Below are 72,089 nucleotides of genomic sequence, written 5' to 3'. Positions count from 1 at the left end.
TAGGAAATTGGTCGAGTTGGGGAATCGAACCAGGGTCTCCGGAGTGCGAGACGAGCGCGGTAAAAAATCCGCCATGCCAGCTCGATGGTTTGGAATGAACAAATGCGCGTCTAGTGAATACGGTGTCTTCGTTCACTCCCATCTTCCTCCCTTCCCTTAAGGCGAGGTTCAAGTCTCCACGCAGATATGCGAGACATACATTTCCTTTCCTCAAACACTAATTTACCGAAGACGTAGAGCCGAATGGGCGATGTCGTTCTGAGGACTCACTGGCAGGCTGCAAGACGCTATCGAGTTCCATACTCAGAGGCGAAGCTTAACATAGTAACCAGACATCAGTGACACTAGCAACAACACCGCGCTTACGGCTTTCGCCTCTCCGCGCTTTAGGCCCACAAAGCGCCCCCCTGAATTTTTCTTCTCTCGCGCGCCCCTCCTCATTTTCACGCAAGAGGTGACGTCACAGCTCTGCAGCGACGCTTGACGGCTTCAGCGAAAAGTAGAAGCTTCTGCACCTTTACAAAGGACGTGCGCCGCCTCATGCTATCTTTCGCTCACAGCGTCTACGCCCACTGATCTCCACTAGGTGGTTGGATGCCGCATTACCGCTTTCCGAGACGAGCGCGGGTGAGGCCACCGGAAGCTGGACGGCTTGTCCCGGAAGTCGGGTGTATTGTGTATTTCAATGCACCAAGTCACGTCTTTCGCCCTTTCCTTCCCAGTTTTTTGGGTGTTTCCCGTGTAATGTCTGCTGTTATATGAAAGGAACAAGGAAGCTGAACGCGAGAAATGTGAGCATTCTACGTAGAACCCTGTAATTTTAGAGAAACCGAAGAAAACAGGCAAGCAGGTCTCACCTTGCCGCGGCTAAGCAGTACGTGCATTAAACGCTATGTTCGACCAACTATGTTCGTCGCAACTAAACTCCTCTTCCAACTCAAAAAACAAATTAATTTCGCTTTACACACGATTCTCTGGCGACAAACCATGAACTATTTGAAAAAGCGCTGTTCTAGTGAAAAGTTCCTTTGGACAAACATTTCGGCTGTTTTCTCTGCTTCGCTTACCTCTCTCCGAAGCAGCTCTTCCGCAGGGAAGTGCGCCAGAGCGACGTCCTCCTCCTCGTAGTGGTTGCCGTCCAGTGGACACGCATGCGAACCATCCCGCCCGCACTGCTCGTAGCAGCACTCGCATAACACGTGTGTGCACGGTAGCCAGATCGTTCTCTTCCTCACCAGGCCGCAGGCACTGCATATCCGATGCGGAGGCAGGGGTTCGACGAACTTCAGTGCCCTCCAGTCGAGCTCAGGGGAAAATCCCACTGTCGCATACTGCGCGCTTGCAGCAGGCATCGTTCTTGACCTATGCTCGTTGCACGGAGTGTCGAAGAAATGCGTATTCCGCCGGCACACAGATCGCAGTAACGTCTTTCCTCTTTTTTTTCCCTCCCCGGTTGCTAGGGCAACAATCGCAGGCTGATCGGCTGCCGCTTTTGCCGCGTATACCGGAATGCGCGCCGAGCGAAATATGTCGCCGGTGGAAAGCTGTGTCACTCACACGGGTTGATCCCGTACGCTAAACAATGTGCGAAAGACTGATTGTTGTGTGATAGCTTTTGGTGCCGCTATCCGCCAAAACTCTTCCCCAGCTGATGAGTCCAGGCACATTGCTAATTTAGAGCGAAAGCAATGCTACGACCTCAGGGGCGTGTTTCATTCGTTTGCACATTCGCACTGATTCAAATGATAAGCCCTGCTGAAAAACAGGCATTGGTCTTGATTCTCCTCCCTTGATAGCATCACAAGGTTACTTGCTATCAGGAGGTTTTCTCGAATTCTTTTTCCCGTCACTGACGCCACCACGAGGCAAGGTAGCAAGACCAGTTGTCTGATCAAGAACGTCATGCGTCAAGATATGGCAAGATGGGCTGCGAACCATAAGCTCGCATATTAAAGTTAATTTTAGGTTAAATTCAGTTACTTTAACTTCGCTGTAGAGAGTGCACCCGAGAGGGCAGGGTTCGAATAGAATAATATAGTATACATCAGTATCCGCTATAAGTATTAAACTATGTCACACAAAGGATTCAGAACTTCGACTCTACGCCTTATGATGACAACGGCGCCATACAAAGTACACGTCGGCGAAACATATGCACCGTTGCACCTGGTTATATCGAAGTCGATGTGGCCCCACGTCCTCTTTGTTAAATCTTAGCTTAATTATATTCATAGGTTGCCTTGACCGCATACGTGGCATTGGAACAGGCCTGCGTAATACCACCTTGATAGAGGAAAACCTATAAAGTTTTCAGTGCGCCGTCGATGTGTGCCGAGGGAAACCAACACTTGTACCGAGTGCTCTCGAGGCTGCCCAAAAAATGTATACACTGACCCAATATGTCAGCCTATATGCAAAGCGCCCATTTCTACCCCTGCCCGCATGAGGTTCAGTGCCAGAAACAGGGCCTTGCAGGAGTAAAGTCGTTGATGAAAGGTAGAGGACAGTGGAGAATAGCGTCCATTTCTAAGACATGGTTCCTATACGGGCTGCTGTGATGCTAATAAGGGCACGCTCTGGGGGTTTCGTAGCGACTATCCACTTCGGTTGGCTTCCCCGTGGTATTTACGAGTACCCTGGCCTGAACGCTTCACCACATGACAGTGACGCACAGCACAGCGTCCTCTAACATTTCGCCTCCATCTAAATTCGATCCCCGTGGCGTGAATAGGAACAAGACAAAAGGCTTGCACATACGTATTCCTTTCCTCCTTTTCTGCATTGGTTCTGACACTTCGCAGCGAACGCAACGGACCGAACACACGCTCATTTTCTGCTTGTTTCGCAGGTTGGAATTCTCGCAACTTTGTTGCATTACTACACCTAAGTCTTTCCCGTTGCTTGTGCTGCCGCGGTGGCTCAGTGGCTATGGTGCTCGGCTGCTGGCCCAAAAGACGCGGGTTCGATCCCGGCCGCGGCGGCTAGAATTTCTTGGAAGAGAAATTCTAGAGGCCCGTGTGCTGTGCGATGTCAGTGCACGTTAAAGAACCCCAGGTGGTCGAAATTTCCGGAGCCCTTCACTACGGCGTCTCTCATAGCCTTAGTCGCTTTGGGACGTTAAACCCCACAAAACCAAACCAAACCAAACCAAACCAAAATTAAACCTGTTGCTTGTGCTGCCAGTTGCTGTTCCCAGTTGCTATTACCTAGGACCAGTGTAAACGTGTTTGTTGTTCATCATGGGAACTGAGATAGCTGACTTGAATCGTGAAATGCGCAAAGAAATAAAGGAACTGATGGCTAGTTTTGAGCACATGAACAAAGATGTCGAGGAGTTTCGGAGAGACTGTGCTGATCTGAAAAATAGAAAGCCGCTCTGAAAGTGACATATGACGAGCTGATCAAAGAACTTGCACAACTAAAAAACATGGCAAATGAAAACTCGATGCGAGTCACCGCACAGGATCAGTACTAGAGGAAAAAAAAAATTGCTGAGGCTTAGCTAAGGTTAAGCCCCAGTCAGATGCGAAGCATATTGATGGCTAGGCTTGGTAATACATGGCTTTCCTTGGTTGAATACTTGGCCATTTAAATACAACCACTAGAAGCCTTCGTCGTGGGGGAAGACAACGGCATGGCTACAGCGGAACGCCGACTAACCCCGAGACGCGCGTTGGGTGAGCGCTTGGATTGCCACGGAAGCCGCGTCCTCCTGCCCGGTGGAGCGAGCGTTTCACCTACACCAAGTGTGAACGCGCGTTCGAAATGCGCGGGAGTGTGACGTCACCATACTACGTGATTCACACGGCGTGCAACCGCAGCGACGGCACAAGTTGGAGCCCCATCTCTCATCTGTCGTGACGTCATTGTGTCACGTGTTGTGACGTCACCATACCACGTGGTCTGCACGGCGTGCAACCGCAGCGACGGCACGAGTTGGAGCCCCGTCTCTCATCTGTCGTGACGTCATTGTGTCACGTGGTGTGCACGGCGTGGAACCATCACGAAGGGCTTGGGTTACCTATTGTAATATGCTTCGCATAAAATACCTTGAGATTAATGGCATTCCTGAGGACGAAAACGAAAATTTGATGGATGTTCTTGGCAGGCTTGGTGACGCACTTGGTGAATCTATAACACAAGACGATATTGAAATCTGCCACCGGTTCCCTGTGCGAAGCACTGCTGCTGACCAGAAAGATGGCGACGACGATACTATCGAAAAAAAGGCGGCAGCAAAAAACGAAAATAGTAACGGCGACATTGCAGTGGCATTCAACAGCCGCGCTAAGCGCGATGCCATTCTTCCGGAAGCACGGAAAACTCGGTGCGCTGCAGATGAACTAGGTTTCTCAGAGAAACAGTCTGTCTTTGTTAATGAACATCTGTGCCCAAAAATGAGAAAGTTGCTTGGGATGTCAATTGGCAAGAAACGGGAGGTGGGCTGGCGTTACGCATGGGTCAGGAACGGCAGGCTTTACGCACGGAAAACGGAAACGTCCCGAGTTATCCGAATTGATAGTGAGTCCGACCTTGATAAGATGCGCGATGTAACCGCCTCTCCCTGAGTGCCTATATCCTGCTCTTTTGTACTTGTATATTATTTTTGATAGCTGCTCCTAACGATGTTACCTGTCCTTCTGGCAACAGTTATATCTGTGTTGTGCATTGCAACGCCCAAAGTGCGCGAAAGAAAAACGACGAACTGGTTATGTTTCTTACCGAATTCTGTTTCAAGTTTCAAGTTATTATGGTTATGGTTCAACTAGTCAGAATGATATTCTATAGCGCGATGTTAACAAAATATTGAATACTGGCACACGAAACAATCAAGTACTTCAACTAATAGTAAATGCTAAAACACAGAAAGGGAAGGACCTCGCGGACGAGTTTAACAATTACTTTACAAATCTCTCTTCAGGAACACCTATACAAGACCGCGCTGAAATTAAAAAAATATTTAGGTGCACCTAATCCTAAATCTACCTTTTTTGAACCGACAACTGGGGAAAAAATTTACTCTATTTTTATGTCCTTAAAGAATAGTAAAGCCCAGGACATTGATGATCTTGAAATTAAACCCGTTAAATACGTCTTAGACCTGCTGACTGCATCTCTTTGTTAAATTTACAATACGTGTTTACATACTGGTACCTTTCCAGATATTATGCAGTGTGCAAGAGTAGGAGTTATATATAAATCAGGCGATAAAAATAACTTTTGAAATTATCGACCGATCTCAGTGTTGCCCGTTTTTCCAAAGGTCCAGAAAAAATAATATGCAAGCGAATCACCAGTTTCTGTGATAAGCACAAGCTTTTATCTGTACAGTAATTTGGGTTCCGTCGAGGCATGTCCAGTGAGTTACCTTTGTTGACGCAGTAGGAATTAATACTTAGAGGGTTTGAAAATAACAAAATGACCCTAGGTATTCTGATCGATTTCTCGAAAGCATTCGACAGAATGGACCGCAAAATTTTATCTACGAAGTTAGAGCACTAAGGGTTTCGAGGAGTTTCTGGTAACCTTCTCATGTCATATTTAAACCACCGTAAGCAATGCGTCGTAATCAACGAAGTGTACTCTTCCCTATTAAATGTAACTTCACGTGTGCCGCAAGGCAGTGTACTCCGACCAGTTTTATTTAATATTTACATAAATGATATAGTAAACACCAGCACACTTGCATCTTACACCATTTATGCGAAGACAGAAGCATTTTTTTCCAATCAGCTAGTATCGAAGAACTCACTGATTTCGCAAATGTTACACTTAAAAAATTCTCTCAATAGACTCAATAGTTTACAAATTAACGTTCCTAAACCAAGAGCCATATTATTTACTCCTGTACAGAAGGTTATTAGTCGGGATATCGACATAAAACTCGGTTCCGAACAAATAATAGTCGTTAAACAATAAACACACTGTGTGTGACGTTCAGTCAACATCTAAATTGGAATGCCCACGTGCAACGCGTCGCGGGAAACCTGGCAAGAGCTTCCGACTAAAATTAAGTTAGTTATTTATAATTCAATTTTCGCTCACATATTAACTACTGCAGTCTTGTATGGACGGACACAACTCAATCCAAACTTACCAAATTAATGCTATTACAAAAGAAAGCAATTCTTCATGTAGCAAATGCCTCATATGACGCCCATACAAGAGAACTTTTTGCTTTGTTTAATGTACTCCCCATAAACCACTTACATAAACTTAACCTCGTTATAAAGTACAAACACATGGTGTCTTCCGCTGACACGCACTGCCTCCGTGCCGGTGCGCAGGAAGTGACGTCAAATACTACACTAGTGGCACGTCTCCTTGCACATCAGCTGAACGTGCGAAACACTCGCAGAGTGCCGTTGCTCTTTCTGCCGTCTATTAACCGAGGCCTCCGAGACCCTGGACGATCTCAGAGGCTATTCCTACGAGCGGCCGACGCCAACGAGCGCAGTCAACAGTTTGTAGAATTAGCAACAGCCTTTTCAGAACAGTGCAGTACCGCGCTTGTAACAGGCGTTGATAGAATCGGCGGGAAACGCGGCACCCACGAGCCTGCTTGTGAGATACTGCGATTAATTATTTGGGCGCAGTTTTGTAAGACACCACACCAAGGCGTTGTGCTTGCCGGTTTCGGTGCATACGCCTTTAGAGTTTCAGTTGGAGTAATTTCCGAAAATATCACCAGGTGATTCTCAATCCACTAAGCGCCCCACACTGCCGCTTTAATGATAAGCTTTAACCTGCGCATACGTTGGCAAAAAGCACGATGTTATAAAATGCAGGCATGTCGGATGAACAGCATATGCCGTTCGCTGCAAGAGCTAAGGCAGAACTTGCAAGCTTGGCAGTGCTGTCTACTTGTGATCGGTTAGAGCGGTGGGGTGTGTTACGCTCCAGTACCTGTCCGAATTGCCCGCTCCCGGAATCTAATCGCCACGCTACAGTCACCTGTGTTGTAGCGCGTGTCTTTTGGCGCGCGGTTCATGCGGGATTTCGTGGGCAGGGCATTTCGTGCTTCGTCTCCCGCGGCCGCTTCCCCAGCGGCCGTTTTGCTCGCCTGTTAATAGTTGCAGGTCTTTTTAGTTTATGGCGCAGTCGATGCGCCGCGGTCGCTAGTGGCTTTCGACGCCGCGCTGTGTGGCCAATTCTCGGACGTCTCCGACGGGAGGTGATCAGTTTTTTGTCCGAGGAAGTCTTTTTCTTGGGTGAGGAAGAGTTTCTCCGACAATGGTCATGCCCATTTATTTCTGTAAATAACGGTCGTCTTGTATTGGTTTTTAGGCCAAACTGGCGCTAAGGTCTCCTTTTCAATGTTTCAGTGTCTAATTATCGACTTTTCGCTCTTCTCTCAATCGGTATATATGCATTCCTATTTTACATTGCCCATTCCTGTTAGTTACTTAGAAATGTTTATGGTACCTCTTTAATTGGCTCGCCTTACATGCTTAATGTCATGTGTTTTCGTAAATATGAATGTATCTTGTAACCTTGGCATGTGTACATATGTAAATAAATTTTTTATAAACACGCTTGCAAGACTAAAAATATTGACGAACCTTTAATTTCCTCATAACGGAAGGCACATGACTGGCCGGCCGGTGGCTGCGTGATTGCAGCGTGAATAAATGCATTGCAGCTGCTATAATATTCAACATTTCTTTAAGATGTGCCCGCTTGTAAAGCTTCGTCCTTTTTTCCTCTTCGTCGATCTAGTAACGTTGGTCGATGCTACGTCAACCAACGAGCGTGAACATCGTCTGCTAGTGCTAGCGCGCCCTGCACGACGGGATGGCACCGCGCTCCACCGTCGGTCTCCACGGTGGCGCGGTGACGCACACGCGTGTCGTGCTCGTCCCATCCGAATGTACGACACTGCACGAGTTGCATCCAGCCGAACGTGGGGCACCGCACGAGTGCGTAGAAAACTCCACGAGTGCCGTCAGCCGAAGACACCAACAGTGTTCAAACTAACAACGAAGCTTTCCTCAACTTATGCAGTTTACATCGACCTTTAGAAGTGCCCTACATATTCGGAAACAGAGAATACTGGTGTATGCCCTCTTCCCGCACTAATGAGGGTCGACACATGCTGCAATACCACATGCCTACACATTTGAATTTCCTACAAAATAAAAATATAGATATAAATAACCTTAGCAAATACAGGTGGTAGAAATACCTTATTCTTGAAGACATATGGGTTTAATTATGTTTCATTTCTCCGACACAAACTGCTTTTGTACTGCGGATGTATTGTATCTTTTTGTCATCGTCCATTTTCCTGCCCCAATTACGTAAACTTGTGTACACCCTATTGTATCTGGCCATTTGGAGCTGTTGACGCGATTTTTTAAGGCGAAAGCCTTTAATGTCTCATCGTTGTAAGCAGCAGTTGCGACAGAAATGTCACGCTTTTCAGTTGGTCGAAACGGTCGTGACGTCACAGTGCGCCAATTTCAAACGCGACCAATTGTACTTTGGCTAGTAACCATGCAACCAATAGAAGGGACCATACAGTGATGCTCCAAGTAAGTGGGACTAAGCTTAGTTAATTGCTTAATTACCCAAGTAGCCTAAATAACTTTTCTAGTAAGGCCACATAAATAAATAAAACCGAGTAGGAAATTGGTCGAGCTAGGGAATCGAACCCCGGTCTTCGGAGTGCGAGACGAGCATGCTATCCACGCCGCCATGCCAGCTCGATGGTTTGGAATGAACAAAGGCGCGTCTAGTGAATGCGGTGTCTTCGCTCACTCCCATCCTCCTCCCTTCCCTTCCGGCGAGGTTTAGGTGTCCACCGAGATATGAGAGACACATACATTTCCTTTCTTCAAAAACCAATTTACCGATGAGCGAGGCGTAGAGCCGAATGGGCGATGGCGTTCTATGGACTCCCTGGCAGCGTTGCAAGACGCTGTCGCATTCCACTCTTACAGGCGAAGCTTAACATCTTAAGCACACATCAGTGACCACACTTCAGGTCAAAAAAGTGCCACCCTGAATTTTGACGGCTGTCCATCGAGATATGCGAGACAGTTACTTCTTAACTTCCTTTCCTCAAATACAATTTTCATTTTCTTCATTACGGGCCCTCTTTGTCTTCTTTCACTCCCACTTCCTCCCTTCCTCTACGGTGCGGTTCAGGTGTCCACCGAGATGAGATGACAGAGAATTACTGCGCGATTTCCTTCACAGTCTATACGGACGCCTCCATGTACGTACATGCAAGGAAGCGCTTAGCCGCTACGGTGGTAGTTAATAGCACAGGAGACATGGCCACATGCGCCTCAGTGGAGGTCGTGGGCATAACGGAGGCCGAGGAAATTGCCGTCGCGCTGGCGGTAGCAGAAGGCTATAGGAAAGGCCGATCCCTAAACATCTTAACAGACTCGAAAGACACGTGTAAAAACTATACGAAGGGCAGAATTAGCGGCATGGCCCTCAGGATAATCAGTGGGGCAGCAGCCTCTGCTGAGAAGACACCCATACAACACATAATCTGGGCCCCAGCCCACGCAGGCGTAGCGGGGAACGAAACAGCAGACAGCCTAGCTCGAGGGCTTACATACCGAGCAGGCATGTCAGATGTTCTGGAGCTTCAGCTACTAGCATGCGAGGGGGGATACACAGAGACATTACAACTATACAGAGGGACTAGATTCAAGTACCCACCACCACACAAAGCCCTCACGAGGGAGGAAGCAGTCGGCTGGCGTAGGCTACAAACAAACTCCTTCCCCAACTTGTACATCTGTAACAAGATGTCACCAACACAATACAGAGCAAACTGCCCCTGGTGCGGCGACAAACCCACACTATACCACATCACATGGGAGTGCGAACGAAATAAAGCATTCCACCAACACGAATTCCCGAGTGCGGAGCAATGGGAGAGCCGGCTCACCAGCAGCGAGCTCGCGGCCCAAAGGGCCTTAGTGCGGCACGCTACTGATGCAGCGCGACTCAGTGGAGCCCTGGACTAGGGGCCCAGCCTTGCTGTAGAGAAGCCTCAAGTCGCCGGCGCCACGAAAGACGACGGAGGCTTCGAATCCGCGAATCTCTTAAAAGATCTAAATAAAAGTTTTCTACTACTACTACTCCCTCAAAAAGCGTTGCGTTCAAACGGCACGGCATCGAGCCGGACGTGTGGTGGCGTTCCGTGGACTCCCTGCCAGCGCTACAACACGCTGAGGCGTTCCACTCCTAAAGGCGAAGCTTAAGCGTAATTAATTAGCAGTTAATTAGTATGCATGCATTCATCAGTAATTAACCATTAATTAGTGATTTGTCATCACTTAGTAATTAGTACTCAATTACATGTGACGCCACCAGTGCCACAGAAGCAGTCAAAGTGGTGCGGAAAACGCTTTCGCCTCTACGCACTTTAGACAGTCAAAGTGCCCCCTGACTTTTTCTTTCGTTTTCTGAGCGTTGAATTGTAATCCTAATATCTATAAATAGTCAGCGACGGGTTAACACAGACACATGTTCCTTTTCTCACATCAAAACTATTTCAGATATAGCACCTGTCTTATTGTACATTCCTTTGCACACTTTTTTTTCGCTGGTTCTAAGTTCTGCATGTATATATATATATATATATATATATATATATATATATATATATATATATATATATGTAATAACGTGACAGTCTGTTGGCGTCAAGATACTGCATTTGTAGCTTTTTGCTACTACCCTAGCATTTGTTTTCTGTTCTTCAGGACAAAAAATGCTGAATAAAGTTGATTTGAAAGCTGATTCGATAAATGATTAAACTTACGAGTCGACAGCGAATGTATTACAAACATGTTGTACTGAAATGCTGCATAATAACCTTTAGCACAGCCTGCATTCTATACGTGGGGAAAAATTTCATTGAACGTTTTTTGTGTAATGCGAAAGCTTTACTAGTCCCGTTACGAGAAGCCCGGCGGCGTGTGTACTCGCAGATTGTGGAGCAAATTCGGGCGATAGCTTGAATAAAGTCCGAGGACACTTCGGCAACTAAAGTGTTGAGAGGCGAAAGCCGAGGTCACATATGTTCTGACGACTTCCGGTGGATGTGACGTCACACCGTTCCCGTGGCTATATCGATACCGAAATTATACATATTTCGGGGATCATAAGTGTTAATTACGTTTAATTACACTTTTTTCCATCTAATTTGACTCAAATCCAACGTTATTCCAACCATTCTGTGAAAACATTTACTCTGCCGTGACGACTTCCAGTGGATGTGACGTCCCACCATTCCCGTAGCTATATCGACGTCCGCGCTACTTAGACGCAATTTCGACATTTTTGCCTATAATTATTATACGAACTAATCTAGAGTCATCATACTTGGCTTCTGCGTTCACATTTTCATCCTCTTTCTGAAGCAAGAATTGGCTTTCTTCTATCTTTTATAGTTCCCGAGTTAAACGCGTGTGACATGCTTTGTTAGTGGACGGACGACAATATGAGCCATTATAGGCTTTCGCCTTAAAAATAAGGTGCCGTTATACAGCTGCCGTGTGGCCCACAGAGCAAGATGCACACCCCGACTTCAAACAATGCTATGCACGTTGTTCGTCTATATATATACCGGGTGTCCCACCTAAATGTAACCAAACTTTAAAAAAATGCGTAGTGTCCTAGTCAGTCAAACCAACCATAGCCTCCTTTATACTATAAAGGAGGCTATGAACCAACTCAGGGTTATTTATATGCGCGTGGCCTTGTCTTGAGTATTTTTTCGCTCTTCAAAGTTAATTAATTAGTTAAATTTAATTAGCTAACTTTTTAATTATTAACTCCAGGAAGAAAGTGTCAATGCAAGAGTTTTAGATGACCTCGAAAAACCGCTAGTAGTGCTGCTTCCGTCAAGTTACGATTTACGTAGCTTCATTTATCGGCCTTAAAAGAAAGTTGTCACGTGACTTGCTGCTCGCTCACTTCTCTGGCCCAATGTGCACCCAAAGTCTCATCGAGGAGAAGACTTCAGAAAAACTAAATTTTATTCTTTAAGGCGCGTCTTGGGACGTTGAAGTGGCACAGTTGTCATCTGGAAGCTTTTTCTTATTGCGCGGGTTATAGTTAAAGGCGGGTAAAAAAAACTTCGTTACGTAAACATTACTTTGCTGCAAATGCCTCAGTAAGCTGTTTCTTAAAGCGATCTACAACTTTTCCATTGACACTTTGTTCCTCAAGTCAGTAATTAAAAAGTTAGTTGAATAAGCTTAACTAATTAGTCAACCTTGAAGAGCGAAAAAAATACTGCAGAGTCGGTCACGCGACTCTAAACCACCGTCACTTGGTTTCAGACGGCTTGGACACCCCGTGTTTTTAAAAGCTTGGTTACATTTAGCTGGGAGACCTGGTATACTCGCCACTAGTTTTCGCGAAATTCGTTCCAAAATTGTGGCGCAACATTTTGTCGTAATACATTTCAGGTAGTGTCGTACAATTTCTCGTTTCGTATATCTTAGATGTGCCTGTCAAGCTAGAGGCCAGCTTGAGGCAGGGATACGAACGATGACATGTGCACGTTCGTATAAAGATTGTGATGCAACCGTTCATCTTTTTTATTTATTATTTATTCAAGGACTACTGGAGCGCCAGAAGGCATAGTTGCAAGGGTGATGTACAAGGAAATGAAGCATTGCAGGTGCCATAGTCAGATGATGGCGCTATTCGAAGAACACATGGAACAGCCATAGAAAACATCAGAAGCACGCAAACACACACGTACATTGAATTGTGGAATCTTTAATCAGTTTATGAATAAATGCATGAAACACTTCAACATTTGTGAAGTCAACGATGTTTTTAGGCATTTTGTTCCACACAGATTTGTCATGTGGAAAAAAAAAAATCTGAATTCTGATAAGCGTTACTTTGACAACTGCATTCTTGTATCTTAAAAGCGTGGCCACAACGTGCAGATTCAAAATGAGGCAGGAGAACACAGAGCTTTATCAATCCGAGTTTTATCGCACTAGATGGGTAGAACATTTCTAATTCACTGCACAGGTGCCTAGTACTAAGAAGTTCCCAACCAAAAGATGTTTTCATGGCTCAAACGCTGTTTTGAAAATTGTCGTCACTGGCGACAGAACGAGCTGCACGGCACTGTACGCCTCCTAAAAGAGCTAATAATGCAACCATACACGTATCCCACTCATCACTGGCATATTCAAGAACTGATCTAATGTGTTTCAGGTGCAGCAGTTATTCTACACTTGCTGGGGCCTCCGGATAGTGACCATCCCATTCCCCTATATTCTTTCCTGGATCCCCCCAAAAGCCTATACCCCCCCCCCCTGCTCTCTCGACATCCACCTACACGACCCCCTCGCTCATATCCGTCTCCAATGCCCGGAGGATCCTGCACCGCGGAGCCTGGAGTACCTGACCGGCTGGGCGGAATGGGAGACCTTGTTGCGCTCTGCGGACACGAACACGAAGAAGGTTGGGACGGACCGGGCCGCTGATGTCACGGACCATCACGGACGTCTCTGTACAGTGCGGCAGTGCGGAGCCCTGGTGGGGATTACGTGTACTAACACCCTGTTCCTCCTTCCGGGTGGTGTCACACGAGTGTGTGTGTGGGGGGGGGGGGGGGGGGCGGGGTCTGACATCGGATAACGGAAACGCCGCACAGCCTCATGCTTCCACTCTCCCACATGTAAGCAATCATAAGTGCATGACCGATTTTTTTTTCAATTTCTATTCCAGTGGGCCTGCCGGTGTTTGGATTCAAACACTGCGCCTCTCAAAACACAGCAGGATGCCAAAGATACTGTAGCAATGAGGCAAGTCATTCAAGATCCAGTCAAAATCGCAGCGAAGCACAGAAAAGAAGTGGACAATGATTTCAAATTCGGTGACAAAACGAGAATAGTAAGGACAGACAAGTTAAGTCACAGCCAAGAAGCCTGTGCAATACGTCCAGCATCAAGCGGAAGATTCACGAAATATTTCTCCGAGCAGTGCCACTCTTTGAGGAAGCCTTCTTTCGCCCTCCTCTCACTGCATCTGGCGGCAGCAGCTCCCACTTGACGTGGAGGTTGTCGTTAGCAACGTAGCCCCGAGTGATGAGGTTGTCCAGGTTAAGCCATTCGCCATCTATGTAAGCACTTGCGTTTTGCGATTCTTGGGGCCTTTCAAACCACTTGCCGTAACTCCCCATAACTTGGAAGCCCGCTCTTGAGCAGTCCTTGGGATGCACAACGCTTAGGCTCATTTTATGCCGGAACGGCCATGGAACAAGGTCGTCCATATCCCCCTTGTATAGAGCCAAGACCACATAAAGATTCTCAGATCCGCCAACTTTTCTGAGGCAGATTCCGGGGCACAGGCAATATCCACGCAGATACACCAGATTGTGGTCATACATTTCAACGCCTTCGTGAAGCGCCTCTTCTCTAAGTTCATTCACGCCTGGTACAATAAAGTTGCCGACCGTTACTTGGAGGTGCGTATATCTCAATCCTTCTGTGATTCTCTCGAGTGTCGTCTCGCTATATTCTTTCAGTTCGGCGTTAAACGAAGCAGCGATGCTTTTCATATGTTCTCGAGTAGAGTTTGTCACATAAACCAGTGCGTCTGTCAGCGTTACACTCCCAGGAAGATTATTTACTGTATCAAGCTCAGCTGTCAAACCATTCTGTTCGTCTTCATTACGGACGTTCAGCTCACGAAGAAATTTACTTGAAACCTCTCCATTTGGCTCGGTTTTAGGGGTCAGTTAATCTTTCATTGTTTCTTTGAACTTATTTATGCCTTGTGAAATTTCGCTGAAGCTATCACTGTGCGTGCGAATGTCAACAGCTATTTGTTCTACGCATCGTCTAATTTCTACTACCTGGTGGTGAAATGCTACTGGGAAAGAAGGGAGAATTGGTTTTTCCTCCTTGTTGCCTGCCCTTCTTGGTCTTCGGATTCAACTGCTTTCCTTCGCGTAGAGCAGTCTGATGTCAGATGAGAGCACACGTCCACGCAAAGAACCTTGGCTGAACACATGGGACAAGTAACCGAGTGGTGTCCGCATTCGGAGTGAAAATGGCGGAAGATATCCGAAGCAGACGTCACAGTCTCGCAGCCACTCGCTTTGTTCCAGCAAGTCACCTGCAGGGATAATGGAAACGGTGTGTACAAAGCAATTATATCTGCTGTTCTATGAACTTATCTGTGGTGCTCTCGAAGTTTTGAGCTATCTTAAGGTGGGTTTTTAGCAGCATTTAAAGCACTACGACAGCAGGAGGAGACAGGAAATCGCACCTGTGCAATCGGTGTGCACTCGGAGTGCACTCGGAGCGTCGTGTGCTGAACAAAGGAGATGCTCATTCATATCGTCTCGTCAGAGCTTCGCAAGCAATTGCAGCAGCGGGTTCGTTGAGGCTGACAAGGCATTGCATTCGCCAGCCTTGTGCGCAAGATTATACTAACGAAAAAAGAGAATATTTCCTAACTTTTGCCTTTCGCGAAAATGGAAGCCGTGTAATATGGTATTCTTGCGTGTTGCGCTCAAATGAAAGTTGGTACTAGATTTCCAAGCACTATGACATTACAAAACTAATTTCTAGATAGTCTTTTATGCACGTGGACGAAACCTGTCAAAGCACACCATCCCTAAGGTTAGAATAATTCTGGCGGCTTCCAACAGAAACATGAACATCGAAGCACTGAGTAGGCTGCATTGAGCATCCAACTTCCAGAAAATTCCACGCCCCTGGTTTAGTTTCAGCGACTGCATAGTGGCTGATAAATCGTCTCGATCGCTGGAACTCTCATAAGGTGTAACAGTTGTGCCCTTTTCCGACGTTTAGAAGTTTCATGCAGTAGAATGAGGGGGGTGACCAGGCGTGAGCTACGCGCGCCACAAATGAATTACCTGGCATTGCGTGTTTTCGTAAAAAAACAAACAACCCCTCATACCTAATTGCCCAAACTCGAATAAACCATGCGACGCTGAGCGAACAAAACCGAATTTTGATTGCCGTGTTTTTGGCTTCACTACAGCCAGAACACGTAATTCACAGCATCGTGTGCGTTTAAACTGCTCGGCTCTCACACTTTTTAACGAGAGAATTCATCTCCTCTGCACACTCAGACTTTTATCCACTGGACACGAGCAGCGGCCGTGCAAAGCTTTCTGTGTGCAACGATGAGAATTGGAAACGAGAATAAGAAAAAAAAATGTCAGTCGATTTCGGCAATTAGGTCAAATGCTGATATGTGAGCTAGCGTGACGTGTTTCGGGGCTGCGCCTCTCTGCTAGGTTAAGGTGGTTGTTGACGTGTGTGTTCTTTCATGAAAAAGTAAAAGAAGCACATGGAAACACCTTCCACAGCACCTGCCTTGTGAAACTGTGCCACTGCTCACCTTCCCGCCGGCTACACATTGGCAATTAAGCCCCCAGTGGCGCAGTGGCACAGGGCAGGTGCTCTGGAAGGTGCTGCCATCGGTTGGGCTTGGGTTGTTTTGGTTGCGTTGCGCCCCAAGTTCCTCTTCCCGAGCAGCCTCTCACGAATAAAAGGGCTACCGCCTGACACGGTTGGCGGGTTGCCCACCACCAGGTATGCAGGCGAGCAACCTGCCAAAAAACCGACTTCAAACAAGCAGAGAGATAGACAAACAAACAACGCCTATATGCGGGGAATGGCCACTAAATGAGCTAGAGCACTAAAACATGCGAGCTCGATGCCTCTTAATCATATCAGCTCACCTCTCTTCTCAGCAGCTGGTCGGCAGGGAATTCCTTCCAGTCGACGTCTCCATCCTGGCACTCGTAGCCGTCGAGTGGACAGACGTGCAGGCCGTCCTGGCCGCATCGCTTGTAGCAAGATTCGCACAGCACGTGCATGCAGGGCAGCCAAGCGGTGACCTTTCGCACGAGGCCACAGGTGCTGCAAACCCGGTTTGGTGGTATAGGCTTGACGAAGTTGAGCGGCTTCCAGTCGAGTTCCGGAGAGAACCCAACGAGTGTGCACCGAAAACTTGCAGCATCCATTGCTCTTCTGAGGCGCTCACTGCAAAGATCCATTCATGAAATGCTTTTTTTTTCGGCACATGAAGCGCTGTTTTATCGTTCTTTTCTTTATCAAGAGTGGACATGGCGTTAATTGCACCCACTCTGCAGTCTCTTGTCGAACGTTTTACATAGTCTGCGCGAATGATGTACACAATCTTTCTGTAAGGCTGCCAGCGCATGCGATTTCGTTGAGAGATAATAATTCTCACGCTGCGACGTTGAAACTTCGCCTTGGAAAGCAGTGTTTGTTTATTAAAAACGAAAAATACGCTACTGATGTTTGAGTTGACCGGCTCGGTCAGTGCTTTGCTTGGTCATAGACACCGGGACCAGTATTCAATGGAAGCTGAACTCAAAAATGTCTGCGATTGCTCGGCGCTCTTGGTACAAGTTGACCGCAACTTCTACTGAGAGCGCAGTGCAATTTTGTCGCATTCTGCGGTCTGGGATCAACGCATCGACGTCAAGCATATCGAGGCCCTTGAATCCAATCACTGCCCATTCGTGCGACAGATATAGGAACCCCATGATATAGAAAACACACCCGCAAACACACAGCGGTCTCAAGGCTGCTTTCTATATGCTTACTGACATTCCTACAAGGTTTTCGTGGCGCCTCAAAGTCCGGCCTTCATTGCCCTGTGCACACTCGTTCATCGCCCCTCAAAGTAATTGTTTCGGTCCGGAGTCGGATGGACATGCTCAGTATGCTGACGTTGCACTGAAACTTCCGAAGGCTGCTTCCTCCAGGCCCCGCGCCTTTTCATGCTTAATGATGATAACATGTCCACCAATTAGACCCTCTTCTGGTTATTAGTATAGCAGCAGTGCATGAGGCCTACGATGGAAGCTAAGGGCAGCGGCAGACTCCAAAACAAACTACTGATCACGCTCACGCACGTAACATAGGCGTAGGTGACACGGCCGTGTGGGATTTCATGTGTTATGTCCTGTCATGGAGCGTAATACAAAAATCTGTCGCAGCGCGAAAAAAACAGGGACAAGAAGAGAGAACAAACACGACAGGACGAGCCCTGTCGTGTTTGTTCTCTATTCTTGTCCCTGTTTCATTCGCGCTGCGACAGATTTTTGTATTATGCATCAACATCAACTAGCCCAAACTTGAGTACTCCTTCACATCATGCAGCGTACACGCAAGCTTCGAGTTCTCCTCAAAAGTATGCGAGCAGCAGTCGCAGCAGTCGCAGTTGCAATTTGGAATTCAACGCCACATCTGAGTGAAAAAAACGGCACGCACATTTATCATCTAACGGCGCACTGAGCTATCGGTTATCGCATGCTTTTGACTAAGTACGCAGTAATTATGAACGCAGACAAACCTTGTGATTAACTCTGTGATTAACAGTCTCTATGATCGTGAATCGCTTCCTGCGGGTAGCAAGCTGAAATTAGTTAGGGTACGATCCGCCTCAGTGTAGTCCGCCGCCTGCCGGCCACAGCTGTGGGCAGGGGATGCGCACATATCTTTGATGAACGGCGGTAGGACGCTTTGTGCCAGAAGAACCTTTCTCGCGTGCCGGGGCTTCACATACTGCGTGTATGATGACCCGTGCTGGGAAACATTTTTCTTTATTGAGCCAAATGAGAGGTGATGGCGCATGCGTGTGGTACTCCTCAGATATTTTTGAGCATTTATTAAAGTATATCGGCCTTTTCACTGCTCTGAAGACAAGCAAGACCACGAGCTCGCATCACGCTTCATATAGCTATTAAGAGTATGCGTGCGCGTGTATGCTTGACCGACCAGTAAAAATAATGAAACAGGCCTTTTGCAATTCCTTACCGGCCGCAGCCTGCACAAAGTAGCCGTTTAAACGACTGAAGTAAGAAGGAAACCGCGTCACCGGCCACCTAACGAGCCCAACAGAGCGTCAATGCTTTTGAGAGCTCGTGCTTTTTGCTGCGTACAATGACCACGCGCAGCTTGGGTGCACGGAATGCGATGCGAATGATTCAGAACCCGTGCTTGCGTCTTAAGGTTCTCTCCGTCGTCTGGTGTGGCTCGTTGGCTCCTTGGCCAAGCTGCATTGCTCATGTTTGGAACGTAAGTGACCATTGACGGCGATATAGTGCTCCTCGAGAAAGCGCATAAATACGTCACCAGCCACAATTCTATGAATCTAAGAGTGGCGGAGCAATAAGTACTTCGCTTTGACGCTGTTTCGCACACGCAAAGGCATTGTTCTCCGTGAGAACGGCATATTTGCTACTTCCTGATGAGAACCTATATCAGTATGGGCTGACAAAGTATTCCTCTTTTATGGGTCTTTCACAATTATTTGAGCCGCAACGTACAGAAGACTATCAAAACAAAATCGGCAGTGGCTTAGTTCAGCTAGGTCCGGATATACGTAGCGAAAGCAATGTCGTGTATTGAGAGTTCAGTAGCGACACGCCGTCGTTGTCGTTCAGCAGCTTGACGGCGTGTCTTTGCGAGACGTTCTTCGGGCGTCTCGGCCACCCGCTCAGCCTTTCTCTCCTCGGTTTCACGCGGTCGGCCGGCCTTGTACCATGGGACGACTTCTGGATCGGAAGACTCAATTCCACGCAGTCTTTACTGCTGCCGTGAAGAGCACGACCGCTCTCCTTCTCCCATGGTGGGCGTCTGAGGAGCGAGGGCATCGCTTCCGGCTTGTATCCCAGCTACGCGGTGCGACTCTGCACATGCGCAGGGAACCAGAGCGCCTGCGGCGCCACGGCTGCCATAGTACTGGCTGCCATGGTAACGGCGCATGCGCAGTAGTGGCCCTTGGCAGGCACCACAAAATGCGCTCCTGCTAGGCTAGTGTAGCTTTCGCTACAAAAACAAAAGTATTAATAGGTTGAACGTGGCTGCACAAAGCTTAGAAATCATTGTAAGCTGGACAGATGCATTCGTGATGATGACACTTTTTAGTGGTGTATGTGCGCCGGCATCGCCGTATTCGCGTAGGTGTCGCACTGCGTCTGGTGTGGCACCTTGACGTTGCGCAGAGCGTTCAGATCCACCCTAAGGTACGCATTTTAACATCCGAAGGCTCTTTTTGCATAATAGGGACATGGACGAACTTGTCCAGTAGCCACTCCAGCACAAACCAAGGCGGAGAGTTATTGATCCCAAAAGAGGCGATGAACGCATGCATGAATTTAGAGCTTTTAATTCTGGTAAATATATTTATAACATGCTCACACTGTCAAGCCACTTTCCTGTTTCTAATGTATGTCTATTACTCGTCGTCTGGGCTCTCACGGAACACTTTCATTATTAAAGGTTTATGAAATAAGAATTCCTTCTGTGCCAGTACTATTAGTTCAGTGCTGTAGACCCTAACCCATTAATTCCTTCAGGCTTCTGTCACTATCACTGGAGTTAACTCGGCTCCTTCTGCTGCTGTGTGTTCGCGGCTGCCTAACAGAAATAAATACACGTTGATGTGTAACCTCGGTTGTATTTTCAGACTCGGTCGCGGCGGTAGAATTTCGATGGAGGCGAAATTCTAGAGGCCCGTGTACTGTGCGACGTCAGTGCGCATTAAAGAACCCCAGGTGGTCGAAATTTCCGGAGCCCTTCACTACGGCGTGCCTCCCTCATAGCCTGCGTCGCTTTGAGACGAGAAATCCCATAAACCACAAACCACGTTTCACAAATCCACCTTGTTTTAGGGGCTTCGAACCCGGTTGACGAAAAAAGGGGAGTTCCGCCCTTGTACTGATAAAGGTGCAGGCTTCAGACTGTGGTCTCCGGGGCATTTTATCTCCTTCTACAATCATGTCTTCCACACTGTCAGTGAAACAAGGTTGCGGAAGAAACGGGACGACAGAAAGAGGTCACACCACGAGCGCTCGTGGTGTGTCCTCTTTCTTTCATCCCGTTTCTTGCGCTAGCTGTTTGCATGGATAACCAACAGGCCCACATTCACGCGTTCACGTTGTCAGCGTTCAAGCTGTGACAGGCAGCAAGCCCGCCCTTATAAAAATGGTCTATAGACTTTCTATAGACTTTTTATAGACTCTATAGCCATCCTATAGACTTCTCTTTTCGTCTATAGACAGTCTATAGAAAATCTATGGACTAAAGTCTATAGCTGCTTCAATTTCCTTTTGTCTATAGACGGTCTATAGACTCTCTATAGACTAAGGTCTATAGCCGCCTCAATTTCCTTTTGTCTATAGACTGTCTATAGACCCTCTATAGACTAAGGTCTATAGGTGCCTCAATTTTCTTTCGTCTGTAGACTGTCTATAGACTCTCTATAGACTAAGGTCTATAGCTGCCTCAATTTCCTTTTGTCTATAGACTGTCTATAGACACCTTATAGACTAAAGTCTATAGCTGGCTCAAATTTCCTTTTGTCTATAGACTTTCTATAGACACTTTATAGACTAAAGTCTATAGCTGACTCAATTTCCTTTTGTCTATAGACAGTCTATAAACTCTCTATAGACTGAAGTCTATAACTACCTCCATTTCCTTTCGTCTATAGACGGTCTATAGACTCGCTATAGCCTAAGGTCTATAGCCGCCTCAATTTCCTTTTGTCTATAGACTGTCTATAGACTCGCTATAGACTAAGGTCTATAGCTGCCTCAATTTCCTTTTGTCTATAGATTGTCTATAGACTAAAGTCTATGATTGCTTCAATTTCCTTTCGTCTATAGACGTTCTATAGACTCGCTATAGACTAAGGTCTATAGCTGCCTCAATTTCCTTTTGTCTATAGACTGTCTATAGACTAAAGTCTATAACTGCTTCAGTTTCCTTTCGTCTATAGACGGTCTATAGACTCGCTATAGACTAAGGTCTATAGCTGCCTCAATTTTCTTTTGTGTATAGACTCTCTATAGACTAAAGTCTATAACTGCTTCAATTTCCTTTCGTCTATAGACGGTCTATAGACCAAGGTCTATAGCTGCCTCAATTTCTTCTCGTCTATAGACTCTCTATAGACTACGGTCTATAGCTGCTTCAATTTCCTTTTTTCTATAGACGGTCTATAGACTCTCTATAGACTACAGTCTACAACTACCTCAATTTCCTTTCGTCTATAGACTGTACACTATAGATAGCCTACTGCCTATAGACCAGTCTATAACAATCGTAATTTTATCTAACAATGTTCGATACACTGACTTTCGACTAAGTCCAAAACAATGTCAATTTCTTTTTGCACTGCATGTTGAAGGGACCTGCATCTAGTGACCGCAACAATGTCGGGAGTCCCCCACCTCCTTCGCTATTACGGAAATTAAAAAGTATTGGTCGGTTGGTTGGTTTATGGGGTTTAACGTCCCAAAGCGACTAAGGCTATGAGAGACGCCGTAGTGGAGGGCTCCGGAAATTTCGACCACCTGGGGTTCTTTAACGTGCACTGACATCGCACAGTACACGTGCCTCGAATTTCTCCTCCAAAGAAATTCAGCCGCCGCGACCGGGATCGAACCCGCGTCTTTCGGGCCAGCAGCCGAGCACCACAGCCACTGAGCCACCGCGGCGGCTAAAAAGTATTGCGTAAGGCCATTACAACACTCTCCAGTATATTGTTTTCAGGAGCATTGACAAGTTCCTTTTCGTTATACCGTGACGTATATTGTCAATACAATTAGATATTTAATGATAACAAGTAAGCCGAGGAAAGGCAGCCATTCTTGAAATAAGTGCGCCCGCAAACTGTACTACATCGAACGAATGCGCTATCCCTTAAAGGAATCGCTCTACACAATTCCATTCCGTATTTCGATCGTTGCTGTCCAACGCGCTGAAATCAGAAACATTTCATCAACGGTTCTACATTTCTCTTTAAAACGTCCTGAAAATAAAGGGGGAAATACGGGTGCGAGAATTCAAGGAAGCGCCCATCCCTTAGAAACATCTTAGATTAATCTCAAAGACCCTGGTCCTCTGTGCGATTAACATCTGCCATTTCTACCTTTGCAGTTTGTATTCACGTGAATAAGTGCTGCGACGCAACAATCACAAAGCCAGTATTTTTTCGTTCCTACCCTTGCACCTGTTGCTTCGGAGCCGATGACACGCTGATGTGGCGCATATCAGTTTTGTAAACACGAAGACACACAAAAAAGACTTCATGCTACGCAACCTTATAATTATTATTTGATAACTGTACCACATACTATTCGGTGGGAGATGCGGCGCGTATACCGACAAGAAGTGAGATTTCGGTTCTGTTTTCACGAAAATAATAAGATTTTTAGAGGGTAAGCGAAGAATTTATGCTTATAAACCAATCGCCTTCAGTGGTCTTGGATATCAGATCAAGCTGCACACGGCAAGAGTGCGAGCGATAAAGATACGACCGTGAAATGGGTTTCTGCTTCACGTTTTACCCATTTTACCGCGAGACGGCGGAAAATCATTCGGGCTGCAAACAACCCTGTGCGTGGCTGCATCAATGGCGTTGGCATGTTTTTCGCGGATTACGTTTTCTTCAAAATCCAGCTTCATCGTCCGCTTACGGTAAGTCTACACGTTTATATTTTATTCATTTGGTGTCCTAAACCACTCTAAGCAGAGCTGTGTGTGCAGAACAGATTATGTGCGCAGTTACAAACGTCCTATCTTCGTTTCTAAGGCGGAAGCCATCGGGTTCTAGACTAATGCCGCTTATCTCTGTCCCGCTGTCTTTACTAACGCGCGGAAAGGCAGTCTGTGCGATGCCCTTGATGATAAGCCGCTCCTCGCGAGCTGTCTACTAGGTTTTTCGTGTTTCAAGGTAGATGCGCGGCCAGAAATGTCGTTAGCCGCCTGTGAATGACGGCCTAAATGGAACTGTGTGTTAGTTAGCGCCGTGTGAGCTCAATTTAATTTGCACCTCCGAAAACGTACTTACATACAGTCTCGTTCAGTGGTGGATTACATTTATTTTCTTATCTTTGTGTTATCGCCTGTCTGGACCATGGAGTGCTGTTCTTTTTGAGGTGTGCATTGCTTGCTACGTATGGACGCTCGCTCGGTGCGCGTCGTGGACGCCGACGATTCAGCAAAGGTGTCTTGTAACGCTATAGACTGGAGCGCGAGACGTTTGTCAAAGTTGTATTCAAGCGGCGCTGGAGGAATGCTTGTAGTGTGATGGGTGAATAAAATTCGTTGCCGGCGCGAATGGCCGGCGTGCTCAAACACCGCGAAGAACCCACGAGCTCCATCCCATCTCCCCTTCGTTGCACACGTATGGATTCGTCCGTGTCTGTCATCAGAGCCGTTGGCCGCCGCCGCTGGCTTGCGGGCGCTTCATTTTGAAAGCTGGGTAAAGGTCGGCTCGACAAGAGGTGGCTTACATTTCGTTCCGAGTGGTTTGTTCATGAATCCCGCTCACGCGTGCACAGATTTCTCGAATACCATTGGCGCGAGAGGCAAAGTATGTGTTTCTGATTTCAGACTGCTGCGTTACGAAAGCGCCGATGTGACTCGCCGCTTATTTGCGCCTAAACTTAAATTAAGCTCTCGTGTTATTATAGGTGCGCCTGTTGAAGGCGTTAATTGTTTCATTGAAATACTTCCTACTTTGAGCACGTTCAATGCTTTCGCTGATTTTTCTAGCAGCGTTGGGTTAGGCTGCCTCCATGCAAGAAACACACCTCTTTACTACGCTGTTGGAGGTGCACTTGAAGGAAAAACTAAGTGAATTTCAGACGGTATTTTATCGTGATAGTAATTTGCTGTCTCAACCTCGCGACTGCTTTTGAAACGGCGCTGCTGCAGCCTCTGTGTGCTGTATTAGTTTTCTGAATAATGAGCGCTGCATGGAAGCGCTGCAACCCGCTTGTTTCTAAGAGCGCGCGCAGATGTACGATCGAGTATGCTGTTCCGTCTTTGTGCTTCAAGTTATAGGCGCAAATCTGTGGTGAACTGGTTGCTTCTGCCTGCTGGTTTTGTATAGCTTGTGCCCGTTTGAGTATCGGCTTACGTACACTCGGCCAAATCTTTAACTGGCTTAGGTGTTCCATCGCTAAATGCACCTTGTAAAAAGGTGCCTTTTGGCTACACTGCTGGCATATTCATGTTGTAATTTGACGCGTGAGATGGCATTTCATAGTTTCTTTTTGTTAATATAATTTTTGAGTGGAGTACTTGCATGTTTAGATCAAAGTTATCAGAAATATTCATCGTCTGCCGCTACGAAGAGCTGAAACAAGCGGAATACGCAGCAATGGTTCTGGTGGCGCATTTGCACTAATCTGGGTAAACGACTTGTCCGCCATGAAAGGAGTGGTACTTTACCCAGAGGATGAGGCCATATGGACCAGATCCATTGCTGCGTATGCCGCTTGCTACAGCTGTTCGTAGTGGCAGACGAATATTTCTGATAACGTTGATCTAAACACGCAAGTACTCCACTCAAACATTATATAAACAAAAAGGAACCACGAAATGACATTTCACTCGTCAAATTACAGCATGGATATGCCAGCAGTGTAGCCGAAAGGCACCTTTTTTACAAGGTGCATTTAGCGATGCAACACCCGAGCCAGTTAAAAATTTGGCCGGGTGTCCCAGGCTTAGTTCACGCAGGTTATTCTGAGGCGCTTCTTCTATAGCGGTTATAAGAATAAATACTGCAATATTCTCCTTTTTGGATCCCTCTGTAAGGTGCACTGAATCTGTATTTTATGGAGGTGGCATTCTTAACAGCTCCTTGCGAGTCAATGCAGATATGTGGCACAATTGTTCGAAGTCTTCTGTTACGAATAGTGTAAAAGGATTGCCATAAAGAGATCAGTATTGGCTGTAACAGTATTGCCATACAGAAATCAATATCAGTACTGGATTCAGAGTAGAGTGCTCCAGGGATTAGGGGTCTTTGTTACAATGTTTTACGACGACACTTATAATCTGTCGTGTATTTACTGAAATGATTGAGCCGGCGTGATAGCTCAATGGCTATCATGTTCGTATGGCGACCTGAAAGATGCCGGCTCGATTCCGGCCTAGGCGGTCGCATTTTAATAGAGGCAAAATGCTAAAGGCCTGTGTACTCTGCACAGGTGACCGAAATTATTCCCTAGCCTTTCACTTCAGCGTCTCCTAGCCTGTGTCGCCTTGGGTCTTTGAACCCCATAAAACCAAAACAAAAGATCAAGATTGCCTTTCTAGAATGGCATAGCAAGGATATGCCTTGCATTGTAAAGCACATGTGTAGAGATGGAATGGGATTTTTTTTTCAGTTCCTCATATTATTTTTTTCCTTTGTGCTGTACAGGTGAACATGTCCGGATGATTGACTGCAGACAACAGGCCACAAGAATGCTTTTCTGAGGAAACTAGCCGGACTGTTACTTTCAACTTTTATGTTACTGTGGTGCATTCTTATGGTGCATGTATTGCATATTCCCAGACTGGATAGCTTGGAAATAAACTAAATTTGTAAGTATATTGATTGTTTCATGTGTGAACTCTGTCTGGTGACCTTTTTTCAATGATTGTGGACAGTCTATAGGCAGTCTATAGATAATGGTCTACTAATAGTTTAGTAGACAGAGGTCTATAGACTGTCTATAGACAAAGGTCTATAGCACTGCCAGGCCACACACACCTATGAAATGTCTATAGACAGTCTATAGACATATGTCTACTGGACCAGTAGACTTTTGTCTGTAGACTATCTATAGACAGTAATCTACAGGAAGTCTATGGCCATAAGTCTATAGGTCGTCTATAGTCCGTCTATAGACAAGTGTCTATAGACGGTCTATAGACTCCTCTATAGGAAATGTATGACCATAAGTCTATAGATCGTCTATAGACTGTCTATAGACCTGTGTCTATAGACTTCCTATAGACCTATAGACTTTCAGTAGACATTAGTCTATAGACTGTCTATAGACAAAAGTCTACTAAAAGTGTATGGCCATAAATCTATAGACTGTCTATAGACTAGTCTAAAGGATTTGTCTATAGACAGTCTATAGACTTCATAGACTAAAGTCTATAGACAGTCTATGGACTGTCTATAGAAATTTTTATAAGGGCGGGACTATGCTATGAAGATATTTCTCTCACAACATGAGTCAGGCAGGTTCCTTCCTTCGTTCCATCTTCCTTCTTCTCCTGAGTCACCCAGACAATATCGGAGATTGCAGACTACTAAGTGCCGAAATCATTCACAAATATTTGGTTTGGTTTGTTGGTTTATTGGGGTTTAACGTCCCTAAGCAACTCAGGCTATGAGAGACGCCGTAGTGAAGGGCTCCGGAAATATCGACCACCTGGGGTTCTTTAACGTGCACTGACGTCGCACAGTACACGGGCCTCTAGAATTTCACCTTCATCGAAATCCGGCCGCCGCGGCCGGGATCGAACCTGCGTCTTTCGGGTCAGCAGGCGAGCGCCGTAACTACTGAGCCACCGCGGTGGGCATTCCCAAATATTTAGTATGGGGGTGACACAACTTTGCCGTCAGGGCACGGTGTGCAGAACTTTTCTTCCGTCGTCGTATCTGCTTCCTGCAGCATCCTCCGGCGCTTTTTCTTGCCCGCATATCCCGGGACGTGTTCTCGTCATCAGCGGATTAGTGGTTGCTCTGTCCATTCTTCCACCTTTAACCTGTTGCTGCCCGCCGCATCGGCAGACGCATCCTTCGCACCAGGAAGCCAACGGGCTCTGGCGGTTATTAGAAACGTGGCGCTGTTTTGCAGAGTTGCCCAACTTGGGACACGGACTGGTGGTGCGAAGGAGCTTCGGAGAAGCGACGGACCATCAGTCGCGTTTCGCCCATTTGGTAAACGGCTGCTCCAGTCAGGCTGTGGCTCCTGGTTAGAACCTTGGACTAGGGAGGGCATTTTTCTTTACCAATGAAGTTTCTTGCGTTTGTTTCCTTTCCTTTGTCGTCATATTGCAGCGCTTGGGTGGATGGTGATGAGTGATTACTCCCTAAATAGTAGGATACGAACTGTGACCGCGTTGTGGCCTGTTGCATAGCTGGCTGCGTCTTTCTACAAGGTCACTTCCCTAATCAAAGCTTCGACCTCCACTTTGAGCCTCCGTGTTTTTAATTGACTTTCATCTCTTCTTTTTCCTTACGGCGAAGAATTTTCTTACGTTCTCGCTTATCAGCGACATTTTAATCATTTATGATCGATGCCAAATGCTTCTGGAGGGAATGTCGCATTAGTCAAGGTCACGTGCCAAGGTGGACTGCAGCAACCCCCCAAGCCACATACCTGGCTCGTTATGTATTCTGGCATGGTTGAATGAATATAGAACCAGTCGAATTAAACGTTAAGATCAAAGGGAGGTAACCTAAGTTCAAAAATGCCAGCGGTTCAACTCTGCCGAACCGAGTTTCACGCAGCGAAAGCTCGAAGCGGCTGGCCGCATTGCTCCAAGACGTAGTTCACTATGCGTGCGATCCTCAGCGCGCTCTCCTTCATCCAGAGCGCGCAGCTGTCGTTATATATGCTCAATACATGGCGTCATAACTGTGGATTGAATCACGGGCCACAACGTGATTACCACGTGGCTTTCTTGAAGCCTCTGCGCACTACTTCAAAGGTGATAATTCCATGTCAAAGTTAAAGCTCAAAGTTCAACTTAAAAGTTTAAGATCAAATATCATGGTCAAAGATCAAAGGTTGATGCCAAAGGTCCCGGTCAAAGTTGGAGGTCAAAGTTCAAGGTGAAAGGTGGCCCACTAAGTGGACCATGCGTGGTTAGGTATATGTGCTTAGCAACACTAGCCATGACTTATCTCGAGGTCGTTTCAACGCCATTCGGTGGCTCACTGAGAAATATATAGCTATAGGAGAAGCTATAGCAGTGTAGCTTTCGCTACATAACTTAACATCGGTGTAGCTGGTCTGAAATTTGCAAGGCCCAAAAACTGCTGTCATGAATGCATATGGTCCACGCCGGCATGTCGTTTCAAGCGGCTAGTATTGCTTTACTTTTGTGCTCGCCGTTTACCAGTCTCTCTGTCTGAAAAACTTTATTATTGTTTTACGAATTGGAAAAACAGCGCAATGAAAGACGACACAAGAGAAGGACAAAACACCAGCGCTGGTGTTTTGTCCTTCTCTTGTGTCGTCTTTCATTGCGCTGTTTTTCCAATTCGGGAAACCTGTACCAACCAGCCCATATTTGTCCTCTTCTGGAATTTATTGTTGCTACATACTTGAGGTATCCCGGAAAGGGCCACCTCTCACAAGCACTAGTTGCGCTCCTCGGTACTGGAGCCCATTGGCGACCGCTGCGGCTCCGGCGCGCTCGACCAGGGCCTTCTGGCTCACCAGGTCGGAGCAGCCGAGCAGGGCTGCCTCCCAGTCCTGCCGGGTGGGGTTGGGTTTTGGGACGAAGTTCGGAGTTGAATGACATGCCCATACCATGTAGAAGATGTCCGAAGACTTATCCGCACAGTACGGACACTTTCCTGTACATACGGGACCAAAGTGCTTTAGAACTGCCGGGCACAGCAGTGTTTTCGTGTAAGGACGGATGAGTTTGCGTTCCTCCGTCTTTGCAAGGCCCTATCAGGGCTTAGGATAAATTGCATGGCCGGATTGGTACAATTCAGTAATTTGTCGAAAAGTGAATGCCGGATTGGATTCAAGATCAGTTTCGCAAGGATCTAAAGGCTTTGCCCGGAGAGTGAGCGTGCGGTCGGTGGCATCTGCCGTTTCATTGCCTTTGAGGCCCATGTGAGCAGGAGCCCATAGTATCGTTCGAGACGCGGGGGCGCCTTGGTAGTCGCTATTTTTAAGCATGCGATACGCAAAGAAAGGAATGTATCCCTCTTGAATATTTCTGCAGGCCCCTATCGAGTCGGTAATGATGACTAGCGAGTCCTGGTGTGCGGCGTCTAGCGCAATGGTGACCTCCTCCGCATGTGTTATGTCTTGAGCCCGGAACGATAGGCCGTCCACCACGACGTTTTGGTGGATGACTGCGGCCATGTACCACCCCCCATGGTGAGGGCCGGAGGCGTCCACGTAGAAGATTCCGCGTTTGTTTCTCTAGTGGCGGGTCAGTGCCTCGGTCCGCGCAAGGCAGCTGCCAATGTGGCCGTCACGTGTCATGTTGGCTGGAAGAGAACGCACGTGCAGGGTGTTTCTGGAGACTTCGGGGATGCGTACGCGCTCTTCCGTTAGTGTTGGGTGGTGGATGTGCAGTCGGGTTTATACGCGGCGTCCCGACGGCGTCTTTCAAAGTCTTGTGTATTGATTGGTCAAGTGTGCCTCCCGGAGCTCCGCGAAAGTGTTTACCATCCCCAGGCCCTTAAGGTGCTGATTGGACGTGTTCACCGGGAGATCGAGGGCACGCTTGTACATCTTTCTGAGAATCACCTCGAGGGCGTTCTCGTCAACCTTGCGCAGGTGAAGGTAAGGAGTCGAGTAGAGTACTCGACTGGTCACGAAAGCATGCGCCAGCCGCAAGGCGTCTCTGCGCCGTAACCCCCCGCGTTTGTTGGAAACCCGGCGGACCATCTAACCAACCTGGTCCCGCACCTTGTGCAGTTTGGCTAGTGTTGTATCAACCCGTCGATGTTTGTTGATAAAGAGACTAAGTACTCTAATCTCATCGTGCTCGGGTATCGGGCCACTGGCCAGAGATAGTTCAATTTTGGTGGTGCACTTAGGCGACGGGCGAATGTGCACAAATTCGGATTTGGACGGGGAGCATTGAAGGCCACAGCATACAGCTGAACCTGCATACGACTACGCGGGCCCTCGGGGGTCCTGTTGAGTGCAAAAATACTGGTCGCGAAGTTTGCACGCTAATTTAGAGGTATTTCCATCGAAGCTATGAGTAGATCATTGGAGAAGTTTTTGTGTCTCGGCACGAGTTTGAGTCAGGTCAATTAGGGCGCGGAAGAGGCGCCACGTGCCCCGGTAGACATTTTCCTGGCCGCCGTGTTACAGCGGTTCACCCAGTTCGAGTCGGCGAGTTGTGCCGCGTACTCTGCCGCTCATTGGGTGACCTCGGCCATGGAGTTACGATGCCTTTACCATGCGTTTACAATGCCTTTGCTTTCTAGTCATTTCACGCCAAAAGTTCCAGATGTTGCGCTGAACCATCTATTTGTTAAAACAAATCACGCAAAGTTGGTAGAACGTTCGTAACCTAGGCCTTAAATGTTTTTGCCGAAAAAAAATTTATTCATGAGGATAGCGCAGTTCGCGACATTTAGAAAAGGTGTGACGCTTGGCAACGCACAATAAGATATCAAAAATAAAATTTTTTCCACAATGCTTCATATCCATAAATAGTCTAATGACAGAGTTCGGCTTTAGATGTGATTCAGGACATGTATAAACGGTCGTTTTTGGTTCAAACCTCACTTTTCTGCCACTTCAGTTGTATTTTTTTACCTCCATGAGCTCAGTTTCATCAGCTGTAACAATTCTCCAAGTAATAGACTTCCAGGGAAACCAAGCGGATGTTTTCTAATTTCTGAGAGCAATTTCATATTAACGAAAAAACGAAATGGTGTAAATTTTACATTTGCATACATTCTAAAAAATATTCAATGCATGTAAAAATGCATGACTCGAACCTCGAAGAAAGCGAGAGTCTTTGCAATGCCATTAAAAAATTATGGACTGTGCTGTAAAATTTTATTTTTTTTTCAATTACTGAGCGGTGCTTTATTTCACGCAATATCGAAATGTTCAAGCTGCGCTCCCCTCAATAATGAATTTTTTCCGGCAAAAATACTACAGACTAACATTGCGCTTGTTGTGGTGAGTTTTCGTGCATTTTCTTTAACAGACAGACGAGGTCAGGCGACTTCCGGGTCGTTTTGGCGTGGAGTGATCCTATATTTTGACCATAACGTGAAAAAGAGTATGGGTACCTGCACAACTATTAAAAGCTCAACAGTCATATTTTTCTGTGATTATTTGTGGAGTTCTCTTTTCGAAAACGTATTGTACAAAACCAAGCAGTAAATATATATATCAATAAAGCAATAGTCGTTCCCACTGCGCATGATCGAACTACTTATTAAAAGTTGAACTAAGAGCTGCTCGAAAAAAATGAAGTTGCTGCCAGGATTCGGGGTAACGCGATAAATAAGCTCCCGTGCGGTGGGCATCCTTACCTATCGGACCGAAATGGGACACTGAGCATTGACCGGAATATTAAGCGCTCAGTATAACAAGAAGTGCTTTTAAAACTCCACTTCCTGCCAAACTTTTTGAGACACGAATGTTCGTCTCCTCCGAAAAACCGTACACTTGTCAATGTTATTTCTCTACTGCGACAGGCTCATCCACAAAGACTAAATCGGGAAAAAAATGAAGCTTGCAACCCCGTAAAATCAAAGCTTTTTATTTATTTTCATCACGACCAAACCGGTTACAAGGACATGTTTACCTCCTGCTAAATTGCGCTTTCTGCTATACAAACGCTGAAATACGTGGTACACTAAAGAAGAAAAACCAAAGAACGAAAATAACGTGAATTTACTTTTTATGGTGCATTTATTCCCTCCAGTTTGTAGCTAATGTAAAAGGGAGCGCTTTGAAGCATCCCAGCTGTTTATTTTGTTACGCACCATCTATCCTCGTAAGCATTCAATATCATTTCCGAGAAACATCTGTTTTCGCTGCACTGTGGCTGACGCGGGCCCAATTACAGAAGACTAGTCACCCAGTCAAACACATGAAACAAAAAACACTGCTTAAGAAAATAACTAGATAAAAATCACTCTGTGCTTAGGACATTGCGCTACACGTTTCACTGGCAATTAATGCGATTTCTTCATATTAGACCTGACTAAAAGAAAAGAAGCGAACTGAACGCATGCACATCGGGAAAGAAATTGAATAGACGGACGAATTAGTCCATGATGGATGCGCTACGCATTAACAACAAACTGCTGAAAGCAAAACCTGTGGAAGGAATGGCTTGCATCAGACGCATTCTGCCAGCGCGGCTCACGGCAGTACTTCCCACTTAATCTGAAGCTGGTCATCCACCACGAAGCCACTGAGCCTGAGAGTGCTAAGGCTAAACGAAGGATCAAGAAAATAAAACGATGCGTTACTTGGTGTTTCAGGCTTTTGCATGGGTGCAAGTTCAAGGGGGGGTGTCTTAATTTCAATGAGACTCTGCCTCTCATCTTGTTGGTGTATTACGCCCAGCCGTACTTTGTGCTGGAATGGCCACTCAACAGCGCCGTCGTTGTCACCCTTATGCAAGGTGAGACCGGCATGCAGGCGGACAGAATCGCCATCCTTTCTCAGGGAGACTCTAGGTGTCATGCAGTAGCCACACATGTACAGCGGGTCGGTTTCGTAGTAAGTACGGCCTTCTATGAGAACTTTTTCTTCGAGTGATTTGATGCCTCTGACATAGAAGATTGTATGCTCTTGTCGTAGTCTATCGGATCGAAGCAATGCTTTAATGCGGTCCAGAGTCCTCTCGCTATTATCCACAGTTTCAACTTTCATTTCAAGAATTGATGCTAGAATTCGCGAGCAATTGTCATAGCTCTGTCTCCTTGCCGTCGCCAAATCATATTTAATTGTTTTTTCCAGTCTGGTTAGGTTCCTCGAAAGGTCATCAGTACGCGTTATCAAGTGCTCTTTCAACTGCTCGTTACCACTGGCGGGTTCGCGCACACCCCTTGTCACATTCTCCTGGATTTGTCTTCTGGCTTGGGTCCCTTCATCTCTGAGCGCTTCTTTAAAAGTGTTTATCCCTTGTGAAATTTCGTTCAATCTATCGCCATGACATTTAACATCATTAATTAACTGCCCTAGATGCGCTGTTATTTCTCTCGCCTGCTCTTCTGTGATTCGTCTAAAAGCCGGTGAAAACGTTGCATCTTCCGTGTCGCCGGGCTGATGGCCAGATTCTGGAGCAAGAGGCGTCGACGGTGCTGCACACTCCGATCTCAGGTGTGAGCACACATCGCTGCACAGAACCGAGGCCGAACACTTGGGGCACCGTGCAGAGTGGTGTCGACATTCCCGCTGGAAATGCTCGGACACCATGGAAGCAGCCAGCACAGTCTCGCAGCCGTTGTCTTCGTTCCAACATTTAACCTGCAATTAATAATGCAAGGAAATGTAGAAAGTGCAACTTCCCTCGTCGCGCTAGCAGACTGGCTCGCGCGTGCGCCGCAACCAACGTCGACATATCGGCCTTCCAGAACAATGTGGTCGCCGCGCCCTACCAGCAGCTGATTTCGTTCACTCAAGCCACGGTTGAAAGAAGCACAATCGTGGTGAGCAAATGCGCTGGTCACGTGATTTTTTTTATTTCCCGGCCTTTCTTTGCAGCTCGGAAAAAAGATACACGCGAGGCTTTCTTTATCGCAAATAAATGGAATGCGTGTCTCTGAAGGTGGTCTCCAACATTGCTATTCACATCTGCTGTTTCAAGCCTATATTTACGCATTCAGAAAAATTATCTTAAGAAACGTGGAGGCTAACAAAGAGGGTTATGCTTAAGTTAAGGACAACGCAGCGAGCTATGGAAAGAAAAATGATGGCTGTAACGTTAAGAGATCGGAAGAGGGCGGAGTGGGTGAGGGAACAAACGCGGGTTAATGACATTGTAATCGAAATCAAGAGGAAGAAATGGACTTGGGCAGGGCATGTAATGCGAAGGCAAGACAACCGCTGGTCCTTAAGGGTAACGGAGTGGATTCCAAGAGAAGGCAAACGTAGCAGGGGACGGCCGTAAGTTAGGTGGGCGGAAGAGATTAAGAAGTTTGCTGGGATGCAGTGGCCGCAACTGGCAAAGAACAGGATTAATTGGAGAAACATGGGAGAGGCCTTTGCCCTGCAGTGGGTGTAGTCAGGCTGATGATCTTAATTGCTAATTAATTACTTACAGAACAGAAATTAGCCTAGGATACGCAAGCCGGCTGGTAGCTGTATGTAAGTGGTTTCCCGGGCCTACCTCAAATGTCTTACTTTTTAACCCTTAGTTAAATTCAGCGTGGACCTCCTCTATAAACGTTCGTAACATATCTGCCAGCAATTCAAGCATGCTAGCACCAATTTATAACTTGCACTACGCCAGCTCCGCGCGTTGACGGAGCAGCATATAAAGAGTGTCCCAGCTAACTTGGACCAAGATTTAAGAAAAACCTAAGCGTTCTTCAGAACTGAAACTGTATGGATGTTATAGGGGTTTATCTTAAGTTACAGTACCATTTTTTTAGCTTGTCTGATTTGAATAATTTGTCGTGATAAACAAAGTAACTTTTTAAATATAGTTTGATACGTTCAGCTGTCAATAGGAATGCTCTGGAGCTCCACAAATATTGTCCAAGCCAGGCACTTCCAACGAGATACACTTAGCGCTGCCGCTTTTATTTGGCATAATTGAAAGCCCGCGGAGTCTAAAAAATACCACGTGACAACGCGCTCCTTGCACCCTAATGCGCCGCGATTACAGCGCCCTCATCCGTGCTTTGTAAAAAACATCACTCTCTTCGCGTATTTCGTGCTGCCCAAGAGCTTCGAGTTGTGCTTGATTTTAAGAAAAGCGCCAATGGGTTCTGGCGGCAGTTCACAGAAAGCGCGACTCCCGTTTCTGCGGCAATAATTGCGCTCTCAGGTTAGCGGAATGGATCAGTAGGAACGATGACAATTTCATGAGTTCGAGTTTGGAACCCCAATCCGAACAAGCAAAGACGCATATAACAAGCTTGATAATGTCGTGTAAATTACGCGGAAAATGGGAGCCGCGCTTTCTTTCAACTGCCGCCGAACCCACTGGCGCTTAGCTTGGCAACAAGCACAACTTGAAGCTATGTCTTGGGCAGCACGAAAGGCGTCAAGCGAGTAACGTTTTTTACAAAGCACGGATGAGAGCGCTGTAATCGCGACGCATGCGGGCGCACTGAGCGCGCTGTGACGTAGCATTTTTTAAAACTCCGTGGTCTTTCGTTTTTCTCCAATCAAAATGGCCACGCTAAGTCCGTCTCGTTGGGAGTGCCTGGGTTGGGCATTATTTGTGGAGCTCCACAACTTTCCTATTGACACCTGAACGTTTCAAACTATAATAGGAGTAGCGAAAAAAATGGTACCGTAACATAAGATAAACCCCAACAACATCCTCAAAATTTCAGTTCTGAAGAAAGCTTCCGTTTTGTTTTTAAATGTTTGTCCAAGTAAGTTGGGACACCCTGCATTTCTACAGGGTGTTTCATGTACCACGAATAAATGATTAAAAAAATTGCCACTGGCCTAGCTTAGCTATGCCAGGATATACGTAGCGAGAGCTACCTGGCGTCTCCGCTTCGCAAGACGTTCTTCGGTGCGATGTCAGTGCACGTTAAAGAACCCCATTTGGTCGAAATTTCCGGAGCCCTTCACTACGGCGTCTCTCATAGCCTCAGTCGCATTGTGACGTTAAACCCCAATAAACCAAACCAAACCAATCTTTCCTCAGGCGTCTCCGCCGCTCATTCTCGCTCGAAGCCAGCGGGCGTCCCTATTGAAAATATTGAGCGTGAATTCTGCATGCCTATCTTTGCGTGTTTATTGCCACGCAAAATGCGACGATTGAACGAGGTCGCAGAACGCGAGGCATATTTCACATAATTTGCGCAAGCCGAGCAAGCTCGCAAACGCGAGACATCTCTCACATAAGTGCGCAAGCCGCGTAAGGCTCGTACAGCAGGAGACATCCTCGCGTAATATGCGCAAGCCGGGTGAGGCTTCCAGAATGTCCGAGAGCCAAGGGTGAGTCCCAGAATGTTCAAGAGCCGAGTCTGGCTCACAGAGCACTAGACAGTGTCTAATGGAGTTACCATCATGATACCGATAATACCTTGCATGGCTGCAAGGCTCCTACATCATTGCTCAACACGGTACGCTAATGTACTGCATTAAGGCCTCCTCATCTGTCTGTCACTGCCTCATTCAGCATGCCTGTTGTGAGATAACAAGCTTTGCAGAAACGGTGCTTCGTGGGATGGCTCTCATGTGTGTAGCATGCTTGCAAAAGGACATAGATAAGGTCACCTTAACTGGCTTTATTAATGCCACATCCCTCATGATGGGTGCCACACAGTGGCTAAACAATTTCTTCAGTTTCTCCAAGTCCAGCAGGTTGGCGTCTTGATACAGGTTCTCACTATGCAGCACCTGCAAAAAGGTAGGAGTATATGCAAAAAAATTCAGTTAATCTGTTTTCTGGAAATTCCAGAAAAGGGCACAAGTACTTCTTCCATTGATGAACCAATGATGATTTCGAAAAGTTTCAGGTTTGAAATACAGACACTGGAAAACCCGACTCAAGCACGCAGACTGCTCAGCATCAAACCTGCACAAAATCTAATAACCGTGTCACACAGGCATTTTGAAGGCTTTCAAATGGCTATTAACTCAACGGCACTTGAATACAGCTAAATAGGCATTTCCAATAGCCACTGAGTCCCTAGAACAGTGTGGACATCTATTAAGATTTTGAAGGCTTTTCAGTGGTAGAAATTTGCACTCAGACATGGAGCACTCGCAACTATACACTAAGGAATAAAATCAAAGCAATTTAATCGCTGAAAGAATACTCAACATGAAATGTACAACTTATTTCACTAAAAAAAAAGAAGGCTAGCCACAAAACACTGCAGCAAGCATATTATCACTGTTGCCAATAGCACAAATACAATGAATACCACCTTTTCAAAACTGTGTGAGCGCTACAACAGCTTCCCAGCAAAATTATCAACTGTGACAGTGGCGCCACAGCAGCTTGGTGCGAGATGATGAAATATCTCTACGGCGATCAAGTATTCTGTGTAGCAGTGGCATAACTCCCAAGTTGAAGTGCAAATCTCGAAGCTCAATCTCCCACCTTAACTGTTATCTTTAAATACATATTTAAATTCATTGGAGCGTGCTGCAGAAGTAGGTGGTCAGATCATTCGAGAGGATACCTGCAAGGTATCTCAGGAGACGAAAGGTCTGATGAAGAAACGCCAAAGCATGAGGACGTCTAACTTCAGAGATAGAATAGAACTAGGAGAGCTATCGAAGTTATTTATAAGTGCAAGGTAGCCAACATAAGAAAGTTTAACATGGAGAAAACCTAGCATGCTCTAAAGCATGGAGGTAGCCTAAAATCAGTGAAGAGAAAACTAATCACAGGTAAAAACCAGATTTATGCGCTAAAAGACAAAGAGGGCAATGTCATAAGCAATATGGATAAGATAGTTAAAGTAGCCGAAGAGTTCTGCACAAATCGCTACAGTAGTGAATGTAATCAGAACGTTACGGAGAGAGGCAGTAGAGCATAGCAATGGGACATCCCGCCAGTAACGAGGGAGGAAGTAAAGAAAGCCTCAGGAGCAATGCAAAGGGGTAAAGCAGCTGGTGAGGATCAGGTAACAGCAGATTTGTTGAAGGACGGAGGAGAGATTGTGCTAGAGAAACTAGCCACCTTGTACACGCTTGCCTCGTGACCACGAGCGTATCAGGAGCTTGGAAGAATGCGAACATTATTTTAACTCATAAGAAAGAAGATGTCAAGGACTTGAAGATTTACAGACCGATGAGCTTACTATCCATTGTCTACAAGGTATTTACTAAGGTAATCACTAATAGAGTCAGGACAACCTTCGAATTCAATCAACCAAATGATCAGGCAGGCTTTTGTAAAGGATACTCAACAAGAGACCACATTCATGCAATCAATCAGGTGATAGAGAAATGGGCAGAATATAACCAACCCCAATATATAGCCTTCATTGACTACCAGACAGCAATTGACTCGGTGGAACCACAGCTGTCATGCAGGCATTGTGGAATCAGGGTGTAGAAGAGTGTTATGTGAAAATATTGGAAGATATTTATAACGACTGCACAGCTACCATAGTTCTCCATAAGGTCAGCAATAAAATTCCTCTATATTCCGAGTTTTCTAACACCACCATCATTTTTTGGCACCGTGACCATATCATACAAGAATGTGAGACCTACTGCATACCTAAAGAAAATATGTGTGTAAGCCAAGCATCAGCCGTTCTATGCAATAAGAAGTCTAAGTGAAAAAGATTCGATGTAAATTAGAGAAAGCCTTGCCATTTTTGTACTTCTGCTTCTATGACTGCTTGCTGGATTTTTTTCTTTAGTTGGAAGCATTCTTCCATCCCTTATCTCTATACACTATTCCTCTGCCAAATGACTGAGTAACCCAAATAGCAATTCCTAAGTAGGGAGGGGGCCTTCCACAGTGACCACACAGGGGCCTTCAAGTTCTTGCAGCAATCAAAACATCCCTTTGTAACACTGGCCTTGAATGCACCACTATACTTTTGTGGCAGGGCAAATACTTATACAATTTATGTTTTAAAACCACACAGAAATCCACAACTGCCATTATGAAAACAACCTAGTAATGTAACCATAAGCGTACCTGGCCAGCATGATCAGCATGGAAAGGCGCACAGCTTGTGTGCAGCTCCTAAAATGAAAGCAAATTCACATGATTAATTGCAATTTCCACAAAGACATTCTTGAAAAATCATGTTTTTGCACCACTCAGCCTCAAGCCTGCCTTATTGCTCCTGCAGCAATGAGGCAAATCTGAGCACAGCTTGGGGTGAGCTGGTGGCATCACATTACGCACCTGACACTACGTGCATCAATCCATTTGTATGAATGAATTTCAGAATGGCGAAGAAGACACACACACAGGAAAAAAATGGTGGGTGGATGAGATTAAGAAGTTTGTGGGGATACAGTGGCCGCAAGTGGCAAAGGACAGACAAAATTGGAGAGACATGGGAGAGGCTTTGCCCTGCAGTGGGTGTAGTCAGGCTGCTGCTGCTGCTGATGATGATGATGACAGCCTGAGCACACCTACAAAGTAAAACTGTGATCTCGACCCAGCAGCACTTTACTGTGTTGAAAGAGAACAGGTACAATTGAATTACTGCATTACCTTGTTATTATCATTAAAAAGTACAGGGCTCTAAGGACTTCCTAATTTACATCGAAACGATGGGTTACAGTGAACTTTCACGGATTACACTAACAGGCACTGAAAATCCAACACAAGTGCCCAAGAGAATATTAGGCAGCCGCGCTAGCCTTCTTTTGCGCTATGCTACCTGATACCAGATTAAAATTCCAGAGCAATTTACTCATACTCTAGCACTGGGATACATTATGCCCCAGACTGACGCAGCTGTCTTACTAAAGGCAGAAAAGCTTTCAGTGTGGGTCATGTGTGCTGTGGCGTGAACACATGCACAGCATCACCTGCTACCATTCAAGTCCTCTGTGTACACAAATGCAGGTGCAATAGAAAACCCACATCACAAATTTGGCTAGTCTGGTCGGCCAAGCATGGGCCAGCTGATAGCACGAAGCAGCAGGTGCGACACATACCATCATCATCAGCCTGACAAGGCCCACTGCAGGGCAAAGGACTCACCCATGTCTCCACATTAACCCTGTCCTTTGCTAGGTGTGGCCACCATATCCCCGCGAACTTCTTCATCTCATCCGCCCATCTAACTTTCTGCCGCCCCCTGCTATGCTTGCATTCTTTTGGAATCCACTCCATTACCCTTAAGGACCAGCGGTTATGTTGTCTTCTCATTACAAGCCCCGCCCAGGCCCATTTCTTCCTCTTAATTTCAAGTAGCATGTCATTAACCCGCATTTGTTCCCTCACCCACTCTGCCCCCTTTTGGTCTCTTAATGTTAGACTTATCATTTTTCTTTCCATAGCTCACTTTGCTGTCCTTATCGTTTGGCACGTGTTTTTTTCTTTGTAATAAGGCATAAAGTATTATACACGGACTACCACATGGCATCCTCCTATGACCGCTAAATAATTTATAATCAAATTTCTTTCTCCTGCTGTATTTGTTTCGGTTTCGACAGCTGAATGATGGCTGTGACTTCAAAGCGAGGTTATTGGTCACGTGAGGCATGAAAAACTGCAATACAATTGGTACTTCTGGCTCTTAAGGAATGCTGGCGTCAGCGCTGTAGCGAATTAAAACGATGAAGCAGCGATTATAAGTGCAGTTTTTCCACGCCTCACGTGACCTATAAGCTCTCTTTGATGTCATAGCCATAGTCAAATTGTTCACCGAAACAGGATGGCAGAAAAAGTTGATTATAAATTATTTAGCGGTCTCACACGAATACCAGATGGTGATTCATGCATAGTAGTGTCTTCCGCATCATTATAGAGAAGAAAACATGCCACCAAGATTAGGTGTCTATACTCTTTTAAGCTGAACTCTCTTCATTAGCCTCCACGTTTCTGTCCCAAAAGTGAGAAACATGCAGGCTAAAGAAAAGATTTCAGCTTAAGTACCAAAGTGGCTCTAATCACACGATGAAGCGGAAAAACTCTCGACACTTGAACAGAGAACAAATAGGAATTCCAACAAAATTTTAGATTCTTGTAAGGCTATCAAGCATTTCTGAATATTGTAAACTGCACTTTCACACATACAGTACGCATGTATGCCAAGCTCACATTCAGTAGCCCTGTTTACCGGCTGTAATTGTCACGGTCTGAGCTCAGTTACAGATTTAAAACCAGCCAACAGATGCAACACAGGAAAAGAGAAGAAAACAGGTTGGACTATCAATTGAATTTTTTGTAAAGGAAAAGAAGGCTCGCATGAAGATGCGCCACACATGACTCACACCAGCGAAAGGCAGGACAACAAATAACTGTCACTGATATACAAGCACGTCATCTAAAAGAGAAAATTCTTTCCGTTGAAGATTGACTAATGGCTTCGCTACTCATACAGCCGTTGCCTTGGAGATATGCATCAAATACCTTACAGATTTGTTTACCACTTCTATACACCACTGAAGTGTCACAGAAATCAGGCGTACATACTGATGGGTCATCTTATGATTCACACTCACGACATTGGCACTGTAGTGCCAGATTAGAAGCTGCCTTCCCCCTAACGAGTTAGTGCTCACTCAGGAACACATTAAAGACACCTGCACATATCCCTGAAGTAGTTTCTTGCACAAGCTAGCGGAATGTGATAAACCACTTCCTGCAAGTCCTGAACCTAGTTTTATGGGATACCATACTGATATCCCGGTTTTTAACAGCAGTGCAAAGGCCATCAACACAATGATTGGCGCAAAAATTACATTTAAAAATTTTCCCGCCACTCGATTTGAACTCATGAAGTCTACACAAAGGACTCCATGATAACCGTTCTGAGGTGAATGGCAGTTCAGCCTAGCCTCTGGAATCTGTGCCAAAAAAAAACGGAGTCAGCGCATCGCAATTTACTTCCGAAATCAGCCGGTGCTGATGAAAATTGTATGTTTTGCTTTCTCTGGCTTATAAAGCTCCACTTTCAGAAAAAGTGTCGTCTTTGTGGTTAGGATGCGGAACTTCATCATCACAGGTCAACTTCAGCTTGCCATCAGTGTCCCTTTAATGCCTCAAAGTTGAACAATAGCTCCATTCATAGAGGAGCGCTGTGCATAAATTTCGACCACCAAAGATTCTTTAACATGCACTGACATTGCATAACACACGAGCAAATATGCATTTCGCCTTGTCGAAACGAAGCCACCACAATTCAATGCCGCGTCTTTGGGCTCAGTAGCCGAACACCAATGCAGTAGGCCACAGCAGCAGGTGAAAAACAAAAGAGAGCCCTTAATAGGCAACCTAACTTGCCAAAATCAACATAACGAGGGGTCACACAAGTAGCAGTGGACTAGGAAAATAAAAGCTACTTGTGTCGGAAGATGTCTTCAGTGCTTACCTCAAAAGCCTGCTTGCTTGCTGGGCATCCTAGCACCAAGTGAAAGGCTGGCACAGCCATACTGGAGAGCTTGGAAGAGGCATTGCTGGTAAAGCTATGTGGAGATTGCTGCAAGGTAAAAAGACACATTTAACAGCAGCACAGTGCAAAAAATGGACTAGAATCAAGCATGTAAGGCAAAGTGCAAGGCACAAAAAGGAGCCGGTCGCAGAATGGAACACAACTGTTTAACCACATTTCGAAGTGGGCCAGGCAACAAGAAATTCATAACCACGGCAGTCATTCACAACCTAGCCTCAGACGAGACATCACTTGCATATCGATATCCAGCATCGTTTCTACAATACATGCCACCATTCAAAAGAACAGACCACAGCAGAACGATATTTTCAGTAGAAGGCTGGTTTGCTTCAAATTCTGCATGCGTCCCTCAATTTTAAATCTGGCATGATTAGCACTGATTTCACATTCTCACAGGTATGATGAATTAATAGTGCCAATTGCAGAAAAACCACACTTTTTCCTTTAACATCAAATAAGGTATTGGAGAGGTACCTCAGCATATTTAAGTCAAAGTCAGATTTATTTGCGCCATTGGTTATAATCATGAAACAATCAAGTTTATTCTTCGTACATATTAAAGGCTCAATTACCCTTAAATTTCACTGCAACTTCGGGATTTAGGGCAAATGGAGCTAGGGCACCTGTGTGCATTTTGCAGTTGTTTGTACCATTTCAGCTCCGAGCCAAAGTATGAAAAAGCGAATGCCAAAATAGAGGCGAAAAACTTCAGAGCAATTTGTTTTTATCTCACCGTTCTGCTATTCAAGGCTCGACTACACTGGCTCGGCTATAAGTACGAACGCAGCTGGATCATACGGAGCTTCGTACCTTAAATACACAATTTATAAAAGTACAAGTGAAATACAAGTGAAAGAGGAGGAAGCTCAATCCAAACGTATACAGCTGAATCGCAGTCTACGTAGTTAAACTGCTCGAGCGCTGTTACTTCAATTACAGCGTAGCATGCGGCGAGAATGTAAAGCCCGGGCCGAAGATCTATTGGCGGGCACATATTCCATTCTCGGCGAGAGATGAATGGCAGTACGGCGGCAGTACGGCGCCGATATCGTGCACCCCGCGATCGGATCAGCTGTGCATATTTGCATGGCATACTGACCATGACCGTGTGACCACTGACACTACACGCGCATTCATGCCCGTGTGCCGCCAGCAAACAATCTTTCAGCGCTGCGTGCTGCCGCGATAGGCACTGCGTCTTCGCATCTCTGTACTAGCTGTGTTGACGTGGCCAGTTGTGCGCAAAGGCTTTGAAATAATGAACAGGTTCGAAGAAAATTAACTTACCCCCAAGATGCGAGATGTCACCCGGGTAGTGGTCTCCCACCAGCTGCTCCGCCATGGAGGAAATGAGCCCCACCGTCAGCATAGCGTTTCCAGTGAAGGCGCGCAAAGGACGACGCGCTATCCGTCGAGCCCGCTGACGCACGCTATAAACCACGACCTACTGTATAGACCAGAATCCAGAGTCGCTCCTGGGCGCGGCCATTTTCCGCCGACTGGTGCGCCGCGGTGCGGGAGCTTCTTTGGGGACTGCGGGGCTGCGGCAGCTCCGCGGCCGCGCCTGCATATAGCCGGGCTTCGGGCGCTAAAAAAACATTGCCGAGCATACTTCCGCAGCGTGGCTGTGTTGCAGGAAGTATTCACATTATCAAAGGGAGCACATTGATGCGTTTTAATGACATTTAGTGTGACATTCACGTGAATTGTGCTGACGCTTAGAACGCGCTCCAGCTTATATCGCTACCGTCTTGGTGCTCCACTGCAAAAAAAAAAAAAAATTGTTCAATATCAAGTATTTGGTGCGCGGCTAGCTTGCAGTTCTAATTCCCATGCACTCTTAATCCTTCGGCCATAAAGTACCACCCACAAACAGGGCTTTCCTGTCGCATGCGTGGTGCGCCAGTTTATCAAAACAAATTACCGCTGTGAGCTTAACTGAGTCGCAGCGCCAACAAAAAACAAAATTTGTCATGGTTTCTGCAACCTGGCGCGTAAAAACGTACTTTTCCTCAAATTATCAAAGCTTGAATAGATATTAGCAGCGAATCCAGCTTTCACGAATTCTGAGGTCCGAAGTCGCGTTCATTTTATTCGGTAGCTCTCGCCGCGTGTGACAGCGTTGCGTAGGCGTTTGGCTAAGTGTGAATGAATGTATTAAAATCGCGCATTTTCCCATGATTAAGGTAGATAGCAAAAGTAGAAAGACACTACGGTAAACCCTTTACCCCCCCTTTGATCCCTATGACATGCGTGCGGAAAGAGGAACTGAAATTGGTAGCGGTCGTGCTTACAGTCCTGTGCATGAAATGTGTTTAATGGGAACTAGAGCAAGCTCAGCGCAAGGAGGTGAGCGAAAACACGCCCTTCATCGGGACAACCTTCAGTCTGCAGCTCGCCTATCCAGTTACTACACCACTGATTCAAATCAATCCACATTCCTGCGCCTAAAATTATCATAGATGATAGCGCACGTAAAAGACGGCAACAAACGACACGCCAGCGCAGAAATCTGCTTAGAAGTGCCGGTTTCCAGTCCGCACGCTACCTGGCCGACTACTCCGCGGGAAACATCCTTGCTGTTTGCAATACTATTCCAGAATTTCCCTGAGCAGCGCCGCCGCACCAGCGGCTCGGTGGAGCAGCGTCGCCACTGCGGTGCCAGCGTTTAGAATCCTGAGCCAGCAGAATATCATTGAAAAATGTAGCGCGAAAAACGAGACACAGAAAAGGTGAAGACAGGACACGAGAGCTAATCATCAATATCATCATGATGGGCACAAACAACGAGACAGACGCGCACTGCCTCGCCGCACATCCAAATGAACTGAAAAAAACTCGCAGATGTCACGTTAACGACTAACTGCGCGCAAGATAACCGCAGTACTGTCTGGCAGAGGGAAAATGTGAGTAGTGACGCACAGCACACACCCTCATACGTTATGATGAAGCACTACAATGACAGAAGCGTACACGTAAACATGCATTCTACGCGCGGCGCCGACGCGACCCGCAGTCCATCGGTCCGCGCGCGCCGATAGATGACGACTGGTGTCGAGAGTAGGGGCGCGCCAGCAGCCTGCGTGCGAGGGTAAAAGAATCGCGTCCGCCGCCGCCCCAGCGCCGAAGTTTTGCTTTTGCTTGTGCTGTATTTTTTAGTTCTCTAAGCCACCACCGCTGAGAGTGGCGCTGTAACTCACCCCCACGACGAAACTAACGAAACCGACGAGACGGCGACCGGCTGCGGAGCACTGCGACCTACCACGCGTGGACCCTCGATTTACGTGCTGAGCGGCCGCTAAGCTGGGTGCCGAAGAGTTCTTTTTAAGTAGGCAGGTTGTCACTTAACCGGAGGAAGCTTTGGCGTGCCGTGTGCCTGTGGGTGGCGGCGAATGCCTCCGCGTTTGCGACATCTTCCCGCAGTATGGTCTACTGTTGCGTGCCGCTCTGCAAGTCGAGCGGGCGGACGTCAACAGGTATCTCCTTCCATGGAAGGACAGCAGCCACTAAAACGGTCCGCAGCTGCGGTGCTACCGTCAGCTGCAAAAAAATCCACTGTTTCAGTGCTCCATGGATGACAGTGTGCGCCATAGAATGAGGCTTGTGAAGCTCGTGTGTCACAAATTCACGAGGCCCTTTCTCACTAACTTCACTGGCCAGCTGACTGAGCGCAATGCAAAAAGAAAATTATTGAACAAGAAACCTCGAAAAGTACTGAAAGTATAGCACTTACTTCTCTGATGGCGCAATAAAGCACCACTGGCACTTATTTTTCCGCACATGCTTTTGGAATCATTTGTTAAATCTGCATGAACAGAACACTCGCAGCTCAGCTCACCCTGAAAATTTCCCTCAAATATTGCATGCATTAAGGTTGACAATCTCGCCCTTTCAAAAGACTCATCACTAAAGTTTGTGTTCAAAAGCTTAAGCGCACGACAAAAAACAAGGGGGAAGAGGCCGAGCTCACGTATTGCACTCGACAGCCTGCCCGTCAAATACGTAACACCGAGGAATGAACGTGCACGGGAGTCGAGAAGGGAGACTGCCAATCTACTCCAACTGTGCTGCTATCGCCCGCCAACTAAAAACAGTGAAAACGCGGTTAAAGAGCAGAAAAGGCGAGTGCCGTCGCCACTGGTCGTCGCAATCGCGTCCGTCGAAAGAACGACGGCTGCTGACCTCCCGCCGTCGCCGCCGCCCCCAGCCCCGCAGCTCTTTCCCTCAATACTGCCACTCTCATTTCACTGGCCTGCGGCTTTACCTTGCCGCAACCATCTCTCATGCCAAATAATGGCTTCGCAAACTCTTCCGCGGAACTCCACGCCGCCGGCGCCGGTCGCTTGCAGGCACAGCCGAAGCGTGTGAAACGCTGCTCAGGGGGTGAGTTTTAGCGGCACCTACCGGCTGGCTTGGTCCCTACTCAGAGGTCACGTGGTATTTCTTCGGCCGCGCGCTCCCGTAGAGGGTGGCGCGATGCGCAGGTCGCCCATTATACAGTAGGTCGTGCTATAAACACAGGTTTACTCAGCACCTTACCACGTTTTCGTACATCGCACCAGCGAATTTCACTGCTGTCGGCACATCACATATCGGAAGAGTGACAAATGCTCATGCCAGCGATCGTTCACGCCCTCGGCACCACAAAGGACCACGACAAACGTAGTAACGCTGACCGCCATGCTCTCCCTCCCCAGACGCTGCGTTCGTTGGCTAGCGCTTCGGCCAGTTCCGGCTTCCTTCGGCCCGTTTAGAAAGGCATCGCCTCCAGGCATTCCTCCAGGTCGTCTCTTTCGGGCTCTATGCTTTTGGGTAGTGCGATAGCAAAGAACTAAAACCAAATGAAACTTTCGTTACAAAAATAATTAAGTTCTTGTGCACATATTAGCATTAAAAACTTGAGAAATTTGTGACGCATCGACGCATTAATATGCGTGTCGGTACATTCGTGCGTGCGTGCGTGCGTGAGTGGGCATGGTCTAGCTCGTCAAATCCAAAGCCTATCCGACATGCTGCATGGTTTCTGAGATCACCGCCGTGAGCTTCGCTTGTTTTCTCGTGCTGCTGCTGGGCTGTCTTGCGCGCCGCTGTTACTCTGCTGGAATCGCAAAAGAAGAAGGATTACCGGTGTGTGCTGCCGGTGGGCGCGCTCTCATCCAAGAGTAGTAGCAGCTCCCAATTAAGCGATCCGTCGGGGCATATGTGCTATGGATGTCTGGTCGACAACGATAATGAGGTCAGCAGTGCGGTGCCGTCGTTTGATGAGTCGAACCTTTCGGCCTATTGCACTGCTAACTTCGTTGCAAAAATGCCTGGCTCATAAGCAGCGACAGTGGCCATTGTTTCTGTGGTGTGTTTCGATTACAAGACGGCGCCCTTCTACAGTGTGGCTTCCTTGGAAACTTAGTCGGCGGTGTGCCTGCAACACCTGTCGCTGTCAGCTCAAACTGACCGCCTGCGAGCGCTGCCTTCTTTTGCGATGTGAACGGTGACGGGACACTTACTGCCTGTGGCCGGAGCTTATAGCAAAAGCGAAGAGTGTTTTGTGTGAAGGTTTGACGAAGTGCGTGTGTCAGTCTGGACCCTTAGCAAGTCATACGAGATGCGACATGCAAAAGTGGTCCACCGGTCGCTTCAGCAGAAAGGAGTGCGGATGTTTTTTACGTTACTTCAATCGAGAACTGCCCATCCAAATATTTCAACTCGTCCCTTGCCTAAACAGCATAGTAAAGAAGCTAAAGCAACAAAACTGCTGTTTCCATGCTGTATATTGATTCCGCACTCGTGCTAGAGGTGGGAAATATGTAGCAGTTATTGGCGGAGTTACAGCCTATGAAGCACGTGCAGCTTCATGTAATTGCAGGTTAGGATATGTGCCTTACTTGGTATTGACTTTGTAACCAGACAGAGCCATCTGTCAACTAAAAGAAATTTTCTTGCTATAGGATTCTGCAGCATTATGTATGCTTCTGGACACTGAATACCGGGTGCGTCACCTCTCTTGAAAGCACTCAGATTTGTGTACTTATCAGTACGTTTGAGATGAGAAAATTTTATCAGCTTCTTTTCTTTATTTTATAATTAGCTACACAGCATGTCGCAAAAAAAAATGTTTTAAGGAAAAGTATTTCAGTTTAGAGTAGAACAGTTCAACAAAGTTGTTTTGGGCATTCTGGTAACTTCAAGATGGTATCTGATGGTTGCATACAGACGCGCAAGTCAAACCTCAAAGGGCATCAAACTTAACAGTACCGCTGAGCTTATCCTTTCGTGCTTTTTATGTGTGTGTAGATCACCTGGGGAAGTTCAGTATTGGATGTTGGATTTCATAGTTCTGCTACAACTTTTATCTTCCTTTCTACACATGAAACATGACTGAACTCGATTACATTCCCCAAGCAAATACCTGACGCCTTACAAGCGTTTCTTACTGTGCACAGTTGTCCCAGTGCATTATATCCACTCATGTGCAGCACACTGTTGTGTTGCTCTTGGTCTCCGAATGTGACTCTCAGCAATATGACGGAATAATAGCGCATCCAGATGGTCTTTGTGGCAGTGCAAATTTCAACACAGATTGAAGAAGAATGAAGAGTGTGATACTTCGTCATGCATCATGCAATGCTGGTGCTAATCAGGCAACATGTGTGGTATATATACTTCGCACATTTGAGATTCATTGGATTTGTTCTGGAGCCATACTAGGAATTAATTAATCGATCTGTGATTTGTCACTGAATTTGAGAGAGGGCACTAATTTCTGAACTTTTGACACGAACTGTGAATTCAAAACTGTCTTTTCGTGTAGGCTTACATGGCCTTTTTACGTGTATGTAAATTTATGCTAATGACTTTGGAAATTGCTTTGGAAATGGTTTTGGAAATTGCCTCGTAACATTCCTGTTACAGCTCACAATTCGCTTTCTGCACGTCATGTTTGATTGAACCTGATTATATCCCCAAGCTTGTTTGTTGCACCTAACAAACACTGTTGCCCTTTCAGAGTTATTCCATTGATTGACTCCTTTCGAGTGCAAGCAACAAATGGTTGTGTTGCTTCTGATTTCAAAATATGGCTGTCTGCATGACGGGCAACAACATAAGTGCTCTGGATGGCTTTCATCATGCATCTATAAGATATCTGTAACTTTCAGAATTGGTTAAAGGAAGAACTGAAGGATGCTGTAAGAGTCATTAGCAGCTTGTTTTTTACATTATTTTACTATGAACTTGCAATGTTCACAAGTTCTTGCTCAGTGTGCATGTTGTCATGTACAGGTCCCTGCAGTATCGAAGGAAACCATTTTGCACTAAAAGATAATTTTTTGGTTATTTGTTTGCTGAAGTTGAAAATGATTAATGGGTACTTACGCCAAGACGAAAATTATAAAACAGCAAAACATGAGCTTATTGCTCATTATTGCGAAGTAATCATTAACTGAATGCTCGAACTTTGTTTGCTTTCACCCTAAATGGGCCTTTACAGTCTCGACAAGTTGCTACTAAGCAAGCAAACGCACACATGGCCACACGCAGCCTCACTGAGCTTGCTCAGTATGCACATAAGCACGCACAGCTTCGGCAAGCCCCCTCTCAGCACGCAGATGTCCACGTACAGAGAGTTCTCCACGAGAGTCCACGATTTTTTACACGCAAAGAGTGTGCGTGAACGTCTATCAGCTCACAGTACGCGCATATGTACACACAGGACGCACAGAATGCGTACAGGTAACATACAATTTCTGCGCATTTGTGTGCAAAATGAACGTGATCGTACAAAAATCACTGTTCTCGTGCAAACTCACGCAGAGTTTCTTCAATGGGGGTAGTCGGCCAGGCGAGGTTCCACGCGCGGCGGCGGTGCCGAAATGTGACGTCACGCGCTCCACACCTGCTACTCCTAGTTTCGCGCATGCGCACTATCGGCCTCCCAGGCTCAGGGCGAAATGCTCGACTTGGTTGCGTTGTGTAGCTCTCACTACAAAAGTGGCTCACGGGAGCTAGGCGAAACCAACAACATATTGTTTCCAGTCATGTGGCGATAGTATATTTCAATTGCGCATAATTTGTTAATTACCTAAAATCAGTTATGCAAATTTTCTATTATTCATTTTAGCGTCACGTGCGTTCCCTTACGATGGAGAGGGAGTAAAGAAAAATCGATCCAGTATTTGCAGCAACGTATCTCCTATATGGTGCTTTTTTTCGTAGTTTAAAGAAAGCCTCCGAAATATGAAAATTTGGAGGCTTAGCTTTAGCCTGGTAGGTTGCGAAAGCAAAAGCGCAGCGCCTTCAACTGAAGGAACGCTGTGCGCCGCGTCTACAGGTCACGCGTGGCTACCGTCCGCCGGTGCGCGACGGCTCGATTTGGTAGCCCATCTCTAACTCTAGTATGACGCCAGAGGTCATTCTAAAGGTAAAACGTGCCTACCGGCCGCCGCTATGCAAAGGCCGTTCATGAGCGTAGTATTGCTTTCGCAATAAAACTGCAACGTACGTACGTTGCTATAAAAAATTGGCAGAGGCTTTGCATGGTTAAGCCCGGTAGGTTGCGAAAGCTCGTTGTTTCTTCCTGGCTTCACACTGGCGAGCTGCCTTCTTCTGTCTGGCAGTAGACGGCATAGCAAACTATCTTTGTACACAGTGAGAAAGATCTACCATGACTACCAGCCTCGCTCTGCCAACGGATCGAGCTGGAAGCCCTTTTTTATGCAGCTGGTATGACGTCACCTCGACTGTAGAGCCACTGGTGAAAGGAGCGCGAGGCTCACCGCCGTGACTACCGCCGCCCTCCGCCTACAGATCGAGCTGATCCAGATCATGAGAGGGAAATAACTAGACGAATAAAAATGAGGTGGAGCGCATATGGCAGGTTATCTGAGATCATGAATGGCAGTTTACCAATATCCCTCAAGAGAAAAGTATACAACAGGTGTATCTTACCGGTACTCACCTATGGGGAAGAAATGTAGAGGCTAACAAAGAGGGTTCAGCTTAAGTTAGGGACAACGCAGCGAGCTATGGAAAGAAAAATGACAGGTGTAACGTTGAGAGATCGGAAGCGGGCGGAGTGGGCGCGAGAACAAACGCGAGTTAATGATATCCTAGTTGAAATCAAGAGGAAGAAGTGGGCTTGGACAGGGCATGTAATGCGAAGGCAAGATAATCACTGGTCCTTAAAGGGACACTGAGGAGAAATTGAAGTTGACTTGCATCGACAGAATGCCAGCTTCTGATTACAAAAACGCCATTCATAGTGGCAACAAAGCTCCTGTAACGTAGAAAAGAGCAAGAATCAAAACACGGGTATCGCCGCCACAGGCCAAACTCGCAAGTACAAGCTTCATGACGTCATAGGACAAAACAGTGTTGCTAGAACCAATAGTTCTAGCAACACTAGGACACGAGAAGATACGAATCACTGAGGCGCAGCAAATGCATGCGCAAATCTCCTTTACGTCGCCAGATGGCGCCACGTACCCGGCAGCTACGCGCGCTCCTGCAGCGCCGGGACCAATCAGCGCTTGCTCTCAGCGGTATGGGGGCTCCCGGTATTCCGCTAACGGTAACAAGGTACACGGTATGCTAAAGGTGTCTATTTGCGAGAACTTCGTTGACGACTTCGAGAACGGGATCTTTAGTAACGCTGGCAAACGCCGGTGAATGTAAACGAAGCGACGGCCGCAATAGCCGATAGATGCCTTCAACGTGCGGCCGGCGGTAGCTTTCTTTTCGGCTGCTGCTGGGCCGCACAGCTGGCCGCCAGAAATCACGGCGTTGCGTTACGTCATGTGCACGTCATGTTTCATGTCACTTAGTCCTGTGTCGTCATAGGAGAATCCCAAGTTTGAATCAGAGCGGCGGGAAAAACTTTTTCAACTTCGAATCCTAATTTCTTAGAAATAAATGCATCTTTCGCTGCCGGCCAACTGGCAACAAAGCCATGAAATGCCGAACTATCGGATGAAATGCCGAACTATCGGCGTAGTCAGGCTGATGATGATGATGATGTCACCTCGACTGTAGCGCCACTGGTGAGAGGAGCGCGAGGCTCACCGCCGTGACTAAGGCTGCCCTCCGCCGACGGATCGAGCTGCGGGCCCTATTTTTCGCAGCCCGTATGACGTCACCTCGACTGTAGCGCCACTGGTGAGAGGAGCGCCAGGCTCACCGCCGTGACTACGGCCGCCCTCCGCCGACGGATCAAGCTGGGAGCCCTTTTTTTCGCAGCTGGTATGACGTCACCTCGACTGTAGCGGCACAGGTGAGAGGAGCGCGAGGCTCACCACCGTGACTACTGCCGCCCTCCGCCGACGGATCGAGCTGGGGGCCCTATTTTTCGCAGCTCGTATGACGTCACCTCGACTGTAGCGCCACTGGTGAGAGGAGCGCCAGGCTCACCGCCGTGACTACGGCCGCCCTCCGCCGACGGATCAAGCTGGGAGCCCTTTTTTTCGCAGCTGGTATGACGTCACCTCGACTGTAGCGGCACAGGTGAGAGGAGCGCGAGGCTCACCACCGTGACTACTGCCGCCCTCCGCCGACGGATCGAGCTGGGGGCCCTATTTTTCGCAGCTCGTATGACGTCACCTCGACTGTAGCGCCACTGGTGAGAGGAGCGCCAGGCTCTACGCCGTTACTGCGGCCGGCCTGCACCGACGGATCGAGCTGGGGCCCTCTTTTTCGCAGCTGGTATGACGTCACCCCGACTGTAGCGCCACTGGTGAGAGGAGCGCCCGGTTCCCCGCCGTGACTACGGGCGCCTTCCGCCGACGAATCGAGCTGGGGGCCCTTTTTTTTCGCAGCTGGTATGACGTCACCTCGACTGTAGCGCCTCTGGTGAGAGGAGCGCGAGGCTCACCGCCGTGACTACGACCGCCCTCCGCCGACGGATCGAGCTGGGGGCTCTTTTTTTTTCAGCTGGTATGACGTCACCTCAAGTGTAGCGCCACTGGTGAGAGGAGCGCCAGGCTCACCGCCATGACTACCGTCACCCTCCGCCGACGGATTGAGCTGGGGGCCCTTTTTTCGCAGCTGGTATCACGTCACTCCGCTAAAGGTGAACCGTAACTACCGCCGCGCCACGCTGAAGGCTCAAAACTTAGCGTAATATTGCTTTCTCAATAAAAATTTGAACCGGCTTAGCTCTGCCATAGCAGGTTATACGAAACTTGAGGTGAGGGCAAGGTGTCCACATCTCGGTGGACACCTGAATCATAGGGAAGGCGGGTAACTGCCCTCTTGGAACAGTGTACACCTCAAGCGTGCTTTAAGCAATGTGGCGGTAGTGACAGGTGTGCGCTGCATGCGTTGGCATTTACAACGTTGTGCCGGAAACGCGACGCTGAAGCCATAGGCCGTCTGCTACCCTCTGGAAAGCGCGCCAGCGCCGGTGCGTCTGCCAGGTCTATGAATTTACGGTTCTGAAGTGCGCGGCGGCGCCTCCGGCGCAACAGCTGCTCAGCTGTGACCTCACTCGCTCCTCGCGAATGGGCAGCTTGGCTCATCCACGCTCACGCGAAACTGCTCATCCACGGCCAGTGTAGCTCACACTACAAAAAAAAACTAATATGTAATCACCAACGCGTTAAACTAGCTCTAACGCCTACACAACCAAGGGCCGTGCATACCAAGAACACCCAGCCTACGCTGACATATTATAATCACGAAAAAACACACATAACTTTTGTTATTTTCATTTTCCGCGTTCAGAATGCTTTCATACGCAGCACGCGCTGATCTTACAGTGATGCTGTGCAGTAAGCAATGTCGCAGGACAAATAGAGTAGGGAATAATTGATACACGAATGTACGGCAAATGCTATGCAGAAGGCAGAGCGTGGGAAAAATTTGGAACCGGAAGTAGCTGACAGACGATTTTCCCATGGTTCTTTGTGTTCACTTCGGAAACGCACCTTACCGCACCTGTTGAAAGGTATAAGAGGAAAGAGTGAAAGAACAGACGCGCTTCGCAACAATCGCGACCCCTGAAGCGTCCGCGCTGGATGTAGCAGACACCTCTATGCCACCATTCCCCCATGGCTCATTTATTAAAGCGGAAGCCTATAGTGCCTCATCGTTGTAAGCAGGAGCTGAAGACAGAAATGTCACGTTTTTCAATTGGTCGAAATGGTCGTGACGTCAGAGTGCGCGAATTTCAAACGGGGTAAATTGTACTTTGGCTAGTAACCATGCAACCAATTAAAGGTATCGCATAGTGATCCTCCAACTAAGTGGGACTGAGTTTAGTTCATTGCTTAATTAACCAATTATTCTAATTAAGCTTTCTAGCCAGACCAGATCAATAAATAAAACAGAGTAGGAAAATGGTCGAGTTGGGGTATCGAGCCAGGGTCTCCGGAGTGCGAGACGAGCACGGTAAAAAATCCGCCATGCCAGCTCGATGGTTAGGAATGAACAAAGGCGCGTCTAGTGAATATGGTGTCTTTGTTCACTCCCATCTTCCTCCCTTCCCTTAAGGCGAGGTTCAATTCTCCACGGAGATATGCGAGACAGATACACTTCCTTTCCTCAAACACTAATTTACCGAAGACGTAGAGCCGAATGGGCGATGTCGTTCTGAGGACTCACTGGCAGGCTGCTAGACGCTACTGAGTTCCATACTCGGAGGATAAGCTTAACATAGTAACCAGACATCAGTGACACTAGCAACAACACCGCGCTTACGGCTTTCGCCTCTCCGCGCTTTAGGCCCACAAAGCGCCCCCCTGAATTTTTCTTCTCTCGCGCGCCCCTCCTCATTTTCACGCAAGAGGTGACGTCACAGCTCTGCAGCGCCGCTAGACGGCTTCAGCGAAGAGTAGAAGCTTCTGCACCTTTACAAAGGACGTGCGCCGCCTCATGCTATCTTTCGCTCACAGCGTCTACGCCCACTGATCTCCACTAGGTCGCTGTATGCCGCATTCCCGCTTTCCGAGACGAGCGCGAGTGAAGTCACAGGAAGTTGGACGGCTTGTCCCGGAAGTCGGGTGTATTGTGTATTTCAATGCACCAAGGCGCGTCTTTCGCCCTTTCGTTCTCAGTTTTTTGGGTTGTTCCCGTGTAATGTCTGCTGAACGCGAGAAATGCGAGCAAAGGAGTACGTGCATTAAACACTATGTTCGACCAACTATGTTCGTCGCGACCAAACTCCTCTCCGAACTCAAAAAAACAAATTGATTTCGCTTTACACACGATTCCCTGGCGACAAATCGTGAACTATATGAAACAGCGCTGTTCTAGTGAAAAGATCTGTTGGGCAAACATTTCGGCTGTTTTCTCTGCTTCGCTTACCTCTCTCCGAAGCAGCTCTTCGGCAGGGAAGTCCACCAGAGCGACGTCCTCCTCCTCGTAGTGGTTGCTGTCCAGCGGACACGCATGCGAACCATCCCGCCCGCACTGCTCGTGGCAACACTCGCACAACACGTGTGTGCACGGTAGCCAGGCCGTTGTCCTCCTCACCAGGCCGCAGGCATTGCATATCCGATACGGAGGCAGGGGTTCGCCGAACTTCAGATCCCTCCAGTCGAGCTCAGGGGAAAACCCCACTGTTGTATACTGTGCGCTTGCAGTAGGCATCGTTCTTGACCTACGCTCGTTGCACTGAGTGTCGAAGAAATGCATATTCCGCCGCCAAACAGATCGCAGTAACGTCTTTCCTTTATTTCCCTCCCCGGTTGCCAGGGCGACAATCGCAGGCTTATCGGCTGCCGCTTTTGCCGCGTATGCCGGAATGCGCGCAAAACGAAATCTGTCGCCGGTGGAAAGGTGTGTCACTCCTACGTGTTGATCCCGTACGCTGAAAAATATGCAAAAGGCTGATTGTTGTGGGATAGCTTTTGGTGCCGCTATCCGCCAAAACTCTTCCCAAGCTGATGTGTCCAGGCACATCGCTAATTTAGAGCGAAAGCTATGCTATGACCTCAGGGGCGTGTTTCATTCGTTTGCGCATTCGCACTGCTTCAAATGATCAGCCCTGCTTAAAAACAGGCATTGGTCTTGATTCTGCTCTCTTGATAACATCACAAGGTTACTTGTTATAAGGAGGCTTTCTCGAATTCTTTTTCCCGTGAGTGACGTCATCACCGGGCAAGGTAGCAAGACCAGTTGTCTGACCAAGAACGCCATGCCTCAAGTAATGGCTGCGAACCCTAAGCTCTCATATGAATGTTAATTTTAGGTTAAATTCAGTTACTTTATTTTCGCCGTACAGAGTGCACCCGAGAGGGCAGGGTTCGAATAGAACAATATAGTATACATAAGTATCCGCTAAAGGAATTAAACTATTTCACACAAAGGATTCAGAACTTCGACTCTACGCCTTATGATGACAACGACGCAATACAAAGTACAAGTCGGCGAAATATATGCACCGTTGCTTTTGGTTATAACGAAGTCGAAGTGGCCCCACGACCTCTTTGTTAAATCGTTGCTTAATTGTATTCATAGGCTGCCTTAATCGCATACGTCGCATTGGAACAGGCCTGCATAATACCGCCTTGATAGAGGAAAACCTATAAAGCTTTCAGTGCGCCGTCGATGTGTGCCGAGGGAGGCCAACATTTGTACCGAGTGCTCTCGAGGCGGCCCGAAAAGTGTATACAATGACCCAATACGTCAGCCTATATGCAAAGCGCCCATTTCTACCCCAGCTTGCATGAGGTTCAGTGTCAGAAACAGGGTCTTGCAGGAGTAAAGTCGTTGATGAGAGGGAGAGGAGGGGAGAATAGCGTCGATTTCTAAGACATGGTTCCTATAACGCCTGCTGTGATGCTAATAAGGGCACGCTCTGGGGATTTCGTCGCGACTATGCACTTCGGTTGGCTTCCCCGCGGTATTTACGAGTACCCTAGCCTGAACGCTTCACCACATGACAGTGACGCACAGCACAGCGGTCTCTACAATTTCGCCTCCATCAGAATTCGACCCCCCCCCCCCCCCCCCCACCGGATCGTGAATATGAATAAGACAAAAGGCTTCCACATACGTATTCCTTTCCTGCTTTTCTGCATTGGTTCAGACACTTCGCAGGGAACGCAGCGGACCGAACACACGCTCATTTTCTGCTTGTTTCGCAGGTTCGAATTCTGCAACTTTGTTGCATTAGTACTTCTAAGTCGTTCCCGTTGTTTCTGCTGCCAGTTGCTGTTACCATTTGCTATTACCTACGACCAGTGTAAACGTGTTTCTTGTTCATCATGGGAACTGAGATAGCTGACTTGAAGCGTGAAATGCGCAAAGAAATAAGGGAACTGAAGGCTAGTCAAGAGCACATGAACAAAGATGTTGAGGACTTTCGGAGAGACTGTGGTGATCGGAAAAAAGAGAATGCCGCTCTGAAAGTCACAAATGAGGAGCTGATCAAAGAACTTGCACAACTAAAAAAGATGGCAAATGAAAACTCGATGCGGATCACCGCACAGGATCAGTACTCGAGGAAAAAAATTCTTGAGATTAGAGGCATTCCTGAGGACGAAAACGAAAATTTGATGGATGTTCTTGGCAGGCTTGGTGACGCGCTTGGTGAATGTATAACACAAGAAGATATTGAAATCTGCCACAGGGTTCCTGTGCGAAACACTGCTGCTGACCAGAAAGATGGCGACGACGATACTGTCGAAAAAAAGGCCGCAGCAAAAAACGAATAGTAACGGCAACATTGCAGTAGCATTCAACAACCGCGCTAAGTGCGATGCCATTCTTCGGGAAGCACGAAAAATTCGGTGCGGTGCAGATGAACTGGGTTTCTCAGAGAAACAGACTGTCTTTGTTGAGCGTCTGTGCCCAAAAATGAGAAAGTTGCTTGGGATGACGACTGGCAAGAAACGGGAGGTGGCCTGGTGTTACGCATGGGTCGGGAACGGCAGGGTTTACGCACGGAAAACGGAAACGTCCCGAGTTATCCGAATTGATTGTGAGTCCGACCTGGATAAGATGCGCAATGTAGCCGCCTCTCCCTGAGTGCCTATGGCGTGCTCTTTTGTACTTGTATGATTATTTTTGATAGCTGCTCCTCACGATGTTACCTGTCCTTCTAGCAACAGTTATATCAGTGTTCTGCATTGCAACGCCCAAAGTGCGCGAAAGAAACACGACGAACTGGTTATGTTTCTTGCCGAATTCCGTTTCAAGTTTCAAGTTATTATGGTTACCGAAACGTGGTAATCTTCTACAGCTGATGTTTTGAATCTCCCAGGATGCGAGAGTTTTTTTTTTTTAAACAGGTCCCACCGACGTGGTGGCGGTGTACTACAGCTGGTATCAAAACAGTTTGCATGTGCTGTACAGCCAGACTTTACTGAAATTAATGCTGATTACGAGGTTATAACGACTCAAAGTGAAAATAAGTTGTTTGCTGTCATTTACCGACACCTAATGGGAACATAAACCGTTTTTTTTTAAGTTTTTAGAAACGTTCTTGAATTTCATAATTACGAATAAGCTGCAAATCATTTTAGGCGGTGACTGTAACATTATTCTGTTGGGTAACACTGCTGCCTCACGTCAATTTCAAATTTTGCTTACTTCTTTATCTTGTGGCAATCTCATAACAGAGCCAACACGAATCACCCATCATTCAGAGAGCCTTTTAGATTTATTTGTGGCTAGCAATATGAGTGACTGTGTTAAGTCGGCCTGAATAATTACGGGACTAAGTGATCACTTCCCAATCTACATGATCTACAAATGTAATACGTTTCTTAAAAGAAAGGTTAGCCACTCTGATTCGTACACTGTCAGAGATATAAGTTCCAGGACCCTAGAGGTGTTTAGGAATGAAATAAGCAGTTCAAACCGGAGTCGGATTTTGCGTTGTTAGGGACGAGGTAGCAGCATCCCACCGCTGCCACCAGTTTGTTACGGACGAGGTAGCATGGACGTGCGCCGGAGAGTGAATGAGGGACGTCTGAGACGAGGCTGCTGGGAAAAGACAAAGAAGAGGAATTTATACATGAATATTTACAAGTGAGCTGCAGGAACGCTGCATCACGACAGCTCAACAGGAGACCATGATGACAAAAGCTCTTCGGCCGTGCCGCTGCCGGCTTTTTAAGAGTTCTCTTCCCTAGGGTCCCTAGATGGGGGCCGGGTTTCACTGGCACCAATCACCGACACGCACGCACTCACTCACTCCCGAGAGATCACGCCGTCGTCACGCGCTGGGAGAGGGGAACGATGCCAACCACGTAGCGCGGACGCCGAAATGTCCATGAGCGGCGTTCGCGCGCGTTTCGAACGCGCGTTCACACTCGGTGTACGGGAAACGCTCGCTCAACCGGGCAGACGGACGCGGCTTCCGTGGCAATCCAGGCGTTCACCCAACGCGCGTCTCGGGGTTTGTCGGCGTTTCGCTGCTTCCATGTCGTTGTCTTCCCCACGACGAAAGCCGGACGTAACAGACTGCCCCGCCGGGGGAAGGAGATCCCGATGGACAGGGGACAGCATCCGCTGTCCGGAGGGATGTCGCTTGAGGCTGGTCTCAACCGGAGTCGGTTCTCTCTCGGCGGTTCTGGAGCTCAGCGCACCCCGAAGTCTTCCTTTGCAGGTGCAGGTTCCCAAAGGGCACTGCAAAGTGACTCGTGCTCCGCTAGCCTTAGAACCACGCCGAAAACCCGACCGCTCAGTCCGCAAGCACGACACAATCCCCACTAAGCGATGCCAGGCTCTTTCCCTCTTACAACCCAATCAATCCCTGGGAGTAGTTCCGCAGCACTGAGAAAAATGCCCACAAATCGGCACATTACACCACAAAGCGCATCTCAATTTTAAAACAAACAAAACCAATCGGTGCAAAATCCTACATCAGGAAGAAAAAGACCATTAAACCGCAACTATGACGCTGACTCTTGCGCTAGGGACCTCGATTTAAGCTATCGGCATTACCTTTGAGACTCCCTTTTTTGTGATGTATTCCGATTCGTAATTACCACGACATTTCATTCTGCATAGCAGCATACTGGCGTCACTTTGCATATCCCTGCAAAGATTCGCTCAACATCGGAGCCAAGGTCACCTTAATTTCCCTAATTCCAAAAAAACAAGCGACTCCATGCGCTTATGCTAGTGACCCACAATAGCCAACCTTGCTAGCACTTCGCGTTTTAACGGACGCTGCTACACATGGGCACCACTAGTGCATTTTTCGAAACAATCTTTGTCCCAAAAGGAACGCTTCCAATGTAACAACGCGTCGGAAACCTATTCCTGCTCAAACTTTTTTTTTTCTGCAAAACTTTTTGTCTGCAGGAATGGTTTAAAAAAAGAAAAAGCAAACAGCAGAGACATCCTCGGAATCCGCTGCTAACGAGCCGCGCCGCGGCTCAAAGGGGTCGCCTATTCTTCAACCGCGCCCTGCGTGGTCGCACACCAACAGTGGCTTTAGCAACCGAAAATTCACAAAATTCGAAGGGCTTAACTGCGCTTCGACACCTGCGAGCCTCAGACGCCACGCGACATTGATTTATTCCGCACACCGGCCGCGTGTCTCCAACACCTGAGTAGCGTCTGAACATTTGAATGCGAGGGGTTGACGGTCGCGTATGAAAGAAACGCCTACGAGGACTCCTTTCTCGATTCAACCGTGTCCTTCGACTGGAACGCGTTCTGCGGCGTTCTTCCATGCGGTAGCTGGGCGTCCTCTGCGGCCCGCTGCGAGTTTTACGCGTCCTGCTACCGTAGCGTCCCCACAATGGGTAAGGTGGCTTTCGCGCTGTCTGTAAACGTCGAGCTAGTCTGGCCTTAGCGCGGTCCCTGACGCATATGGAGTGCCGTGATGATAGCATCGGACGATTACGCTGCTGGCCGGCCTTTAACTTTACAATGTCCTCGGCCCGTACTTCGTCCGTTCTCTCGAGAGCACCCCTCGTCTTCGCTCTCCTTGCGCGTGTTCGCCTTCCAAAAACTGCCTTCGCAGAACGGCCCTGCGCGCCTCCCTTTCTCGCGGTGTCCTCACCCTCCGCATCTTCTCGCTGACGCAGCACCGAGCCGTATTTCCCCCTTAAGTTCGAATTATCGGCTCGTGCTTTCGGTGAGTCACCGCAGGTCGCAGTAGCCAGCTGTTCCGACAGCACTTTATCTCCTGCTGAGCATAACTTGCTCTCGTGAGGCTTGCTAATCGACCCTGCGACCCTAACTCCCTGGCCTGCAACTTGATCTAAACCACACTCGATGGCTAACGTTGCGATCTGCCCTTGGGTTTCAGCGGTGCACTCGGGTGACTCGCAGCCGCTCTCCTTACAGCAAAGCGCTGTGTCCAAAACTTGGCTACTAAGGTTCGCCAGCCGCATCGAAGGAGGGTCTCCCTTGATTCCTTGACTGCTCTGGCCCGCAAGCTCACTAGTCTCTTCCCGAGCAGAAGCATCAATCTCGCTTGTCAAAGCAGGTTTTGCCTCAGGGCTAGAGACGGTCGCTTCTCCCTTATTAGCGTTGTCTGTGCTCACAAACGAAGCAGATCGCTCGGCTTTGTTTTCGGTGAGAATCCTGCAACTCACAGTTTGCTCTTGATTCCCATTAAACTCGGCCTTCACAGAACTTTCATCATGACTTTCCTCAAATAACCCAAGGACTACTTTTCCCTGGTCACGGAGACCTTCGGCGTCTTTCTCCTGGGTATTATCCTCCCGACCGCAGGAATCCGCCTCCGTCCCGGAAAGTGCATGCTTCTCTGGGCTCAAAACCAACGCATCGCCCCTTTCCTTATTTTTAGCAGTGCCTACATTATCGCCCGAGCCCTCACAGCTGGCGGATCTGCACTCTTCCTCGTTGCTAGCCTTAGTGCCTACATTATCCCCCAAACCCTCACGGCTTGTGGATGTGCACTCTTCGCTAGCTTTTCGACCGAACTCATCGGTCCTCGCTGCCGAAGTGGCCTTTCTTTCCTGGACCAAACCTGTCCTATGCCGCCACTTCTGAACAGCACTCGTGTCATCCGGCGACTGAGCGGAGCTCCTAACTCGGTCCCTGACACTCTCACGGTGTAGCTTACCACCGTCAATTTGGCCTTCCAAATCTGCCTCCGCGGGAATTCGAAAGTATCGGAGGAGCGCACTTTTGGTTATCGCATAGTTGTGGGCATCCTCGTCAGACAACCTCGCCCAGACATTACAAGGCTCACAAGGGAGGAATCCCATCAACACAAGTGGCCAATAATCCTCGTCTAGCTGCTCCTCCATGCAAATTCTTTCAAAATTTTCCAGAAAAGTTCTGAAATTTTCCCCTTTTCTGAAAACTCTTAAGCGAGATCGCGTTCTAATACTTCTGAGCGTGTTAAGTTCACGCGTGAGTTCCCGCATCTCTCTTTCGTATTCCTGTTCCCGCAGCGTTCTTTCGCGTTCCTGTTCCTGCTGCTCTCTTACGCGTTCCTGCTCCCGCAGCTCTCTCTCCTCAATGGTCTCAGGGCATTCCGCAAGCTCGTCATCTTCAGCCTCTAACGCAAGAATAGCCTTCAGCAGTTCTGGTTTTCTGAGTTTGTCTGATACCTCCAGACCCAACTCTTTCGCAAGCTCCAGTAACTTTGGTTTGCGCAGCGTCTTCAAATCCATGGCTGCTCCGAGTGCTGCTTCTCTACTGCCCGCTATTGTCTTGCTGCAACTAACCCAGCAGCAACGACAACCCAATTACCAGCTCTGTTCCTGACACTAACAAAAGCCTGGCAAAACTCAGCAGAAGAAAGTCCCGCACTCACCAAACCTCGCAGCCAAGAATCCAGCGCAGTCGGTCCGCTGCAGGCAACCAGTCATCACAAAGGGCTGTTGCACTGCCCCCGACTCGCCGTGCTGCTGCTCAGCGTCCCGTTGTCCGCAACTCTCCGCTGGCGTCCGATGTTTCGCGTCCCACCGCTGCCAACCAGTTTGTTAAGGACGAGGTAGCAGCACCCCACCGCTGCCACCAGTTTGTTACGGACGAGGTAGCATGGCCGTGTGCCGGAGAGTGAATGAGGGACGTCTGAGACGAGGCTGCTGGGAAAAGACAATGAAGAGGAATTTATACAGGAATATTTACAAGTGAGCTGCAGGAACGCTGCATCACGACAGCTCAACACAAGACCATGATGACAAAAGCTCTTCGGCCGTGCCGCTGCCGGCTTTTTAAGAGTTCTCTTCCCTAGGGTCCCTAGATGGGGGCCGGGTTTCACTGGCACCAATCACCGACACGCACGCACTCACTCACTCCCGAGAGATCACGCCGTCGTCACGCGCTGGGAGAGGGGAACGATGCCAACCACGTAGCGCGGACGCCGAAATGTCCATGAGCGGCGTTCGCGCGCGTTTCGAACGCGCGTTCACACTCGGTGTACGGGAAACGCTCGCTCAACCGGGCAGACGGACGCGGCTTCCGTGGCAATCCAGGCGTTCACCCAACGCGCGTCTCGGGGTTTGTCGGCGTTTCGCTGCTTCCATGTCGTTGTCTTCCCCACGACGAAAGCCGGACGTAACAGCGTGCAAAACTGCTCAGCAAGCATATGAAATATTTCTGTCATTATTTAAGGCATGCTATCACATATGTTTTAGGTTAAAAATTATAAACAAATCTAAAAAGTTACGCAAGCCTTGGATGACAGATGAGTGCTTTAAATTGATTAAAAGAAAGGAACAACTATACGCAAAGTTCGTGAAGACACGGAGCTTGGATGACCTCTCAGATTTCAAAAAATACAGAAATTTTGTCACAACCACTTTGCGTAAAACAAAAAATACGCATTTTGAAATTTTATTTAACAATTCAACTAGTCAGATTGATGTTCTATGGCGCGAACTTAACAAAATATTGAATACTAGCACACGCAACAATCAAGTACTTCAACTAATAGTAAGTGCTAAAACACTAAAATAGAAGGACCTCGGCGACGAGTTTAACAAATACTTTACAAATCTCTCTTCAGCAACACCTATACGAGACAGCGCTGAAAGTAAAATATATTTAGGTGCACCCAATTCTAAATCTGCCTTTTTTGAACCGAGAACTGATGAAGAAATTTACTCTATTTTTATGTTCCTAAAGAACAGTAAAGCCCGGGACATTGATGATCTTGAAATTAAACCCGTTAAATACTTCTTAGACCTGCTGACTCCAGCTCTTTGTTAGATTTACAATACGTGTTTACATACTGGTACCTTTCCAGATATTATGCAGTGTGCAAGATAGGAGTTTATATAGATCAGGCGATAAAAATAACTTTTAAAATAATCGACCGATCTCAGTGTTGCCCGTTTTTTCCAAAGGTCCAGAAAAAATAATATTGCCACGCGCCTAACGCGCCGCGCGGCCTCCGCGCTGAGTCGAAGACGACGACGAAGCGGCGGTGGACTCTCGCGGCGCGCTTGTTCTGTTTGGTGTCGTGGAAGCTGGCTTTATAATTAAAAGAAGGCTCCCGCTCCCAGTCTTGGGTTCTTGCCGACGCCTACCTTCGCGGCTCCTCTGGTCGTGACACTGGTGGAGGTGCGGGGTATTATTCCCCCCCGCGAGCATTCGTTGCCACTTTTCTCGTTCTCCGCGAATGTTCTCGCGATGTCATCCTTGGCATCGACTTTCTTCGCGAGCACGGTGCTATCATAGACCTGCCGAACCGCTTGGTGACGTTTTCTACCGCAATGGCCACAGAAGAACCTGCGCACCAGGGTTCTCGGTCCGCCCTGCGAGTCGCCGACGATAACGTTACGGTGCCACCACGTGCCAGCATTCTCTCTAGAGTTACCTGCGATGAGCCACATAGGGGACTCCGGGTTGTCGAGCCTAATGTCTCCCTCGTGCTCACTAAGGGGGTTGCGGTGGCACGGGGCCTTGGATCCCTTCATGACGGTTGTACAGAGGTCCTTGTCACCAACTTCTGCAATGAGCATCGACATCTGTTCCGTGGCACAGCCATCGCTTACGTCGACCATGTTCAGGAAGTGGCCGAATGCTTTGCTTGTGCGCAGGACACACCTGGAGCTGACGCCGAAGCGGTCACCAGCGTAGACATAAATCCTGGCCTTCCACCCACTGAAAAGAGGCAACTCCAGGACCTCTTGCGGGAGTTTGGTGCGTGTTTCACGTCGTCGTCTAAAGTGCGCCAAACGTCGATAGTTAAACACCGCATTATCACGCATGAAGGAGCCCGCCCCATCCATCAGCAGCCCTATCGTGTGTCCCCTCGTGAGCGAGATGCTATTCAAACACAGGTCGAAGAGATGCTCACAGACGGCGTCATCCAACCGTCAAGCAGTCCGTGGTCGTCTCCTGTCGTCCTCGTGAAAAAGAAAGACGGGACACTACGGTTCTGCGTCGACTACAGGAAGCTGAACAGTGTGACCAAGAAAGACGTGTACCCGCTCCCGCGTATCGACGACTCCCTCGACCGACTTCGTCAAGCCAAGTACTTCTCTTCGGTCGACCTCAGAAGTGGTTATTGGCAGATAGAAGTTGATGAGAGGGACCGTGAGAAAACCGCCTTCATTACACCGGACGGGCTGTATGAATTTCGCGTCCTCCCTTTCGGGCTCTGCTGTGCTCCTGCCACGTTCCAAAGAATGATGGACACCGTTCTCACCGGTTTGAAGTGGCAGACCTGTCTTGTTTATCTTGACGATGTCATCATTTTTTCCGCAACGTTCACGGAACATCTGCACCGCCTCAGGACTGTCCTCAAAGCCGTTCGATCCGCCAACCTCTCCCTCAAACCAGAAAAATGCCACTTTGGGTTCACCGAATTGAAGTTCCTCGGGCACGTCATTAGTGCTGACGGAATCCGCGCTGACCCAGAGAAGCTTGCTGCCGTTGCTGCCTTTCCGGTCCCCTCCCACAAAAAAGCAGTCCGACGTTTTCTGGGCCTGTGCTCCTATTATCGCCGCTTCATTAGAAACTTCGCCCAGCTCGCCAGCCCTCTGACGCTCCTAACCCGCGATGACACGTCATTTTCCTGGGGCAACGAACAACAGACTGCCTTCGACGAGTTACGACGCCTACTCCAATCACCGCCCATCCTGGCACATTTCGACGAAGATGCCGATACGGAGGTGCACACGGATGCGAGCAACGTCGGTCTTGGCGCCGTTCTAGTTCAGCGGCAAAACGCTGTCGACAAAGTAATTGCCTACGCCAGCCGCGCACTGTCGCGTGCTGAGTTGAACTACTCTACCACGGAAAAAGAATGTTTAGCGGTAGTCTGGGCCGCCGCCAAGTTCCGCCCATACCTCTATGGCAGACCGTTTCGTATCGTCACCGACCACCACTCGCTGTGCTGGCTGAAAAATTTAAAGGACCCTTGCGGCCGCCTAGCACGTTGGGCATTACGCCTGCAGGAATTCGATTTCACCGTCACCTACAAGTCAGGCCGGAAACACACCGACGCAGATACCTTGTCACGCGCTCCCGTCGAACCTCCTCCGCAAGACACCCCCGACGATGATAGCTTCCTTGGAGCGGTCAGCACATCTGAGCTCGTTTCCAGACAGCGTGCCGACGCCGAGCTCCGTCTGCTCATCGAACATCTCGAAGGTGGGTGCCCTGAAATACCACGAAACCTAGCTCGTGGACTATCGTCGTTCTGCCTGCGGAGAGGGGTGCTTTATAAAAAGAACTCTACTTCAAGTCCGACAACTTACCTGCTCGTCATACCGTCTGATCTGCGGGATGAAGTCCTCCTTGCCTGCCATGATGAACCGACTTCCGGCCACCTTGGAGTTACCCGCACCTTATCCCGAATCCGGCAGAACTATTACTGGCCCAACCTAACTTCAAGTGTCAAGCATTATGTCCGGACATGCCGGCAATGCCAGCGGCAAAAAAAAACCCGCGCTCAAGCCTCCTGGACTGCTTCAGTGCATCGAGACGCCCCAAATACCATTCGACAAAGTCGGCATGGACCTTCTGGGGCCATTTCCTCTCTCGTCTTCCGGCCACAAGTGGATCGTAGTCGCCACAGACTACTTGACCCGCTACGCTGAAACAAAGGCCCTTGCGCGAGGTACTGCCGCCGAAGTTGCCGACTTCTTTATGCACGACATCGTGCTTAGACACGGCGCCCCATCGGCCATCATTACCGACCGAGGCAAGGCGTTTACAGCCCGACTCCTACGTGACATCTTAGCCCTTAGCCATACTGCTCATCGACCAACAACAGCGTATCATCCCCAAACCAATGGTCTAACGGAACGGCTCAACAAAACATTGGCGGACATGATCTCGATGTACGTCGACGTTGAACACAAAACCTGGGATGAGGTCTTGCCGTACGTCACCTTCGCATATAATACCGCGACGCAGGAAACCACCCAGTTCACCCCGTTCCGTCTCGTGTATGGCAGAGAGGTCCGCATGATGCTACACGCCATGCTGCCGTACGGCGACGCAGAGCTTCCCCCTGAAGCTGGCCACTTCGTGGAGCAAGCAGAGCAGGCCCGTCAGCTGGCCCGCTTGCACATCAAGGACCAGCAATCCGCCGATGCCCGACACTATAACCCGCGGCACAGGGACGTGCACTACGAGCCGGGCGACCACGTGTGGGTGTGGACACCAGTGCGCCGCAAGGGATTGTGCGAAAAGCTTTTAAATAGGTATTTTGGCCCGTACAGAGTCCTGCGCCGCCTGAACAGCGTCAACTACGAAGTTGTCCCCCATGGAACTGTGGTCGCCGGCCCTCAGCGTCAACGGCCTGAAATCGTGCATGTAGTGCGCTTAAAGCCGTACTTTTCGCGTGACTGAGCGCAGTGTTCACGCTGTTTCGTACCTTTTCCCCTTACCCCACGTGTGAACTTGACTCTCCCTGCATGTGATCTAGCGCGCACTGTATAGTTCACCTCACCCCCACTCTTTTTTTTTTGTTCCTCCTCCCCTCACTGTACATACCCCATTCCACATCGAGACGATGTTTGCTTTCGCGGGGGGGAATAATGCCACGCGCCTAACGCGCCGCGCGGCCTCCGCGCTGAGTCGAAGACGACGACGAAGCGGCGGTGGACTCTCGCGGCGCGCTTGTTCTGTTTGGTGTCGTGGAAGCTGACTTTATAATTAAAAGAAGGCTCCCGCTCCCAGTCTTGGGTTCTTGCCGACGCCTACCTTCGCGGCTCCTTTGGTCGTGACAATATGCAAGCGAATCACTAGTTTCTGTGATAAGCACAAGCTTTTACGTCCACAGTAATTTGGGTTCCGTCGAGGCATGTCCACTGAATTAGCTTTGTTGACGCAGAAGGAATTAATACTTAGAGGGTTTGAAAATAACAAAATGACCCTAGGTATTCTTATCGATTTCTCGAAAGCATTCGAAAGAATTGACCACAAAATTTTATCTACAAAGTTAGAGCATTATGGGTTTCGAGAAGTTTCTGGTAACCTTCTCAAGTCATATTTACACCACCGTAAGCAATGCGTCGTAATCAACGAAGCTCACTCTTCTCTATTAAATGTCACTTCAGGTGTGCCGCAAGGCAGTGTACTCGGACCGGTTTTATTTAATATTTACAAAAATGATATAGTAAAGACCAGCACACTTCCATCTTACACCATTTATGCAGACGACACAAGCATTTTTTTCCAGTCAGCTAATATGGAAGAACTCACTGATCTCGCAAATGTTACACTTGAAAAATTGTCTCAATAGACTCAAATAAATAGTTTACAAGTTAACGTTGCTAAGACAAGAGCCATATTATTTACTTCTGTACAGAAGGTTTTTGGTCAGGATATCGACATAAAACTCGGCTCCGAACAAGTAAAAGACGTTAAAAAAATAAAAACATTGGGTGTGACGTTCAGTAAACATCTAAATGCCCACGTTTAACGCGTGGAGGGAAGCCTGGCAAGAGCTTGTGGCGTATTGTGTAAGTTTAGAACAATGCATCCGACTACAATTAAGTTAATTTTTTATAATTCAATTTTCGCTCCTCATATTAACTACTGCAGTCTTGTATGGACGGACACAACTGAATCCAACCATACAAATTAATGCTATTACAAAAGAAAGCAATTCGTCATGTAGCAAATGCCTCATATGACGCCCAAACAAGAGAACTTTTTGCTTCGTGTATTGTACTCCCCATACACCACTTACATAAACTTCCAAGAGAATTTTATTGGACCCCATGGTTACACGATAAGGGACCACAGTCCCTCAAAAAATACAAGAGTACAGTTCGCGACTAGTGTCGCTCGATTACGGAAAAGCGATCACTCAAGACACGACGGCGACTCCTGTCGCCCTGCAAACAAAAATCATTCCCTGCACGTAATAATGTCCACAGTGTCCATAATGTCCGGATGCCGCGGGGGAAGCACGCTCCCTAACTAAATAAGAAACGCGCACCAACACCGCGCACTGCACACACTCAATAAGGCAGGAGCCGTACGGTCACGCGGCCCCTGTCGACGGCGATGAAGCGAGTGCTCCAACTTACATAAACTTAACCCTGTTATGAAGTACAAACACAGTGTTCAAACTAACAACGAAGCTGTCCTCAACTTATGTAGTTTACATGGACCTTTAGCAGTGCCCCACATATTCAGAAACAGAGAATACTGGTGTATACCCTCTTCCCGCACTAATGAGGGTCGACACATGCTGCAATACCACATGCCTACACATTTGAAGTTCCTACAAAATAAAAATATAGATATAAATAACCTTAGCAAATACAAGTGGCTTATTCTTATTAACTCTTATTCTTTAAGACATATGGGTTTAATTATGTTTCATTTCTCCGACACAAACTGCTTTTGTACTGCGGATGTATTGTATCTTTTTGTCATCGTCTATTTTCCTGCTTCTATTACGTGATATTGTGTACACCCGATTGTATCTGGACCTTTGGAGCTGCTGACGCGATTTTTTTTTCCATTTTTTTCTTTTTTCAAATTATACATCTTACGAGAACCCTTAGTGTTACGTACGTTTAATTACACGATTCCATCAAGTTTGACAGAAATCCAACGGTTTTCCAACCATTCTGTGAGAATTTTCACTCTGCAGTGATGACTTCCGGTGGATGTGGCGTTACACCATTCCCGTGGCTATATCGACGTCCGCGCTATTTCGACGCAATTTTGACATTTTTCCAATAATTAATTAACTGACTACTCTAGAGTCATCAAACTTGGCTTCGGCGTTCATATTTTCATCCTCTATCTGAAGCAAGAATTGGCTTTCATCTATCTTTTTTAGTTCCCGAGTTAAACGCGTGTGACACGCTTTGTTAGTGGACGGACGGCAATATGAGCCATTATAGGCTTTCGCCTTAAAAATAAGCTGGCGTCATCAAGCGGCCGTGTGGCCCACAAAGCAAGACGCACACCCCGACTTCAAACAATGCTGTGCACGTTGTTCGTCTATATATATACCGGGTGTCCCAGCTAAATGTAACCAAACTTAAAAAAAAAGGCGCAGTGTCCTAGTCCAGTGAAACCAACTCAGGGTTATTCATGTTCGCGTGGCCTAGTCTTGAGTATTTTTTTCGCTCTTCAAGGTTAATTAATTAGTTAAGTTTAATTAGCTAACTTTCTAATTATTAACTTCAGGAAGAAAATGTCAATGCAAAAGTTTTAGATGATCTCGATAAACCGCTAGTAGTGCTGTTTCCGTCAAGTTACGACTTACGTAGCTTCATTTATCGGCTTTAAAAGAAAGCTGTCACGTGACCAGCTGCTCGCTCACTTCTCTGCCCCAATGTGCACCCAAAGTCTCATCGAGGAGAGGATTTCAGAAAAAATAAATGTTATTCCTTAAGGCGCGTCTTGGGACATTGAAGTGGCACAGTTGTCATCCGGAAGCTTTTTCTTATTGTGCGGGTTATGGTTAAAAGCGGGTAAAAAAACTACGTTACGTAAATGTTACTTTGCTGAAAATGTCTCAGTAAGCTGTTTCTCAAAGCGATCTACAACTTTTCCGTTGAAACATTGTTCCTTAAGTCAATAATTAAAAAGTTAGCTGATTAACGGTGGGGCTAAGAATTAACATGCAGAGAACCAAAGTAATGTTCAACAGCCTATCAAGGGAACAGCAGTTCGCAATCGCTAGCGAGGTGCTGGAAGTAGCAAGAGAATGTGTCTACTTAGGGCAGGTAGTGACCGCAGATTCGGATCATGAGAGGGAAATAACTAGAAGAATAAGAATGGGGTGGAGCGCATATGGCAGGTTCTCTCAGATCATGGATGGTAGCTTACCAATATCCCTGAAGAGAAAAGTAAACAACAGCTGTATCCTACCGGTGCTCACCTATGGGGCAGAAACGTGGAGGTTAACAAAGAGGGTTCAGCTTAAGTTAAGGTTTGGTTTGGTTTATGGGGTTTAACGTCCCGAAGCGACTAAGGCTATGAGGGACGCCGTA

At 47.5% G+C, this 72,089-nt stretch overlaps 2 protein-coding genes, 1 long non-coding RNA gene and 1 pseudogene across 3 annotated transcripts in view; all 4 read right to left on the bottom strand.

The window, feature by feature from the left end:
- The window catches only part of LOC149329431 (TNF receptor-associated factor 3-like), a 16,305-nt gene extending 14,953 nt beyond the window's left edge, over positions 1-1,352 (bottom strand). The window contains exon 1 of the mRNA XM_089559244.1: positions 1,068-1,352. Within this exon, the coding sequence (XP_089415370.1) occupies positions 1,068-1,352 (285 nt within the window). The remainder of the gene's footprint in view (positions 1-1,067) is intronic.
- Positions 1,353-29,143: 27,791 nt separating this feature from the next.
- On the bottom strand, positions 29,144-30,460 carry LOC149329430 (uncharacterized; annotated as a pseudogene).
- Positions 30,461-32,609: 2,149 nt separating this feature from the next.
- Positions 32,610-56,373, bottom strand: LOC149329428 (TNF receptor-associated factor 6-like). Its single transcript, XM_089559243.1, has 2 exons — positions 56,089-56,373; positions 32,610-34,027 (listed from the first exon to the last, which is right to left on the bottom strand). Exons 1-2 carry the CDS (start codon positions 56,371-56,373, stop codon positions 32,915-32,917), a joined length of 1,398 nt encoding a protein of 465 aa, XP_089415369.1. The 3' UTR covers positions 32,610-32,914.
- Positions 36,403-44,815, bottom strand: LOC149329429 (uncharacterized). The gene is made up of 5 exons (XR_016285694.1): positions 44,083-44,815; positions 42,715-42,822; positions 39,357-39,404; positions 36,943-37,087; positions 36,403-36,431 (listed from the first exon to the last, which is right to left on the bottom strand). It is a non-coding gene; the product is annotated as an uncharacterized LOC149329429 (long non-coding RNA).
- Positions 56,374-72,089: the final 15,716 nt, after the last annotated feature.

The sequence above is a fragment of the Amblyomma mixtum genome, chromosome 9 (assembly GCF_055824585.1).
Source record: "Amblyomma mixtum isolate Tamu chromosome 9, ASM5582458v1, whole genome shotgun sequence".
Classification (NCBI taxonomy): Eukaryota; Metazoa; Arthropoda; class Arachnida; order Ixodida; family Ixodidae; genus Amblyomma; species Amblyomma mixtum.
The sequence above is the reverse complement of the archived record's forward strand: the minus strand, read 5'-3'. Positions and strand labels throughout refer to the sequence as shown.

Coding starts and splice junctions, on each gene's coding strand:
- LOC149329428 (XM_089559243.1), bottom strand. CDS start 56,373: ATGCCTACTGCAAGCGCACAGTATACAACAGTGGGGTTTTCCCCTGAG. Junction 34,028..56,088: donor AAGAGCTGCTTCGGAGAGAG/GTAAGCGAAGCA, acceptor TATTAATTGCAG/GTTAAATGTTGGAACGAAGA.